The sequence below is a fragment of the Macrobrachium nipponense genome, chromosome 22 (genome assembly GCF_015104395.2).
Source record: "Macrobrachium nipponense isolate FS-2020 chromosome 22, ASM1510439v2, whole genome shotgun sequence".
Lineage (NCBI taxonomy): Eukaryota > Metazoa > Arthropoda > Malacostraca > Decapoda > Palaemonidae > Macrobrachium > Macrobrachium nipponense.
In genome coordinates this window covers 74,344,536-74,416,624 of record NC_087213.1, presented here as the reverse complement: position 1 = coordinate 74,416,624, position 72,089 = coordinate 74,344,536, and the positions used below count along the sequence as shown (strand labels likewise).

Sequence of the window (72,089 nt, the reverse complement as noted above, 5' to 3'; positions counted from 1 at the left end):
TAACCCTTTGTTCCTCTGGAAGCCAAGTAGGACCAACATTGTTGACCCTGTGTTCTGTTCATGTCCTTTGTTGCGGTAGATCCATTGTCTGTCTGTGTCTATTTATAGGGTGGAAAAATTTTATCCTAGTTTCCCCTGTCCTGAATGTGCTGCGTGGGGGTATCATAGGAAGAGGACCAAAACGATAAAGAAAATGCCTCCATAAAGCTGAGACCCCACCCCAGAAGTGACAAAGTCTGTGCAGAACTTTCCGTCCCCAGTAATCATTCACATTCTTTCCTCCCCAAGAACTCCCTGTAAGGGGTTCATGCCATCAGTGCACCCTGTAAACATCACTGAAGGTTCTTTGCGGTGTCAGATCCTCGTTGGACAAGTGGTTAACATGCTCGCCTACCTATTCGATAGTCGTGAATTCGATTCCCCGCTCTGCCAACATGGCATCGGGAATGTATTTCTGGTGATAGGAAATTCATTTCTCGATATAATGTGGTCCGGATCCCACAATAAGCTGTAGGTTCCGTTGCTAGGTAACCAATTGGTTCCTAGCCACGTGAAAATATCTAATCCTTTGGGCCAGCCCTAGGAGAGCTGTTAATCAGCTCAGTGGTCTGGTTAAACTAAGATATACTTGACTAATCTTTGCCGTGTCCCTTCCGCCCCTAGCTGCAACCCTTTTCATTCCTTTTACTGGACCGCTATTCATATCTTTCTTCCATCTTGCTATCCACCCTCTCCTTACAATTATTTCTTAGTGCAACTGTGAGGTTTTCCTCCAGTTAAACCTTCTCCCAATTTTGTTTCCAGCACTGAATGACCTCACTGATGCAATTGAGAAACGTACAACCTTACCTAAATAATAGTTTCTCCTTTACTCATAGCAATTTTAGACTTGGCAGGGCAGGAGGGTAACAACAGCCTCGGCCCCCTAACCTACTACATCCACCTCCCACAAGGTCCCCCCCATGGCTTGTATGTGGAAGTAATCATCTCCTCCCTTATGGCCCCAACCCCCTCGTTGCCTCCCAGCTCATCTTGGGAAGCATAGTGTGTCACCTGCCTCCCTTTCCATTACCATTCCCATCATCTGACTCCTCAGTTTCCCCTACTGGAGATCCCAGAAGAGGAAGAAGGCAAAACTTACTGAAGAGAGGGAAGATGTTCATCACACCATTGTTCTTACCAGAGCCAGAACGGAATCGTTCATCATGCCATTGTTCTTACTAGAGCCAGAGCAGAATGAGTTGATCTGCTCCAGCAACTGACTTCCAGGTAGAGATTTACCTAGTCTCGTTGCCACTTGAACAGCTGTTCTCAGTCATCTCCTTGGACACTAGGGCTCTGGCAGAGACTCGAGGCATTCCCACTCCAATCACAGACACTTCCCAAGGGAGTCACTCCCCCTGGAGTACAGGAACAGATTTGATTGTTGCTCGCCTTCCCACCGAGGTTGACTGTTTCCAGTCCATTGACAAAGGAATCTCAGAATTATCCTGCTTTCAACAGGGTCACTGTCTCAGATTGAGGCAGGCCAATTCTCGTTTCAGATGAAACCATCGTCCTACCGGCCCTTTCCAGCCACATCCTGTATGGAGTGGGGTTCTATGGTGCCACTTTACCCCACGAAGAGGTGTCTGTAGTGACACATTACAGCTCTCCACTCCTAGCTGACAGTCACACTTGGGCCAGGTAGTTTCCCTTGACTTTGAGCATTTCTTCCCTTTTAAGAAGTGTCTGTACTATATGAAAGTTAAGTGTTTGTATCCCTGTGGGAACAATTGCCAAATTTTTAAGTAATTTTTCTTTTGGGTATACAAACTAGAGCCTTTCCTATTGAAGTAATACCTCTTCCACATTGCTTCATTTCTTTGGTTTTTCACATTGATTTTGTGTCTGGAAGTACAATGGAACTCATGTGCTAAAGGAAACTCCATATATAAAATGCTCCAGTTTGTATACCTATGAAAAGTATTAGTTACTTGAAGTAGTTTGACACTATTTGTGGACTTTGGTATTTTGACTCTTGACTAGTAGAAGGTTGTGCACAGAAACTTGACTAATTTACACAGGGAATTTGTGTTAAGGTGTGAGCCATGCCCAAGCTGGGATCATTTAAAAATACTAAACTTTAGAATGGCTGAACTAGACGACAAAACTTAAAAACAGTAGGGGTCCCAATTTTACATCATGGGGTTAAAACATCTTAACCTTGAAATAATAATTGTTAGGTCCAGATTGGTGACTTGTCTAGCAGTTTGGCCTACTGGCTTCATCTAACAGTAAAAAAATAAAGTTGATTATTTTCTCCATGGTAAAATGATCAAAAGTCCTGTGTGCTGTGATAAGGAACAAAGAAAAAAAAAAACCTTGATTTTTATGCCATGTGTCGAGTGGTTTAATGTCCAGTGGTTGAGCAGAGGTAATAGTATTCAATTGACATAGGGGTGTGAATTGGTGCAGCTTAGGTTCCAAGTTTGCCTTGTCTATCCTTTGAAGAAAGTATTGCAGTCTGTCCTTTGGAATAATTGCAATTGCTGTATTGTATTCACCTTACACCGTGGAATTCACTGTAGCATTTGTAGATTTGTCTTTTGTTTATGCTGATGGTACTACCATTATCCAGTTACCTGATGCACCTTCTCCACTGTCTTCTATCAAAGTCATCATCTTCCACGAAACCCCTTTCTCCATATCTTCCTTCACTTTATCTTGCCATCTAATTCGGTCTCCCTCTCAATATTCTTCCACCAAGAAATTCCTCTGAAGCCCTTTTTATTCCTTCTTCATCATCCATCCTCCACACATGCCCATATCATCTCAATTATGCCTCTCTTATCACCTCTGCAATCCTTACTAAGCCTGCCCTTCTCATTTTATCATTTTCCAATCTCTCAGGCAACAATATACATAATCCACCTCAGCATTCTCATCTGTTCTCTCAAGTTTTACTTCTTCTTGTCTTCTTAGGGCCCATGTTTCCTATCCATACATTAATACTGGTATTATCAATGTGCTATAGATCATGACTTTTTCCTATCACATACTACTCCAGCTACCACTCTCCATTTCCTCCACGTTGCTTTTATCCTACTGTCAATTTCAGTCTCGCATCCTCCTCCTTGCTTAAAGTAGATCTAAATATTTACATTTTTCTGCCCGTTTTATAATAGCCTCCTCCTTCTTGTATTACTATTCTTGCTCTTATCTTCCCTACTGCTCACCAAAACCTCTCTTTATTCACATTTGCCTTTAAGCCACCCTCTCTAAAGACTCCTGCCACTCCCCAACCATTCTCTGTAGGCCTAACCCATTTTTGGCAGTAATGGCCAGATCATCAGCGTACAATTCCCACACCTTTTCATTCCTGACCTCTTCACTTAACATCCATAAATAGCACAAATAAAAATGGGCTTAATATTGACCCCTGGTGTAATCCAACACTAACTTTCCAAGTTTTCTGTTTTCCCTAACTGCTGTTATTAGCGCTCATTCTTTGATATATCGTCTCCACTTGCCTAACCAACTTCTCTTGGGATTCTGTCATGTGCTTTCTCCATGCTCTCTCAAAAAAGGGTGCTTGTGCTGTCTTTTTGTGCGCATAATATGATATATCAGGACAACTAAATTGAATCCTTACCCCACTGATTCTCTCTCTCTCTCTCTCTCTCTCTCTCTCTCTCTCTCTCTCTCTCTCTCTCTCTCTCTCTCTCTCTCTCTCTCTCTCTCATATTTACAAACAATGGATACAGCAGGTACATATTCATACATTAATTCAAAACAGGAAGGTTTGGATTACTTAGAGTTGCTAAAGGTGATCTTGTTTCAGTTGTTTACTAATTACCACTCAATTTTGGTATTGAAACTATTAAAGAAACGCACTATGCAATATTTCAAGGATCTGTTTTCTGTATATGGGCAAGTTTCATACAGAAACCAATACCTAGCATCAGTGCATTAAGTTGATTGCTAACCCTTTTTCTGTAAGGTTTTAACCATATATAAATAGCTGTATATTTTTGTAAGTAGACCTAAGAATTATGTGAGCAATTATTTGCATCTCAACCTGATAGATTTTTTTAACCCTTAATGGATGGATAGCTTCTCAGGAAGGGTAATATCAGGTTTGGGGTAGTGGACGGATTGATCCTGTAGAGAAGCAGTATTAAGCGCCATCGATTTGGAAAGATTCTGGCAAGAAAGAGGTGAATCTTCGTTCACGGTAAATTTACGCAAATATTTTTCCACAAATATGCTAAGAATTTGTTACTGATTTTATTTCTCATCTGCTTTGATATTGTGTGGGCTGTAATGTCAGTTGCACCTTCCCCACCAAAATTAACGGAAGGGTTAGCACCCAAACAGCCCCAAATCACAACTAACCTGTCTGGGCTGGGTCCATGTGTCAGCTTCCGAGACGAACCCACTAAAACACTAGGAACATCACTTACCTCAACAGATGACTCCACATGTCCATAAATGGTCACGGGCGTGGCGGTTGTACGTACGTGAGATGGGGGGGAAACTCAAACACTCAAGATCGAAGGAGAATTCCGTAGAGTCGAACGAACTCTTGGAAGTACCAGTGAGAGGGGGAGGCAAACACTCCAGCTGCACCGACTCCGCGCTCACTACCTTCGACCTCTTGATAGGCGCCTTAGAGATCCTTACGGCAACGAATAGGCCTTGGAGAAGAAGGAGTACTAACATCACATGCACGGGCAGGGGAGGTTACAACACGCTCGCGATGTGCATGGATTGGCGGGGGATAACACACCCGAGATTCGAGGCAGAGGATGAAGCATCTCCTGCAGATCGCACACCACTATCACTGCCCGAAACAACAGCACTCGGGAACACGTCCGCGTTGTTCCTCCCTCGAAGGCGATGGAAGGGCAAAGTCCTTAGCCTTCCAACGCTTGATACGCTGATGGGGCGTAGAGGGGGAAGAGGGAGAGGAAGACAGCACTAGTTTCCTATGCGCACTCTTCTCAGGAGGCGGGGACGAAGCAACACGTTTCCTACCAGTCCTCCCAACTGATAAGGCAGCCAACTTCACATCCAATACAGTCCAACATCTGAAGCACTGCCTGGCATATGACCTCGTACTGATGTGCCAGAGTAGGCTCCGATGACAAGGAAGGGAGATGTAGCGGACTGGGCGGCAGTGATGACGTCACGGCTGAGAAAGGCAGATCAGAGGAGACAACTGGGAGAGAAGTCATCAATAGGAGTGACATCACAAGTGGCGGTGACGTCACGGCTTCCCCTCGGTGTGAGGGGGAATGAGACGCCACTGGCGGAGGAATACACAAAGACATACCCTGTGACGTCATCAACGGGGCCGACGCCACAGCGTCACTCCAACTCGAAGCGGCAGCAGACTGGCGGAGCAATACAAGATGGCCGACTGCTGCTACCCACGAAGACGAGGCTGGAAGAAGGGGGGACGGCCTGGCCAGACCGGGGAGGGGGGTGCGAGCCTCCACAAAATGCACTAGCAACCCCTCCAAGGACGGGGTACCCCCCTAGCCCGAGCGTCTTCCAAATCGCTGCCATTTTGGACGCCTCTGTCTCTGGAAGAGAAGAGATTGATGAAAAAGCCTCACCCTTCTCGGGAACCAAATAAATTCCCGAGGAAGAAGGGGCTACATTACAAACATTAGCCTGGTGACCTCCCAATACTTCCATCGACGAATCAGTGGAAGAAAAGGAAGGAGACGCAGGGACAATGCTACTATGAGGGTTGACTACTGCAGGAGACAAAACATCGGTAAGAGGCGCAAAACCTTCCCAAGTAGGAAGAGTCGAAACCCTCCGATGTTCTCTCTTGCCATAAAATGACCTCCACTGCTCCTTAGGCCATGTCCGTCATTCCGTGCAAGGATTCGTAAACTGCATGTGATGTGAGGGTCAGTCGCTGCCGAAGCCAAAAAACGAGAACACGGAAAACCTGGAGCTCCGGGGCATATACGCTGATGCCGAAAAGGAGCAGAAAAAGCCATAATACCAGCCAAACACACACACACACACACACACTAAACAGAAGCGAAACGGGCAATGAACCGGGAAAAGGCCAAGAGAGGTTGACACGACTCTCGGCCAGGCGGTCAAAAGAAAGACTGCTGTGCGATCATAGGTGGTGAATGGTCTTCAACCATCCTTCACCCGATCTACGCATGCCTTGCCAGATATCACAAGATTCCTTGCTTTCATCTGTTTTTTTAACCGGATCCAGCTAGGCGCTAGAAATTATCATATTGTTAAGACCTCAGGTTTGTAGCTACGAAAAATACAAATTGCCTTAGAAAATTTGTCTTATTAAGATTATGTATTAGAAAAACATGTAGTTTGCAATTGTCTTGTAAAAGAGGCCCCACAGGGGTTTGTAAATACTCATTTTCAACTTTTCCTGAAAGGAAAGGAAAATTGTTTAGAATTTTTTTTTCTTTCACCATGTTCATTTGCACATTTACTCTTCCCATAAATGTGTTTTTTCCATAAATTGGCCAACCTCAAAGTTGACCCAGCCTGAGGAGCTGCGTATTGATTTTTTTACCCATCCACTAAAGGCTAAATACCATTTCTGCTTGATGAGTATTTGCCTAAAGTGTTTTATGTGATAACTGGGCTTCTTTTATGTATTTTGTTTTACGTGGAATGTCAGGCAGCCTTATAGTTAAATACAATTTAACCATGGTCTGGTTAGACTAGTCTTGTTTTTCTTAATACGTATAGTATTTCTATAGTTTGGTTATGAAGAGAAAGTGGCTGGTTAAAACAAATGTGTATTTGTATTTTGTAGAATTATTCTATTCTAGTTAGCATGTATTAATAATTCAGAATAATGTTCACTTTGTCAGAAAAATTTCAGGTTTTGGTATCCAAACTTGCTTTGCTTGCCACTTGCATTACAAGCATTGAAAAATTATATTTGTTTCAATGCGAATACTACCCTGTTTTCATGAAAGGAGTACAGTATTCCTAGCACATCGCTCTGCTCGGCTGTTTTAGACTTGTCTTTACATAAACTAAATGTTAATGCTACCTAGAGCCCCCAAGGTTGACCCAAGCTGCCCTCTAGTCGTCCATTGTATTTCCAGCCGCCCTCACAAATGGACATACTCTTGGACTCTAATTGGTCATGTAGTTATTTTCTTATTTAGTGCAGTTTGGTTTTTTTTTTTTTTTTTTTTTTTTTTTTTTTTTTTTTTTTTTTTTTTTGTGTACTGGAGAGTTTTCCTTTTATTTTTTTTATTTTTTATTTTTTAAAGACCCATTTGTTCAAGTCCCAATGCTACAATCCCATGAGTTTCCTGAGTTTCTGTCCATCCTGTGACCACAGAAGAGAACAGGAAGACCAAGATGTGGTGTATGGGCAGACAGGCCTTGTGGAAAATCACGTTGGCAGTGGCCGTTGATCCTCATTCCATGTGTTTTTCATGCTGGGCTTGGGTATGTTCCCAGGAGTCCACCTGCGAAGAGCACAGATTATGGCAGTCTACTTAGTGGGAAAATCAGGATAAAAAAACTGGAGGAAGAAGCCTACTCTGGTTTCCAGAGAACCATCCCTATGCGTTATTTCTCCTACCATGTCGCTGCCAACACAAACGCCATCTCCACTACCTGTCACACCAGGTAGGAGAATGTATTTTGCTTCTCCCTCCCTCTGACCCAAAGAAGAAAACACAACTGACTTTGTTATTCCTGTGGCAGCTCCCTAAGAGAAAATTTGAGGATGGCGACATCACGGGACCCAGATAACAGTGTGTGAGCGGAGGAGAGATTGGACCAGACTCCCCCTATATTCTGTCCAAGCCCATGGGAGAGCATTCAAAAGAAGAACAGAAAAACTGTTTGAATGGCTGGAGGAGACAACCAGTACCTTCTGGGGAGATGATCAGAAAGGGGATGAATGTTACCCATCCCATCATTGTTCTCATCACTGGACATTGAGAAGGCGGACCGACAAAGAGTTGGAAGTATGCCCTCTTACAGCTACAGGAAACATCATGGGAATAGTCCTACCCAAAGTATAAACACAGCAGACCAGATTCCTGTTCTCCCCCTTACCGGGACTTAAAACTGGACAGACCCATTTAGCTTCTCCATGGCATTGGGTACCAGTCGGCCACCCAATGAAGCAGAAGGGGGTCTGGGAGAGACCTATTCCATCAAGTCAGCTAGACAGACATAGAAGAAGAGGTTGACCTCTCCTTGCAGGGTCTACCAGAGGAAGATTGTAGTTTTGCCAACTTCATCCTCAAGATACAGAGAAAACTGGGCCTTCCAGAGCCAGAAAATGAAACATCCGATGACTTGTCTTAACTTCTTCATGGAACAAATAGCGGAGAGTACTCCACAGACCAAACTAACCATTCAACTGCCATGGTCTCCTTTGATTGGTACCATAGTCAAGGAGTTGGACAACCTTATTGCAGGAGAGGAAGGCTCCATAGCCTCCTCCAAGTCCCAAAATTTACTACCCCCTTCACTTCCTAGGCAAGCTAAATACTGTCCCAGAAAAGCCTGCCTATTTTTCCAGGAATGTTTTGTGTCCAAGTTCCTGAAAATATCCAACGGGTCTTGTCCAACCCTCACCAACCAAAGAGGAAATGGCAAACCCTGGTGTCCTTGGAAAAGTTAGTACCAAGGGGCAGGACCTGTATCCATTACTTATAGTGGAACCTGAAGGAGAAGGAGAAAGGACAAACACAGATCAGCAATGATCTTATAAGTGTGACAGAGAGAAACATACAAGACTAGCAGTGGTTGATAGACCCCAAAAAAAACTCCGGTGAGTGCAGTAAAGTTAGTCGGCCCCAGAGGGGCTGCGGTGCCCACCTGAAAGCCATGTACATTTCGGGCAAGTGGGACGAATGGAGATGTGAACAGCCTGGCTAGCACTCCAACACTCAGAACCTCTTCCAAGTTGTCACGAGTGACAACACCTCGCTGGTCGCATATGTAAACAAGCAGGGAGGAACAATCTCCCATGATTTGAATCTCCTAGCTGTGATAATGCACAAATGGTCAGAGACCAAGAGACTAATATTGACAGCCAGGTACATCCCAGGGAAAAAGATTATTGTGGCAGACACACTAAGCAGAACAGACCAAATAGTAGAGAGGGAATGGTCATCACAGCAGGGTGTAGCGAACAGGTTATTCAAGCTTTGGGAGGTACCCATGTTGGATCTGTTCACAACAACAAAAAATAATCATAAGTTGCCCCTGTATTGTTCCCCAGTTCCCAACAAAAGCCGTCTTGAAAGATGCCTGCCAGTACCCATGGGACAACCTGAACATATATGTCTTCTTCCCATTCAGCCAAATGTGGAGAGTCATCAACAGGTTGTTCATCTCCCAGGGACTGAGATGACACTGGTGGCACCAAAGTTGCCACAGAGTGGTATGCAGATCTCCACCTTCTAGTAGATATTCCAAGATATTTGCCCGCAATTCCCACAACTTGCTGAAACGAGCACAGCAGCCGGGCACAGGGAGCAGCAGCCTCCCCTCCCTCTAGCTTCACAGATGGAGGCTATCTGGCAACAGCTCGCTATCCAGCAACTGCTTGGAAAGAGAGGTTTTTCAAGAGAATTTGCAGCAGTTATTGCCAGTCCTCTTGAGCCATCCTCCCTCAACCCGTAACAGGGAAAGTGGAAGGACTTTCGACGTTGGTGTAGCAAGAGGGGTGTACATTCCCTGAAAGCAGCTGTGAAGGATGTGGCAGAATTCTTTTTGTTCCTGAAACATGGCCAACGTTTTTCCATGTCAGCAATTAAAGGCTATAGGTCTGCCCTCTCCAGGGTATTCAAATCAAGAGGCATTGATCTAGTTGTGTTATGGGAATTGTCAGACTTCAGACATGGTAAAAAATTTGAGAATTGTTGCCTACACTGAGACTTAAAACCACGATAATGGAACATCACCAAGTTCTGGCTTCACTTAGAAATGCCCTCTATGAACTGATCAAATTTGCATCAAACCAGGACTTAACCCTAAAATCTGTGTTCCTGTTGGCACTGGCATCAGCATCAGCAAAGAGGGTGGGAGAACTCCTCCATAAATGACCCAAGGTTTGATGGTTTTTCCATTACCTCCCTCAATGACTTCCAGTCCCCCACAGGCCAGCCTGCTGAAGGTTGTTTGTAATTATAGAACAACAAAAGAAGGAGATACTGAAGAACACCATCTCCTCCTAGTTGAGAGAGGTAATGGGGGTCAAGGCACATTATATTAGAAGAATAGGCTCGTCGGTAGTGTTAAAGAAAAACCATTCAGTAGGACAGGTCCTTTGTGCCGGGGTTTGGAAACGCCAGATGTCCTTCACCTTTTCTACCTAAAGGCCATAGCACAGAAGTCCTTAGATACACCTTTGGTCCAATAGTAATGGCACAAAAAGTCGTTTGAAGAAGTAGAACTCATAATCTAGAAGAGATTCTGTGCCATCTGGTTTTCATATCTAAAGTGAGTACTTTTCACAAACTGACCCCTTACAGGTCTAGGAATTCTGAGGAACATGGCACTTCACGTTTACAGGAGAGATCGCCTCCCACCTGTAGGTGAGGCTCCATATATGAACTGTAGACCAGTATTTGTGTCAGAGCAAATGCCATATTAAAAAGAAATTGTATTTTTCCTGACATACAAACCTAAACTTACCATCTTCTTACCACCCCTCAACAGAGTCGTCGTCAGTCATTGCTGAGGTGCAGTCATCACTGAATAGCAGTGGTACAGAGCTGCGACATCGCTGACTTCACTTCCTGGCCTTCTACTTGCCAAGAATCCTATTACATTCCTCTCGTACTGATTGGTACCTTAGGGTTTAAAAGGGTTTAACCTTACCTGTCAACATTTTCATTTCCTTGACCATATATTCACTTTCACATTAATGACGTATTACTGGCTGCTCTAAAAGCAAGAGCTCATGCCACCAATAATGGCTGTCTTAATCTATAACAAAAACAACACCCCTCATAGTCCGATCTCCCACTTCTGGAAGGCTGGTGCAGGGCTGGGCATGGACTGGTTCATACAATGGATGCTTGGAGGGCAGTTTGGGTCATCCTAGGTGGCTCCAGGTAGCATTAGGATTCTGTTTGTAAAAAGATGAGTCTAAAACAGACAAGCATAGCAATGTGCAAGGATTACTCCATATATGAAAGCGCAGGTTCGTATGTTAGGAAAATACAAATTTCTTATAAATTTGGTACGTATGCTGTAATACAAATCATGTAGTACAGCAAATTGTTTTACTGGGAAATTGTAAGGACAATAATGTAAGAAGAAACCAAGTACTTTATACATTATACATAAGCAATATTCAGATATGGCAAAATTTCATTGCAAGATATCCTGTATATGTTTTTGAGGTTAAAGTTAGATTTTTTTTTTTTTTTTTACAGAGTTTGTGTCTAGAGCTATACAATTTCTGTTTTCTGCAACATTCCTTAATTAAACAGGCTTTGGAATTGTCCAAAACAGCAAACAAAAATCCATATGCAAAGAAGAAATCGGTGAAAATAGTTTCTTTTCCAAACTTATGTTGGGAAGAAGGTAAGCTTGGATTGATTTACTTCAATATTTTCTGTTAAGAATTAGCAAATCAATAGATTTTCATGATTTATCTTATATCACATAATATGGTTCCGAATAGCAACTGCCTTATGTCCCACACACTTAACAGTCATAATGGTATTGAAATAAGGCTGGGGTTTTAGACAGACAGCAATATTGATTTGGTCTCTCGCTCGCGCCCCCCCCCCCCCCCCCCCCTGGAGACCTGGGTTTTCAGGAATAAATGTTCACTTCGTAACTTCTACTTTTTTGAGCAGCTAATCCTTTATGAATACTGCATTAATTTAAGCTTTTCTGTTTTATGGTAACTGCAGTCACATTTATGAATGTGGAATGTGATGAGTGTTACTGTGACAAGGACCAGGTCAGGGTGCAACTACCTGGCCACAACCCTTACTAATTCCACAGTCCATTTTGTGCTTAAAAGAAGATAAGCAATTTTTTGCCTAGGCTTCCTTCAGCAAAACGAGATTGCATACAGTGCTTGCCATTAAAGTATTTGAAATTGCCCTGATTATCTGCTTGAGTTGTGACATGTTGAGTGCTCTTAAAAACTTTCCTTTCATCCATCTGAATTTATATACTATATAGGCTTATTGATGTGGTAGTGTTTAACACTCGCCCCAGTTTTATACAGACACCTTTTATATAGGTGAGCGAGTCAGAGGCTTCTGACATGTCCAATTTTGCAGTTCTCTGGTATTATAGCAATATTTTACTAGAAATAGTGCTAAAGAAGACACATTTCACTGGGCGACACGGCTTCCTCGCCCAGAAATAGATTTTTCCTAAGTCAAAGTCCCTTTCATTACCTGTTAGTAAGAAACTGTAAAGTGGAAAATGAAATTATATAACTTCAGCACACAATGAAAAGTGGGAAGGAGGAATTACTTAGAAAAGTAGCAGGGCACTAACCAGTGGAAGATCCAAAACACTGTTCAAGAAAGAAAAAGACTTAAACCAGGTGGAAATTCTGGATTACTTTCTGGCCAAAAATTGAATTTTCATGCAGCCTTTTCCTTCCTTTCCTTGTCTGACTAGCTCAACCCCCCTCCTGCTCCATCATAATCGGGACTTTTTCCTCAGCAGGTATTAATGTAATTCCATCTTCCACCTCATTGACTAGACAGATTTGAAGATGTTTGAGTGTCTTTTCCTTTACCCTGCATCTCTTTCCTTTACTCTGCACCTGCTAATACGTATTTGTGTTTTCCGGATTCGCAGACTCACACTTGCGGATTTCTCTCAGGAACATTTCCCCGCATTATTTGCGGAAAATTCATGTATTTGCGGTATTTTTCTATGAGTAATATCTACAAATTCCTGGTTTTTTTTATCAATTTCATCATAAAATGCACTTTTTTTTGTGATAAAACTATTAAAAAACCAGATATGTACATATCAAGATTTTTAGAGGGTTTTTTTATAGGGGTTCCAACTATTCGCGGGGTTGAGGGGTCTGGTACACATCCCCCCGAATACGGGGGACCACTGTACTTTAAACCAAGCATTGGAGTTAGATTCTTGTCTAGACCTTGCCCTGCCATTTCAACACCATCTATAGTCAAACAGTCACTCCAAAGAAATGGCAAATTAATCTTTAGTGTTCCAAATGCATGAATAATGGGCTGTGGTTATGTCAAGTCTTATTTAAGGGGGCCGGCCGGCCGGCTAATGCCATTCTTTAAGGACAGGACTTTGATATTCATACCACTTAATAAGGTGACTTGGGACATCTCGAAACCACATGATTTTCGCCTCTGACCTTCGGTTTTGTGAAGCCAGGGCGATTTATCCCGAAAAAGGGATTTTGACGTAGGAAAAATCTATTTCTGGGCGAGGAAGCCGTGTCGCCCAGTGAAATACGTTCCTTTAGCGCTATTTCTAAGGTAAATTATTGCTAAAATACCAGAGAACTGCTAAATTGGACATGCCAGAATATTCTGACTCGCTCACCCTTTCTAAAAGGGTGTCGGTATGAATCTGGGGCGAGTGCAAAACACTACCACAGCAGCCTCTCCAATTAGCCTTTTCCACATCAAAACCCCTTAGAAAAGGGGAGCCGTGCTACGGCTCACTCCCTGCTACCGCGAAGGTAGCGTCAGGGTCAGCATACCTCCCTTAATATTTAATATTAAGACCTGGGATTACTACCATATATAGACCTGAGGTAGACCTCCAACCAAATGAGGAGTTTTTTTTCTAAAAGTTATTTTTGTGCTAGATATGAATTTTTCATTATGGTAAAAAAAATAAACCCCATAAATTAGGAAAACAAAATTTATAAAAAAAAAAAATTGGAAAAAAGGGCTTCATTTGAGTGTTCTATAATGTCTTTCTGAGTTATATACCAAATTCCAATGTTATATCTTTAAAACTAAGTGAGAAGATAGATTTTAAAGGTCAATAACTATAGTTTTGAGATACGGGCGTTCAAAGTTTTTCTTCGTATTTTTATAACGACAATGTTAATAAATAATGATTATTATGAATGTATATTTCTTTTTTGTGTATTAATAAACGAAAACTATTTTATGTATCCTAATTTAATCATAAATGATGATCCCTTTGCTCATATATCGTAGCCTGGGCCACTGCAATTCTCTCTCTCTCTCTCCTTCACTAACTCGGCTTATTATGGCAAATTTTCTTCTTCTGAATGTTAGCTAGATGTTTTCCGAAACAAACATAAACAAACATAAATGCAAGAGAATGTCAAGAGGTGAAATTCGAAGTTGTGCTCTCTTTTTACAAAGACAATGTTAATAAATCATGATTATTATGAATTTCATATTCCTTTTTGGGTATATTAATAAACCAAAACTATGTTATTTATCATAAATCAAGATCCCTTTGCTCAAAGATCGTAGCCTGGGGGACAGTGTGACGTGTGCTTCAGGCAAGACGGGGGCGTTTACTTACTACGCAACCCTCCCTCTCTCTCTTTACTAACTACGTTAATATCGCATATATTATGATATTCTGTAATCATATTAGAGCGAATTTTCTTCATCTTTATGGTAGCGAGATGTTTTCCTTGTCTTTTCCTCATTGGCATGATGAAATTCTTGCCGAAACATAGATGAACATATGTAAAAGCAAGCTAATGTCAGAGGTGAAATTCGAACATGTAGACTACTTGAAGTCTGTGGTCGCACTGAATCATGGTTCAACTTGATACTCCCCTCTGCGCCCCACGGAATCTCTACAGATGCCATTTCTCACAATTTCTTTGACAATAATTATCAAAATTTACGATAACAGAAGAAATATTGCATTTTCTTGTACGAATGAATGTTTTAGGTTTATTGAGTTATGTTTACTAATTACCCTGTAACTACGAAAGTAAGAGGAATTTTGACGAAATATGTCTTATACGTATTCTCAATTGCCATATGAAGCTCCATGAATTTTTTCATGACTTTGCATTTTTTGCCCTATACCCCCATATATAAGGGTTCTGGCCGGACCCATTAACCATTTAACAGTCACCTGGTTCATGGATAGTCAGTCTAACAATGTAGTTTCCAAGGAGTTCATTAATCTCCAGTTTATTAACCCCAACACTTACAGTAGTATATGTAAATTATTTATTAAAATGCTAATTTAATTATATTGTGCTCCTGTAGTAATGACTGCATGAAATTAAGAAACATTTAATTATGAAAAATACAATGTAGTACGTATTTATCATAAATCAAGCCATGCATACAAACTCATTAATCATAATTAGCCTTGAGTTTGTGAGATATGGATTTACAGCCCAATTCCCCACACACCTCCCATCTGGAAGAGTGAGGGGAAGGGATAGTATTGAAGGTTTCATTAATGGCCTTGTATAAATATTTTTTTAATGGAGTAAAAAATATTGCAATTTGGAAGAATGAGGGGAAGGGAGCAGAATATATACTGAAGATTATAATTACAGGAAGTCCCAGGTTAACGGTGGGGGTTTTGTTCATAGCTGAGTGCGAATAACTGAAAATCGTTGATAATTATGGGAAATATGGTGTTTACGATGTCACATGCGTCAATAAACCGCTTATCAAAGCTGATAAACCAGTTAATGGATGATAAACCGCTTACCCATGCCGGAAATCACTTACCGTCACCAAAAATCTGGTTAACAACAGCGTTAGCCAAGAACTGTATAAAATGGAACACCATTAAGTGACACCGCCAATGAGCAAGGACTGCATTAATGGCTTTGTATTTGTAAATATCTTTTTTAAAAAATGCCTCTGAAAAGAATAGAAGACTGACAGACAAGAAGCCCAATATCTATAGACTGCAGACAAGGAGCCATCTACAACCTCAGGAATCCAGGTAACTTGCATTAGTAAATGATGTAACAAACAACATGATCCAAATGGTACACGTGCCAATTACCCTGAAGCCTTAATGCTGGTACAGTACTAAAAAAAAGTGCAAAAGTAAAGAGGGATGAAATCATGAAAAGGATGAGGAATGAAAAGAATCCTGTAATATATGACCGACTGCAACAATTTGATAAACATTACAGATACTGCATCACAATTTTAGATAAGCATACTTCATAAAGAACTTCCTAGTAATCTTCAACAGTAGAGAGCAAGAGGTTATTCAAACCTTAAGAACATTGATATTGAGTAGTGCAAAAGCCTCCTAAAAATTAACAGTGCTCAATCTGGGACCAGCTGGAACAGACATTAAGAGATCTTAAAGTCTGATAATGAGAACTGGTAACGGTAAGGAAAAGAGAAGGCCAGGAAGATCCAAACTGCTGGAAGCGTAACTTAAGAATCCCTCCTGGTAGAGAAGCCTTAGGTGAGGTTTGAGGTCTTTAAGACAAACCCATCAACCGTCTTGAACAGTTTCCCCTTTAACATAGAGAACCCAAAAGACATGTAGAAACTATCACTTGAGCAAATCCAGAAGACAAGACCTGTCATAAGTCTTGAGGTAAAACTGAACTAGTCCCATTCCTAGGCTGTATCCACACGATTGAACTTTGTTCAATGTGACATTAGAAGCGGAGAAACAGTAGGCAAAGTTCTGTATAGGTTTTTTTGTATGATTATCAAAGTAACAAGGCTTTGCTCATTGCTAGTTAAAATTAGGGTTGGAGTTTGAGAAGTCATTGTCTGACATACAAAGTTACATTGCTCATCAATGTGAGTGGACTGTCATTTCTGTAATTCCCTACATTTAAACATGTCCAAGGTCCTTCCTGCTCTTTTGCAAGCACCCACAGCAATACATAATAGTACATAGGGCAATTTTATTTTTGCGTGTATAACGGTCCATACTCTCTTACTGACACACTTCTCTAAAGAGGCTGTGTGACTCCAAAGAGTCAGTCACTTCTTGGTTGGAGCCTAATGTAATGGATTAAATTCTATCAGCAGTGATGGAAAATTGTTTACCCATCTCTGTTGGAAAGTCTAAAAGAAAGAGTATTTTAGTGCCTTTAGTGTTATATCATGGAGTCATATGCTAGGTATCAAAGTTCTCCTGTAATTGGATGACTGGTGAGCTCTTATCAGCTTGTTTCAGGTGATCCTCAGTGTGGGCATTCTCATCAATGTCAACAAATTTATGCCTCTAAAGAACTATTGCAATTGTTTATCTTGGGATGAAGATGGACTCTCTTGTAGGGCTTTTCTGAGATAGATGGGTAGACAGTTTTTATTATCTAGGTCACATGGTCTTTTTTTAAAGAAATTAGTGAACATGACCCTTGTAAGAATGAGACTCATTCAATTTTACCTCAAGAACACTTGGGACAAGTCTCATCTTCCGATTTGACTTGTGTGGTACCTTTCATCTTTCATTCATTTGGGTTCTCTTGGTTGGTAGGGAGATGAGTCCAGACCGTTGATGGGTCTGCCTTTAGACCTCAATGTTATCAGATAAGTCGGGATCAGGTATGGAACTGGGAAACATCTAAATATCAGATGAATTAAAATATGAATACTACATATAGTGGACAGCGAGAGGCATGTAAACAACCAGAGCTTTTGGCAGTTTTGAAGGGTCTCATACAAGCGAAACATCTAGCAGTGACAAGCCTACTTCCTCTGTTTTACATAAGGTTCAAGGAGGCACAAAATTGAGAGGTTTGCTTCTCATTTCAACAGGGTCCAGAAACATCATTCTTCTGCCACAATTCATCCTAGGAAGGAACAAATATTATTGCAGACTAACTCATCAGGAAAGAGCAAGTTCTTCCATCAGAATGGTCTCTTCATCTGCAAGGCTGTCAGAAGTTGTGGAACCTTTGGGGACCCCTGAAGATCCATCCATTTTAGACTGCCATAATGCAAAACTCTCAGTTGATTGCTTCCCATGCCAGAATCCTCAGGGATGGGCAGTTGTTGCTTTTATACAATAGTGATCATATCTAGGCCTCCATGCTTTTTCTCAATTTGTAGTTTTGAGGAAATTACTGAACAATTTGCGAGTGGTGGCGACCACAAAGATGACATTGATAGCTCCTTGGAGGCCCCAAAGGGAAATTTTTACCAAGCTACCTTCTGCTTTTCAGGAAAGATCTTGGACAGTTTCATTTGAGAAGACTAAATCATCCAACTGCGTGGAGAGACTACTGTTTCTTATGAGCTAGAGGCTTTTTGAAACCATCAAGGGAATCGGTCCTTAACCCTCTTGTGCACTGGCCGAAAATGTAAGGGTGTAAGGAACACCACTCTTCCCCCAGGCTGAAAAGAATATGCGCATGGAAAAGTTTTTTGGTAAAATTCAGTACTTCCGAACTATAAATGATATACGTACTCTTCTGGTTAGTGTTATTTCCTAAAGCAATCAGAACATCTTTACGAGGCTTAGAAATAATAAAACTGATGTGAAGAACATGACATTTTTCAGAAAAAATCGTTGATATTTTTTGGAAATAATCATGAGAAATATACTAATTAGGTTTGGGGAGTTTATTTTATACCTAAATTGTATAGAAATGTTTGATCATTCACATGGAAGCAATAATTTTGCTATAAATGTGTTTGCTAATGAGCTTTGATTAAAAAATGCTAATTTTTTATTGAGTGCAATTTTCAGATTTTCCAACCTACTTATGTTGACGTTTTGTATCGTAGCTAAGTAAGCTAGCGGGGTTTGCATTTTCTTCTAAATTCATCATCTGTCAACACAATGGCGTCGACTGTGTTTTCTGTGATTGACGCTTTTTTTTTTCATGATTCTTTCCCGAAAATAAATTGCGTATGACACTCCCGCCGCGTCATCTGTGCATTTACGTAAAAAAATTATTGACATACTACACGTCATCATATCACGAGAGGGTTAAATCAAGGAGGCCCTCCACTGTTAGTATCTGCAATAGTCATCAGGTTATTGATCTTGGTGCTTGTCCAGAGGGATATCCAGTACCCATGCCACTTATCTTAAGGTTTGTGCAAAGAACGTTTTCATTCCAGCAATAAAGTGTATCCCTCTGTTGTTTTCAGTTCTGCAACACACTATCTTGGTTACTGTTCAACTTAAATTGGAAAGAAGCCTTACAATATCAAGCAGAAAGCCCCAAAATCTTCCCATCATTGTTTAGGATGGAATTTAAAGTCTAAAGTTTTTGACATGACCTCAGTTTGAGTCTTTAAATATAGTTTCCCTTTAGAACTCAACTTTAAAAGCACCTTTTCTTTTAGATCTTGCTACAGCAAAACATAGTGAGCTTCAAGCTTTTCTTGTAATGTGAACTTTGTTTGAGGGAACACCCCCCATTATTTTCTTGTAATGTTAGTTTTATTTTCTTCCTTGGGTTGGGGCAGAAAACTGTCAAAAGCAAGAGCACTTCCCAGATTTGTGACTGTGCCTGATTTAACTGCTTTAGTAGGCAACGAAGAGGAAGCTTTCTTGCGTTCAGTTAAGAGCTCTAAGGATTTACCTGGTCCGTAGTAAATCTTTAAGAGGAGGAGTCGAGAATTTATTCTGTGGTGTAAGGAGGCCAAAGACCTTGTGTTCGACCATACCCTGGAATGCCTCCCTGGTCGTTAAAGAGCGAGGGGAGGGATCCAAGCCTTCTCGTCCGATTGGATCGGGGTGTGCACCGCAGGATCAATGGTCAGACCTCTGGGCCGAGTACTAAGAGAGAGGCAAGCGTATCTCTTCGTACCAGCATTGTAAGAACTTTTTCCTTTACATGAGCAAATGTAAAGTAATGGGTTTGTCTCATGTTGGCATCCACTTCTCCCCCTTGTTGGAGAAAGTGGTGGATATTTACTCCTATCTCTAGTTAAAGAGATAGGATGGAGCTCTGTTGAATAGCTTACCTGCATCTGACTCCTTCCCAGCAAGGTAACGACCGTATCCCTCTGCCCACAGGTAGAGGTAGAAAAAGATGGTGAAGAGAAGCCAGTCACTCTCTCATTCACGCATTCATTCTCCCAGTCATACCAGGAATCGATGCTGTTCTGCCTGCTCGGGTGCTGGGTAAGCTTACACATCGTGTTGAGCAGACCACACGGTCCCAAGGCAAAAGTATCCAAGGACTTGTGGGCAATATCCCGAAGGTAGAAGGACGTGAAGGTGGTCTGGTTGGCCCAGACACCTGCCTTCAGGACCTGCGCCACGGAGAAGTTCTTACGGAACGCTAAGGAGGGTCCGATACCTCTGACTTCGTGGGCTCTCGGACGGAGCGTACGGATGTCGTCGCTACCATCAGCTTCGTACGCTCTCCTGATCACCCTCACGCAGCCAGAAAGAAAGCGTGTTCTTGGAGACTTCTTTCTTGGTGACCCCAGTGCTAACGAAGAGCGTCGACACTCAGGCCTGAGATGTCGAGTTCTCTTCAGATAGCGCCGTAGCGCCCTCACAGGACAAAGCAGCATCTCATCCGCATCGTTATCGGTGAAGTCCAGGAGGGAGGGGATCGTGAAAGACTCGAACCTGTCGTCAGGGATCGACGGATTCTTTGGGTCTTAGCTACGAAGTTCGGGACGAATCGAGCGTCACAGATCCCCAGCCTCTGGTATGTTTAACATCATGAAGAAAGGCCATGTAGTTCCCCTACTCTCTTCGCCGATGCCAGGGCCAGCAAGAAGAGGGTCTTGAGGGTCAGATCCCTGTCTGACGACTCTCGGAGTGGCTCGAAGGGTCTTCGAGTCAAACTCCTAAGTACGAGAGTCACATCCCACGCAGGGGGCCTGAGTTTCCCTGGGTGGGCAAGACCTTTCGAAGCTCCTCATTAGCAAGATATCTCGAACGAATTCGAGATGTCCAGTCCCCTCAGTTTTAGGACGAGAGCCAGGGCGGCTCTATATCCCTTAACTGTGGGTACTGAGAGGAGCTTCTCTCGGCGAAGAAACACGAGGAAATCCGCTACCTGCTGAAGAGTGGCTCTGAGAGGAGACAGACCCTGTCTACGACACCAACCACAGAAGACGGCCCACTTCCCCATGGTACACAGCTGCAGAGGACTGTCTGACGTGTCAGCCATCTCTGTTGCTGCGCTACGAGAAAAGCCTCTCGTTCGCAAGAGATGGTGGATAACAGCCAGCCGTGAAGTTGAAGGGACTGGGACTGCGTGGTGGTACCGTTCTACGTGTGGCTGGGCTAGGAGGTTGTGCCAGGTGGGTAGTTCTCTCGGTGCGTCCGCAAGAAGAGCCAGCAGGTCCAGGATACCAAACGGCTTGAGGTCGTTTGGGAGCCACCAGGATCATCTGAGATTGGGAGTGACCAGCGCTCGACTGATCACTTCCGAATCAGACAGAAGGGAGGAAAGGCGTAAGCGAAGAGGTTGTCCCAGGGGTGTTGCGGAGAGCGTCCTCTGCAGCAGCTGCCCATGGGCCGTCCGGCACAGCTGAAAAGAAAACCTGAAGTTTTCTGTTGTGCCGGGTGGCGAAACAGGTCTACGACGGTCGCCCCCCACAGGTTGAAGAGCCTTTCCGCCACATCTTGGTGTAGAGACCATTCGGTCCTTATCACCTGATCCCGACGGCTGAGCTGTCTGCTCTACATTCCTCTTGCCTGGAATGTAGCGTGCTGACAGCTCTATCGAGTGAGCCGTGGCCCACTCGTGCACCTGCACTGTCAACTGATGGAGCGGAAGAGGACACTAGAGCCCCCCCCTGCTTGTTGACATATGCCACTACGTGGTGTTGTCGCACATCAACACCACTGAGTGTCCCACCAAGCGGTCCCCGAAACTCTTGGAGAGCGTTGACGCCGCCTTGAGTTCCAGGACAATTGATGTGAAGGTGCTTTTCGTGATTGGGTCCCACACACCTGCAGTCAGCAAACTCCTCCAGGTGTGCGCCCCATCCCTCGGTCGATGCGTCTGAGAACAGAAGCATCTCCGTGGGGGGGGAGTGCGTATAGGCACTTCCTCTTAAGAGGTTCTTGTCGTCGAGCCACCAGGCTAGGTCCTGCCTCACCTTGTCCGTGATAGCACGGGAAAGTAAGGAGGGATCCCTGGCCTGGGACCACTCTCCCTTAGCCTCCACTGGAGACCGACCGGATGAAGACGCCCGTGAGGGACTAACTTCTCGAGTGACGGACAGATGGCCGATCACGACTTGCCATTGCTGTGCTGCCTGTTCCTGCCGCGACAGGAACCGGCCGGCTGCCTCCCTGAATTTGCTGATACGCAAGTCTGCGGGAAAGACTTTGCCCTGCTACCGTATCTATCAGCATACCCAGGTACTTCATCTTCTGCTTGGGTTCGAGATCAGGACTTCTCGTAGTAGTTTATCACGATCCCCAGATCGCGACAAAACTTGAGGAGTCGATCTGTCCTGTAGCAACTGCGAGCGGCGAGCTCGCCAGGACCAGCCAATCGTCGAGATACCTCAGAAGACGATCCCGTTCGAATGGGCCCAAGCCGACACCAGAGTGAACACTCGCGTGAACACCTGTGGGGCGGTTGAGAGACCGAAACAAGTGCCCTGAATTGGTACACCGTCCCGTCGAAGATGAAGCGGAGGAGGTACTTCTGGAGGACTGATGGATGGGTATTTGAAAATACGCGTCCTTCCTTAGGTCCACTGAAAGCATGAAATCGTTCCCCCTGATCGAGTCGAGCACTGAGCGTGCCGACTCCATCGTGAACCGCGTCGTCGTGCGAACGAAGCGGTTCAGGGGAGAGAGGTCTATCACCGGGCGCCAGCCCCCCGATGCCTTCACTAGGAAGAGGCGGCTGTAAAAGCCCGGTGACTGGTCCTCCAACGATTTCTACAGCTCGTTTCGCCAGCATGGTCCTTGATCTCCTGTCGAAGGAGCGTTGTCCTTTGCTGATCCCCGGACATAGGTCTGTAGATGGACCGGTTTGGAGATGAGGGGGGCCGAGACTCGAAGGGTAGTTAGATATCCCTCCCGAAGGACGTCTACTATCCAGTTCTCGGCGCCGTAGCGCTGCCAAGTCGCCCAACCCAATGGCTCGCCAGGCACCCCCCCCACTTCCGGCAGCAGGTGAGGGGAACGCCGTCCCTAGCGTTTCCCTCCTCGTTTCGACTTCTTTCCAGCACCTCCTCGGGGAAAGGAGGGCTGGGAGGGAGGGCTGGTTGCGGCTCCTCTCGCAGAAGTCGAAACAACTGGAGTCTTCACACGGGGTTTGGACTGGCTGCAAACCGTCTTCGCGCCGGTTGGACTAAGCGCTAGCCAAGCTCTTTGGTTTGGCCGCAGTTACTCGAGATTGCCCAGAAACCTTCGAGACTGCCTGGTGGACTAAGCGGTCACTCTCGTCAGTGCGCCGCCGTTCCACCGCAGCGTCCACCATCTCTCCAGGAAAGAGAGCTGGGGAACTCCTAAGAGGTCCATTTCGTAGCCCGAGTGCCGCCTCACGCCCAGCCCCCTTGGTCACTCGGGTAAGGACTGCGTCCCTACGTCGAAGAACCAAGTTGCCCACAGGTTAGCAGTCTGATGGGCGAGGTAAGAGATTGCTCTTCCTCCAGACTGGCACAGTCTCCTAAAAGAAGCGTCGTCTTCGAGAGCAGAACTCACCCGGAGCCGGCCGCTACTTTGGATATTGTGAGGGACCACAAATCCAACCAGGAAACTGCCTGGAATGCTGCCATAGCGGTAGATTCCAGGCAAAGTGCCTCCTGCTGCGAGAACCATAGGTTCTCCGACAGGAGCTGCTGCAGGACACACCTGGAGTCAGCCTCGCTAACTAGGGTTAACCTGTTTCGGCAGTATCGGGTCTTCCGATGGCACGTTAGAATCGCCTCTGCCGCTGTAGAGGAGGAGGAAGCAGCTTAGAGGACCGTCCGGATTTTAGCGAGTCCTCCCGTCCTGAGACGAGATTCTCCACCCTGATCCAGGACTGAGTCCGCAAGCTCTGATCGTGGCAACCCCATCGTCAGTTTGGGCTCCCTCTTGGGACCCCAAAATGACTCGAGCCGGGACGTGGGGCTCTGCTGGTGGTAGCGGCGATCCTTCCGCGAGGTCATTATGCAGACGCATCAGCTTAATGACCTCTGCGAAGTTCCTCTGTATCTCGGGCGTCACAGCGGTCTTGTGGAGTAGGACCGTCCAGTCCCTCCAGCAAGAGCATATCCCTCGATACTCCTCTTCAGAAGGAGGAACAGCGACAGACCCCTGACGGTCGCCTCCAACTACTTGCGCGTACGTCCTGGTCGGTCCTAAGACCGTGCCTGAGCCCGTACGGCGTCATAGCCGGGTCACGAGCGGCGCACCTCTCGTGATCGCTCCTTGGTACCTGCTCCTCCTCCCGGTATAGCCCGAGGAGGTTGAAGGTACGGGAGAGGCAGACCTGACGCTCCCCCCTCGCTCGCTGGCAGACCAGCGTGCGTGGAGGGCTGCTGCTGATCGTCAACCCGCGGTGACGGTCGAGCAGTAGGCCTAGCGTCGCGCTCGCCTGGGGCGATTGGCTCGGCTGAGAACGTCGAGACCGATCTCTAGCGTCAGGCGAGCTGCCGCTGGTCACCGTCTCCGCCCGGTCCCATCGGGAGCGGCGGGACGGGTGACCTGCTAGGCTTCCTTTCGCGTCGAGGACCGGCCAGCGTCCTCTCGGCGCGTCAAAACCGCTGGTACCAGCCGTGGCTGGTACCGGCGGCCGTGGGGACTCCTTCCTCGCCTCACCCGTGGCCGGTCAGCGACCGTCACGTCAGCCGAGCAGCCAGTTGGTCGCTGCGAGAGCGTCCACTGGCCTGGCGAGAGTCGTGTGCACGACTCTCGCCAGTCTTCTGCTCCGCGCCGCTGTCTTGACGGCGAGCGAGCTCGGACGTCAAAACTTTGGCTGGACGGTCCTCTTTGGAAGAGCGTCCACTCGGTGCTTCTCGCGAACGAGAAGCGGCCGAGACGGAACCTGGTGTTTAGCGGCAGAACCGCTTAGCACCAGGTGAGGACGCACCAGCGAGGCTGATGCACCTCTGGTCCCGTCGACTTCTTCTTTGCAGAAGAAGCGACGGGCCCTGTACCCGAAGGAACAGGAGGACCAGCAGAAGAGCTCCCCAACGCGCCTGAGCGAGCCGGGCCCTTAGAAGATCCCGAAGGAGTCTTCTTAGGGGGGGAGGAGGCAGCCTTCTTCTTCTTCGGCTGTTTAGCCTTAGAAGTCGAAGGGGAAGGAGAGGCAGCAGACGACGAAGAAGACGATGAAGACGACGACGACACCTTCTTCTCTTCCTCTTCTTCTTCGCCAGGCTCCGCAGGACAGACGTCAGGTCTTCCATCCAGGAGGGAGCCGGGGCAGTTGCCGAAGCAACAGGGCCCGACTGCACCTGTCCGGAAAGACCTGAGACTGTTACAGCAACACCAGCAGCAGGAACAACAGGAACAGGTCCGGGAACAGCAGGAACGGCAGGAACATCTGAAATGGAATGTGCAGGCCTATCTGAAAAGGAAAGAGTAGCTGGAACGGCAACAGGTACGGCAGGCACGGCCGGTACCACGGGAGAGCCAGGCGTCCTGTCGACAGTCACCGTCAATCCGTGGCACTGGCGGCAGGTCCAGGGGGGTACTTCTTAGGCAGCGGAAGTTCCGGGGTCGGCAAAGGAAAAAATCCAGGTGGTGGTGGCATCGTCCTCTTTTGGAACGGCGGCAATGGGTTTTTGTAGCTGCCACCGTGGGTGTCACCGACATTATATGGGGCGTATATACCAGATGTGGTGGCATCTCATACGCTGGTGTCGTTAATGTGTAGTAGTGGTGGTCACCGCACCATGAGTGGGGGGGGGGGGGGGGGGGGGGCCACCGAAGACCCCGCCAAAACCAACCCCCCCCCCCGCCAACCCCCCCCGCTGAAGCAACCCCTGGATGCTGGGCACTCCCTGCAGTCCCAGCGACTCCCACACCTGTCCCAAGTCGTCCTTCGCTGATGGCACACCTGCGGAAGCAACAGTCGGGTTAATTGGAGGGGCTTCCCCGCGCCTGGGGGGCGAAACAAACACCCCCCCCAGAGCGGACGGAAGATCCCGAGTACAGCTGTATACGTCCGGGTGGAGCGGGCGCCCTCCTCCACACTCGACGGATCGAGAGAGGAAAAGGACTCCGCTACCCCCCCCCGCAGGGGGAAGGCGCGAAACGTGGGGGCTGGCCGGGAGGCAGGAAAAGAGGACGAAGTGTCCGTCACCAAAGGAGTCACTGGACTTTCCGATGACTTCTTGGCCGGCCTAAGTCCTCTTCCTTGCCCTCGTACAGCACCCACTGCGCCTCGGACCAATTCATACAAACCACACATGGTTCGTTGCGGGAGCACTCTCGCCCCCGACAACGAGTACAAACCTCGTGGGGGTCCACCTCAACGAATGACCTGAACCCTCCACATTTACGCCCCTCCAGCCCGGGACACACTCTACGGGCGACTGGAGGGCGCGGTGATATTTCCATTTCTTCCAATTCACTCATTGCAAGAATAATAGAATTGAGAAAAGTACTTACAATCACTCCTGATATACAGAAGAGAAACAAATACTCAAAGTTGAAGCAAACGACAAAGCGGGGCAGAGCGATGGCGAACACGTCCTTCCCACACACGGCCGAAAGCAAAAGTGATTTGTTTACCTCCCAGTCGCGCGGCGCGCGACGATCGGACAAGCAGTTAACTACCGTTCTACCCTTGTTCGAAGCTTACGACCGTTCCAGCTGCCGCTAGCTAACTTCCTATTGTTAAAGGACCGAGGGTTTGTATTACGTATCGGAACAAGTTAGTTTTATTTTCTTCCTTGGGTTGGGGCAGAAAACTGTCAAAAGCAAGAGCACTTCCCAGATTTGTGACTGTGCCTGATTTAACTGCTTTAGTAGGCAACGAAGAGGAAGCTTTCTTGCGTTCAGTTAAGAGCTCTAAGGATTTACCTGGTCCGTAGTAAATCTTTAAGAGGAGGAGTCGAGAATTTATTCTGTGGTGTAAGGAGGCCAAAGACCTTGTGTTCAAAAATGTATCAGTTAACACAAGTTGAATCCTGCCTTAAGCATAACTTGACCTGCTCTAATGAAATTTTTTTTTTATCTTAGTGATGGTGTATCCCAACATCTTGCAAATAAGGAAGATGTTTCAATTTTATGAGAATTCTAAAACTTATGAAGGCTTTCGACTCCTTCCCTGTAACAATCCTCCAAAGTCCCGCTACAAGAACCCTTGCACTCTGTTATGGATCCATCTGGTGACAGTTCATACCTAGAAGGATCATGCTACAGCTGTGTTTATAGTGCCTTTTCCCCCCACCCGCCCCCCCCCCCCCCCCCCCCCTAAAACCCCCCCCCCCCCCCCCCCCCCCCCCCCCCACCCCCCCCCCCCCCCCCCCCCCCCCCCCCCCCCTACATCCAACCTTTTAAAATGCTCTTAGTTTGCTTGAGTTAGTGGATGTTTCCCTGGATGCACTAACCCATGCAGTCTACCCTTATCTTAGTGGGTGGTTAGGAAAAAATCTGGCAAATATTCCAACACCTCCAAGTGGGAAACAAGCGATTATGAAATCCTTCCAGATATGCCAAGCATTTTTATTTTGTATTTTTGTAGTATAGTTTTTTATGTTGCACGGAGCTAGTCGTTATTCAGCAACGGGGCCAACGGCTTTACGCGACTTCCGAACCACGTCGAGAGTGAGCTTCTATCACCAGAAATACACATCTCTCACACCTCAATGGAATGCCCGAGAATCGAACTCGCGGCCACCAAGTGGCAGGCCAAGACCAAGCCAACCCTGCCACTAAGGCCTTTATTTCTTTTACTTAAATACTGATCACACCTTCAACACTGTTTAAGATGTAAAGTAACTTCAACAGTAGGTACGTATACTTTTTATAGTTCCTCAAGGTCCTAGTTTGCTCTCCCTACCGGATGCTGGTTCACAATGACAAATGACCAAGGGTGTATCTTTGTTTAAGGGTTAGTCACCACCAACCAGGATTCTTGGGCCACTTTATCTTCAGGAATTTCATAACAATTGGTGCAGCAAGAATTGGCAACTAGACATATTTGGAATGATGACTCACTGAGCTTATTGAGGCTTTTAATAATTTGTGCATAGGTGTAGATAACTGAATTGTGCCATTTTGATTGAAAGTGCTAAAAATAATTTTTTATTCTCATACATTGAAATATTGCTGATTATTACGTGTGCCTTCTGCCTTCCCTAAGAGTTGCATTTCATTGAGCATAACAGTCCACAAAACTATAGTTCCTGAAACTTGAACCCTGAATGCAGTACACAAACATGTAACCTTCCCAGAACTCATTCAAGTTTCTGGTTTAGCTTAATTTTGGAGTTTTTTTTTCCATTCCTTTTCATAGTTAAGATAATCTTAAACTCCCACAATTTACCCTTCCAGCATTTTCCGCTCAGGAACATTGAAACAAAGTAATTTTTTTATCAAGCTTTAGTGTAAATGAATTACCATACAAAATAATGACACTTATAATTACTTTTACTTTAGCTGAATTTATTACAAGAGATTCAGAACATGTTCCACAAAATCCATTTTTCATACAACAGGTAAATAATATTTCAGTTACCGTTACAACTGAAAACATAACCACAGTTTAGAATTACAAAATATAAAGAGCTAATATTATACAGAACTTACCATTAATTTTTTGTGCTAAATTAATTCACAATAGAAAAATCCCACCACCTGGATGTAACATTACATTATCATAATGCACAGGATCTGCTCACACAACTACTCTCTGGGTCCGCAAAGGCTGAGGTAGTCTCATACGATTCACTAGGTCTGGGAATGTATCCAAGGAGAACTGTGATCCTTTCATAGCCTTTCCAACTTCTTGGACCAATTCAGCTACATCAGGACACACATCATGTCCAACCACTTTTACCTCTTCAATGAGACCATGGTAAGCCTGAAAAAGAAGTCATGACAATTAATGAAAAATTTTCATAGAAGACAGAATAGTTAAAATACACTAAAATTAAGCATAACAAGAAACAATGCAAATTAGTCCATACATATAACCATTGAGACAAGTACTAGAAAACCCTTTCAAGTATATTCTGAATTACAGTGAAGCAAACAGATCTCTACAGTTGTAAATATTCTGTATATCTCTTATTCAGTTTCACAATTTGTACACCACAAAAATTAACCAAACTGTTCTTGAAATAATGAAGGTTTGACATTTTCCCAGGTTAGTGGTTGGGAGTGGAAATGAAAATGGTCAAAATAAATTGCTGTGGGATAAAAGTAATTCTGTTTAGTGGTGATTCTAATCAGCTGGCATGCTCCATATAGTCTAGGCAGAATGGGAAGACTTGGATGCCCAGTATGAAGTATAGGAACATTTTGAAGCAGCATGGAGAGAACTAAGGCAAAGAACCTCCTTGTGAGTGGGACTGGAGGGGGGAGAGACTGCTTTGAAAGACTCTGATCACAGGATGAAAGTTAAGCATACCTTCACTTTCCACTCCACCATTTGCTTTAACCCTTAGAGCGGCTGTCACCCCTGAGCGACCATAGACAATTTTAGAAGAGCGAACGTTGACACTGGTTTACCACCATAGAAAAATGTTTACCCTTAAAATTCACAGTCCATTTTCTTTGATTTACAATCATAGAAAACCTGATGGCAATATCTAGCGCCGTCTATTGGTGGCGTCCCGAAACATGACAATAACAAAAGACCTTGATGCTTACGCCCAGCTTGGCAAGAGATGTTTTGTTTTGTTCATTTATTTGCTATAAATTGGTATGTTTTTACGTATTAATGCATTTTTTGTGTTATACGTAGTTTTAAAAGAATGAAGCATACAAATTCCCTGCCCTATTGATCATTAATCATTTAAGAGTTTGAGTGTTTATAGCTGACATTTTTTCTTCTGTTACTCACTGTCAACAAAGGACATTTTTTTTTCTTATTCATTTTTCAATGTATGTATAGAGTTAGTATAAATACTACTAGGGTACCTATATTTTGAAACAACTACTTTACTGCACAATGTTCAAAAAATAAAAACAAAAATTGTTCAATTTACATGGTTTACCAAAAATTTTCTACAAATGACATCAAACCTCAGAAGTTTAGTAAAAAAAAAAATTATCTTTTTTTATACGTACAAGACAATTATCATTGTGTACTCATCACCTTGAAAAGAAAGTCATGGTAAATTCCAAAGTATACCAGTGTTATATTCCTGCAGTACTAGAGGACCTGTCTTGGCAATTCATTCATTATATCAAATTTTGTTACAATATTTCAAGGGAGATGCAATGTTCCGTTCTTTGAGGAGTAATTGTAATTTATCCCAAGATGAATTATTTTTAATCACTATCACCTCCATCACAGGTACAGCTTTTTACCCATGTCTTTAAATTAATAAGATTTCAAAACATAACTATGAGGACCCAGGGCGAGTATCAGAAACAAACTGATGAGATACAAATACTATAGTGCTTCTAGATTGGATTATTGCAATAAAAAGTAATTAATTTTCCCTTCATATCAGCACAATATGGAAGTGTTGGCCCCCAATTATCAAACTATCATATCAACCTTACCAAACTGAAATGTAGTCTTAATAAATGTCCCCTTTAAATTTTATCTTTGTTACCCCTTTAGTAAATCAGTGTATGTATATAAACTTCAATAATTATGTATTTCAGTATTAAATTACTTATCTTTTATGTATTTAGAAAAGTCTTTGTGCAATACCATATACTGTATATCCTCTGGCCTAAGCTTACAATATAAAGTTCTCTAACTCATATTTCCTGTATAATTATGCTTGGCAAGAAATTCTACTATTCAGTGGGCTGTAAGTCTTAGTACTCAATCACCTACAATACCACTATCTTCATTCACACTATTTTATATTTAATTTAAAGTGTACTGTGAGTTAGCATTTAATTTACAGTTCATAAAGTCTATCTGTCATCTAACCAGACAGCAAAGAACTCAAGCACTAACAGAAAATTTCTAAAACTTTTTGTCAGCAAAAGAAAAAAAATGTAATTGGATTCACATACCTGTATTGAAACATTTACAGTTGTATCATGTGCAATGCATTCAGGGAGTGTGACTGGGCGTGTTATGGTAAACCTTGGTGTCTTTTCATGTAACCAGGATTTTGATGACAGTTCTTCTTGCAATGCCTGGAGACCTGAAAGTGAATAAATGAAATTAGATAGTGTGTGCTGTCCTTGAATATTCCACTCACTTTTAAAAAATTTTTTTACTGGAACAAAAATGTTTATTTTTTTTCCACTTTTATTTGTGTACAGTTCAACAGCGACACAACCTGCACAAATACACATTGGTATTGTAAATCAAATGAACTTTTAAAAATATGCACAGTAGTATGCAGAACATATCAACAATGACAATTTAACACTTTCAAAAAGGGCATGAAAACCATACATAAAACCAAGGAGGAGAGAGCAGAATACCATACCTACAGCCTAAATTAGGGAAGACTTAATTAGCAAATGTTTGAAGATGTGAACTTTATGTTCATAACCCCTATGTAGTGGGTCTCAACTCCAGTTTTACAAAGGGTCCTAAAAAACCTATACTGCACAAGTCATCCCTTCCAGAGATTGAGAAGTAAAAGTAACATGACCTGTCTTTTGTTAATACAGAAGTAGAAGTAAAATTACCAGTCTTTTGCTAATATAGAAGTAGAAGTAACATGACCTGTCTTTCGTTAATACAAAGATAATGTACACATTTAGAATTTAGGCCAATGGCCAAGTGCTGGCACAGATGAAATCATTCAGCACTGAAATGGAAATTGACAAAAGGTTTGAAAGGTGTAACAGGAGGAAAAGACTTGCACTATGAAACAATTTTTAGGAATAACATGAAAGTACGATGAAATGGAAAGTTAAGATGGAAGAAAGAGAATACAAACAGAGGTACAATAAAAGGAATAAAAGGGGTTGCAGCTAGGGGCCAAAGGGACAATTCAAAGAACCTCAAATACTAATGCCTGCAGTGCACCAGATGAGGTGCACTGACAGCACTACTTCCCTATGGGGGTTGGCTGTTTGGTCATAGGGATTGTCTGGAATTCTTTTTTAATATTTTGTTAAAAATTTGAAAAAAAAATATCTGCAAGGCCTACATCCACTTGTCTTAATAGTCTCCCTGCTTCACCAGTCTCTAAAGCCTCTTCACTATCACCAGTAAACACCAAATAGTCTAGATATCACCTATTCTTCATAGAATTTATGGCAACTTTTCTTAGCCAATAACATTCTACCCACTGAAGCTTGGGTCTACCGTGTCCATGGTCCTAAAATGACCATTCACCGTTTACTCATTAATTATTATTAGATAGTTAAACTTGTGGTTATCACAAATGCACCTCCAGATACCTTCAGGATAGATCCTGTGGTAGAAGCTTGTCTGGAAGTGTATAAATGGGTAATTATTTTTTCTTCACACATTTCCCCAACATTGTGGATTTTCCACTATCTTGCTTCAACTCTCTTAAGATCAACCAACATCAGGAGGGCAACTCTCAAAGAAAGGTACCATAGATGGACACAGTAGACCAACCATACTTCCTTGTTCTCAGTTTTTTTTTCAGGTATTAAGATCCTGGTCCTCCACATTTAAATCATTCCATACTTTAAACAAACAGAGCTCTCATAATACATACTGTATCCAACTCACAACTTTCTATGGTGATATTTAATGAAAGTCCTATACTGTATCTCTCCGACTAAGCCAATAGCAAAAAAAAAAAAAATTGCGAACAAATTTTCTAACCAATTGTTATATAATTAAAAATTATCAAATTTCTATGACAAACTTTAACTTTGTTAATGCAATAAGTAATTTGTAGTAATGAAATATATGAAAAACTTTTCCATAAACCAATAATAACCTATCCCTGTCAAATAACCTGCACTCAAAATCTTAACTATGTTAACCAAACTTTGTCATTCAAGTACTACTGCACTGTTCACTACAACTGAATAAGTATGGGTTAAATGGCTTACACCCCATCATGTGTATATCTCTAGTCATTAAACCAACTTAACTACCAAAAGGCATAATTGGTTACTATATGCCAACATTTATAGCTTACCTGGGAACCAATCCTCACTTGGATTGATTAGTGTATAACCACTGGACCTTTGGTACAGCTGCTCAGGGGTTAATGATGCACTATCATTTGCAGAGTGAAGATAAGAACGGCCAATGCTTGTAAGAAGTTGGTCCACTGTAAGGTCAGTTTTCAGTTCACTGAGATTAATTACTGAAGCAGGAACACTAGCAGTTGCTTTGCTGTCTATAGTCTGAAAAGAGGTGAAAATTTAAAATTCAATAGAATCTGTATTGCATTCCACATGTTTATTTCGGAAAACAGTTTCCAGTTTTCAAAAATTTACTTAGGCACCTTCATGTAATATACCTGCTTTTATAAGCCTGGTATCTGAAACCACATAAGATTTACACCCAAGCCACCAAATTTGTCTTGACTGGATGAGTATTGTTACTACATGCAGAATCAGAGGAATTTATTTCTGGTGATAGAAACTCATTTCTGCTGTAGGTCCCGTTGCTGGGTAACAAATTGGTTTCTAGCCACGTAAAAATATCTAATCCTTGGGCCAGCCCTAGGAGAGCTGTCAATCAGCTCAGTGGTCTGGTTAAACTAAGATATACTCAACTTTACATACACAAAAGTCTTGCCTCATTCTTAATCAATTATCATTTCTGTGTAGAATGTTTTCAGGCACTGCTTCAAAAATGTTTACTGCCTGTCAATCCTTGCACACAAACACTGATGTACTGATTTAAACACCTGAGCCCCTAACACTTTTATATAAATTCAGGTTACGACTTGAGAATATATGGCCCGGATTTTCTCCCTAACTCAGGCAAAATAACTAATTCCTTATTTTTCTTCAGAGTTGCCCTAATGGGAAATTCTGAGTGATTAAGAACACAAAAAAATCAAAAGTGGGTCATAATTCATGTTTCTTCAATCATGTAACATTCAATGCTAAGAATTCAAGTTCATGTAAACAGTATCATACACTGCTTCTGTAAGAATTAATAGATGATGCAAGACTACCTTGTTGTGTTGTGATAGGACTACAGCATATTCTAGCATATTACAGCAACAGGATTTTCAGTGTGTTAGGTCAGTCACGCAACACTGCCAGAAAAATACATGATTACGTATATAAATGAATACTGAAATACCTGAAATACAGTATGTCTTTCTTCTGAGGGCTTTTTGCCCTCTTATATTATGTATAGCACACAGTTTTCTTTACTTATGGCATTTCACATAAATTTTATTGTACACTACAGTACTTAAAAATTAACTAAAACTAAAGGACAATACAAATTATGTCAATGTTGGGATTTACTAACTAGTATATGTATACATATATACATATATATCTTGTGCCAAAAAATAATTTACCTTATCTCCTTGCAGAGCTAATTTCAACTGCATTTTATCTGCCTTCACCAGAAGACTGCAGTGATGGTAAGCAGTTGTTCGACCCAACTTGGCTGCAGATCCAGAAACCTGAAAAATGAAAGTGATATATTGTTAAAGACTTAATCTGACATTCAGTACCCTCAAAAAACCTTAAAATACAATATATACGATGTACCTTCCATCTGAAAGCAACCCAGCAACTTTTAATATTTCATAGCTTGCTTAAAATATTCTATTCCATTAATAAAAATGATTTTGTACTATTCAATAGCAATAGATTCCTACAACACTGGTGAAACAGCTCTCTACTTTTGTATGAGGAACAATAACTATATGAAAAATTATAAAAACAAATTACTCCTTTGGGTTCCAAATGACGGGAAATCACTATCAGTATGAACCTGAAAGTCAAACAGTGTGTGTGTGTGTGTGTGTGTGTGTGTGTGTCTGTCTCTCTCTCTCTCTCTCTCTCTCTCTCTCTCCTCTCTCTCTCTCTCTCTCTCCTGATTAAGATCTTCACCTAAAAGTGGAAATGAAAAGTCAGTGAAACCTTATTCAACAAATTTTTACAAAAATAAGACTCAACGATAAACCCCTAGAAACATGTATTGAACCGAGGATTAATAAAAAGGAAAAAAAATCCACTCGTAAAAGAGGTTCTGTTCAACGCAATTGTAAACTAGTAAAGTTCATTATGGGAATAACAACTAAAGGACAATATTGTTTTAAATCAAAATTAGAGGAAATTCGAGTTATAATGTAGCGTGATTTATGTGAGGAAATCAAATTAAAGATACTACACACAAAAATGCTTTGCGCGAGAAATAAACAAAATCTTCAGCTTGTTCTCATTTACCTCAAAAAAAACATTAAATTTCAAGTGCCTAACTCAATCTAATTAATTACCTTACATGGCCTTAATGAAATGTGTAATACGGTAATACAAGCCAGAACAATTTGAAGCCCAACAAGAATTTAACATAGGTAGGTATGTACTTCAATTCTATTCCCAAACAGGAAATGTATTTTTTCGTAGAATTCAATATATCAAGGGAAACCAAGACGTTGAAAAAAATCCAAAGACGACTATTTTATGTAGTAACCTATATTAGCCACGCTCAGCAAAACCACAGAGAGAGGTCTGTTGAATGTGACGTCCTGAGGTGATGACATCGACCCTGGTGGTCCAACTCGAGCTCCCTTCCTGTACATACAACACTTGAACACAAGGTTTTTACGTGGTTCAATTGTTTTATTTTTGAACTGGACCATAAAACTTTATATGTCATGACGTAGCAAACCATGGATACATCTTGTGTCCTTTTATTTGACAAACTTACTATGGTAAGCAAATCTTAGCTTGGCAATAAGTTCACTGCAACAATTATACGACTTTTGTCTCCGAATGAATTTCGACTACAATATAGCCTAAAGTCTGCATTTTACATAGGAGTTGTGAGCAACAAGGTCAAGTGCAAAATAAAGAAAGACTGATTTAGCCTACACTGAATTTTAGTAGGTACTCATGTAAACTAGACATAGGGCCCCCATACACTGAACAATTGTATCGTTCACAAAAACATTGTGTATGGGCTTGTCTGAATGCAAAACTGGGTGGAGTTTTGTGGTCTGAACGATCTCAGCAGGAATCTGTCACGACCAGGATGCTAGCCTGCGACTCAAGTCTTGTCATAAACAGGTTGTTCAATGTATGCGTTTGTCTGCCGATAAAACGCTATTGTGCACATCTCTTCTAGAGATGGTGCTATGTCTTCCCAAGACAAAATCTTTGTTCAGACTGAAATTGGTGCAGAGATCGTTCATTCTGTCTGAATTGTGTGTGTGTGTGTGTGTGCCCATAACGACAATTGTTCAGTGTATGGAGCCCTTTACAGTCTAATATAGGCCAGCCTATGGCAAACCAACGCCCAGTGTAGCCTATGTCCAACAACTTATAGTGTAGCCTATGTCAAACTACTTCCAGTTCAGCCTTTAGTATAAGAGCTTTGGAAATAGCAACTTACCAGTCATATGTCATAGTAGGCAAGACTAATAATGGTAGCAGTAGCCAGTTAAGTCAAGCAGCATATAAAAAGTTACCAACGTGCAAAGAAAGAGCAAACACATCAAACAAGTCAACCTAACAAGGGTAAACTTACGTACTGCAAGTGCAGAGAAGCCTAGATGTGGTAAAGACCATTATTGCAATAATAGGGACAAGGGGCCTGTGTCAAGTAAGAACGTTGCAAGCATGATACCTTACTTTGTGACAGAACCTTCAGACAAGGTACCTACTCAAGAGTTACATTAACACAGACATAGAAGTTAAAGGTTCTTCACAACTTAAGTACATTATAGTGATGGGGAAATAAGCAAGTTACCAATGACTGTAGTCAAAGGTAAAGGACAAACTTTTCACTTTTCAGGCCTAGATTGGTTAAGGTGAATAAAATTAGACTGGCATGGTATTCTAAGGGTTACAGGAGAAATTCAATAACTAACCTAACCGAATCCTCATGACATTACTAAGTTTCACTCATATATACACATACAAATATTAAAAGACCATCTTTCTTCTTCTACAGGTAAAACTTGAGTACAGAGTAATGAAACACCATACAGTGCACAGTATATGCATTTTTCATGTTGCTGAAGTAGCCCCTTAAGAGATTTCAAGATTCCTACTGTGGTTCATGATGGAATATCATTAAGCAGATATTCAATAACTCCAGAGAGCTGATACTGCTGATGTATGTAACACTGCAATAGCATTGCTGTTATAAAACTAATTATTTCAGTTTTGGCAATAATTTTAGATGGTCAGTCATTCAAACACTTGCCTGTGCTGAAATTCGTAAACAGCTGTAGTTATTGACTGAATAAATGTGATTATTCATCAGAGCTGGTAATATTGTGTTTTTGTTATATAGTTGTTCCCCTCAAGTTACTGTACCATCAGGAGAGAGTTTTTCCATACAGGTTTGCCCAGCATCAGAACAAAATTACTCAAATTTTCTGACATACATTTTGAGTAAATGTAAATCATTACTACCCAAGGACAAAATAGTGATTCTGATGGTGGATGAAACTCGCTTAAAACCATATTTTCATTATAACGGCAGAAATATTGTCGGTTCAGCCTTTGACAGTAGTGAAGATGCAACATGTGCATTTTATGTTGAACACTAAGGTCTAAATTCAAATAAGTTATACATATTCCCACTAAAAGCATAAAAGCTGATGTTCTGCGCTGCGCACTGAAGAAAGTCATTTAAGCTTAGAAAAAATAGGTTTATCATTGGGAAAGCAATGCCCTATTTTGCCAGCACTCCACAACTGTCAATAGTGTATCCCCACCCTTTTTTTCGTGTATGTTCCAGTAAATTTGTTGAAATGTATCAGGAATAATTGACATGACCAGAAAGTTATGAATAAAATAATGAAGTTCCCTCCATTCTCCTTAGATGTAAATATTTTGGAAAACGAAATTCATTATGCACCATTCAGCCCTATGAAAAACTAAATGAGATGGATGTTAACTCTCTAAAAATTCATATAAACTATCATTAAAAGCGTTACCTCCCTCCACCTTTGAGAGACAAAATGTTCATTTAGTTTTACAAATATTCTATGAGGATTTTATTCAAGCTTTATTAACTCTTGGAAAAAAATCACTGTGCCTTTTTATTCAAGATTTGCAGAATGTCTAAAATTTTACATTTGGTGGACAAACATGAATGTAACGTTTTAAGTTCAAATGTTAAATAATAAGTATGCTACTTCAATAAGTAATGAAGGTTATAGTACAGAAAAACGCAGCAAAATTAATGATACCGGCTTCTACGAACGTTTTATTGAATAATTGTTGTTCCCAAGAAAATAGCTATATTGTAGCCAACAATAATTTTACTAAAAAAAGAAAGTAGAAAATTTAACAACCAAATAATGGCTAAGATATTATTCATGATTTTTTGTGGTGTATGTAAACCAATCACTGCAGTCTTGCCAATTTGACTATTTATGTATGAATGTTTTTTTTTTTTTTCTAATAACGATAAACATTTTGTTCTTTGGTATACACACTGCATTGCAAGTTGTAACTTAATAAACTGTTTTGGTTCAGTGTTTTAAAGTAATCTCATAATTTGTGTTTCGAGTAAGTATTATATGATGTAGTACACAAATTAGTGTAGACGCGAAAAATAAGAAAATTAATAACTGGCAAACCAAAATTGGTCGATTTTGGAGACGTTTTGTGTACCTTCAAACATCAAACAGGTCTTGTCTCTCGGTGCAAGTCGGTGGTCTCGCGGCCCCTCAGTCGCCTCTGCTACGATACTAGATATACAACGTGAATGGGTTCACTGGGGACGCGACTGGGTTCACTGAACTCGTCGTTTAGTATTCCTTTCAAATTTCAATCTACTGCATAAGTAAGGAACCGTATTGCCTCGAAACCAAGGCCCAATGACACAAGGCAATGACAGCATCTCATATACTTCACCTATCCCTCGTACCTATCGCTACCCGCTTATCATAACTACGCGTTAGCCTTGGATTTTGTTTAGCATCTGAAGGGAGAGCGGACGGGACAGGGGGGCCGGGGGTCGATGGAGGCGGAGCGTGGGGAGCAAATGCCCGGACAAAGAAGCAAGAACTACTGGTGGTCCCATGGCAACAAAGCTGGAACATTCTAACAGCAACCGACCAGTTCCCTGTGACGGTAAACTGAACCGATGCACGAATTTATGGCCTAACGTAACGATTCGACTTCAAAGGGTCGAGAAACGAACACCAGAAAACTATGCATATCATTGGCCGTAAACCAAACGGCTTTAAAGAACGCCAGAGAAAACTGCTAAAATGAGCGTTCCAACATCAGGGTCAAAGAGTACTATGTCCAGATGCTTACGTAATATAACACTATTATGCGTAGTACGTGAGGACGACAGAAAGTTAACAAGTGTACGGTATTTGGATCTGATAGTGCACTACGAATATGAACACTTAAAAAAAAATAACTTGGCTCGTCATCCATAAATATTGTAGCAGCAGTGAACTTAAGAGTATTTATTGATAATAAATTGTCGATGAAAACCATATATTGCATATTGTAAAAACCTGTAACTATCATATTAGAAACATTGCATTTATTGGAAAATATTTAAACGAGGATACTCTGAAAACAATTTTGTAACCAAATACTTCCGAGGCTGCTTGACTTCTGCAACGTTATTATATACTGCGGTCTCCCTAACTACCTAAAAAATATTGCAAGGGGTACAAAATCGAGCAGCCAGATTAATAAAAGGACTACGTTACCGTGACAGAGTAACCCCAGCACTAATTGAGCTACATTGGCTCTCTGTAAAAGCAAGGTCAGTATACAAAACACTTCTTACATTCTTTAAAGCACTAAAATATGGTGAACCAACATATCTGAGAAACTGCTTAAGTTTCTTTAGACTTGAAATGAATATTATGATCAGACATGCAAGTGAAGCATAAAGGCTATTTCTACTTGAACCTATAACAAATTGTAAGCCAGGTGAGAGAGCATTTGAGCATTGCGCACCAAGACTACACCAAAATACCGCCTGAAATGAAGATCATACAAGAAAAAATCAAATTTTAAAAAGAACTAAAGACTCTCCTATTCTACAGGAGCTAAGATACTGACGACAAAACACAACTTGAATCGAAAACGTACAAGGGCCCGCCAGAGAGGGAATCGTCCCTGTGTAGGGCTGTAGACGTAAGTGAACAATTGAAACTAAAAACTACTTCTAGTTACCAAAAAGAAATTCTAAGTCACTTCGTGTGTCACGGCAGTATATAATATATATATATATATATATATATATATATATATATATATATATATATACATATATTATATATATATATATATATATATATATATATATAATATATATAAGCTATCGTCAACAGGACTGTATTTTGGGTGAAATTCATCCAGGTTCCTATGAGTTCATTGTACCCATATGCAATTTATATCTAGTTAGACCTACCTTTCCAATTAGTATATTATTCCTGAAGCCAAAGAAGGTGAAATCTGTGATGACTAAACCTACCATATTGCCTAACACAATCTTCAACGTCGGATGGATAATGGTTAAAAAGCAGTACTTTTTCTTTAAGTTATTTAAAATATTTCATCCATCATTATTTATTGATGAGCATTCTTAATATTTCTAAGAAATATTAAGAAAATTAGTTTAAATTTGTTGCCAATTGTAAAAGTCAAAGCAACTGAAAAATGAGGCCTCAAGAGGACATTTTAAAATCCTGTTCTGCTGATCCACAACGGCAATTTTGTTCTAACAGGGAAGAGGAGGTTCTTTAGCTTTGGAGACTTACTAGCCTACCATACATTCAGTTAGGTACGACAGTTCACACAAACTTATTAGTCAATGCACTTTTGCATATAAAAGCGATGATATGTATATTAAAAGTTAACACTATCATTTACTTATTGCGTAGGGGGTAGTGCCGTCAGTGGACCTCATGCAGTGCACTGTAGGCATTACTTAAGGTTCTATGCAGCGTGCCTTCGGCCCCTAGCTGCAACGACTTTCGTTTCTTTTACTGTACCCTCTTTCATATTCGCTTTCTTGAACTTACTTTCCACCCTCTCCTAACACTTGATTCACAATGCAACTGCGAGGTTTTCCTCCTGTTACACTTTTCAAACCTTCTACTGTCAATTTCCATTTCAGCGCGCTGTATGACCTCATAATTCCCAGTGCTTCGTCTATGGCCTAAATTCTATATTCAGATCAGTTCATTTACTTAGAAATATGAAATCGCTGATCACAATGACAACTGCTTTGTCACAATTCCTGAGATGGATCCCTAAACTAGAGTGAAAAAGTTATACACAAATGTACACCCAATACTTCGTATGTTTATAGCAATACTGCCCAAGCAGCAAATATAAAATAATACCAGTCAGGTGCAAACCCAACAGGCATTAGCTTGAGGACAAGTTTAAAATTATACATACACATTTATGCAAAATTTTGGCTTAGTCAACATGCTGAAGTGGTAAGACCGCGCAGGCTTGTTAAGACTATTACAGCAAGAGAGAGAGAGAGAGAGAGAGAGAGAGAGAGAGAGTAACAGCAAGATCATTAGGGATTAACGGGGAAAAGCGTAAACAGACATATACAAGTAAATTCTGACGAGGAAAGAGCCCACAATACTGTAATTGTTCGTGAAATTGCTTACACTTACAACTGCTATTATTCAAAGTTTAATGTAAAGTCAAAATTCAAATGAACAGAGGTTTAAATAATTGGAAAATGGCATTAGCAATGGTACTGTTCTATATATAAAGGAGAACGACAGTTCTCCTTTATATATTTAGAGTACTACGTACTCTAAATACGTTACCTCACTGGAATGTGCTGGCAACCACTCAGCATGATCTGGCAGAGTTGTACAGTGAACGATGCCCATAGACTACATAGGTCCCCTGAGCCTCTCAAAATAACATGAACGATTTACTCTCCGTGCAAAGTAACCGTCTCGGATACTGACGTTAATTTTAGAGTTAGCCATATGAACTGAAATAGCACGAACTCAATGGTCTGATCAATCCGGTAACACTGGAAAGCTTCATAAAGGCTAACTGTCTTCTGGTATTTACACAACAGTTAAATCAAGGTCCGATAAAATGAGAAATAAATAAGTTCAAATAAGTTACCTCAAATAATTTATTTGTGATGAAAACAAAAACTGGTCGTTGTTTGTGTACAATCGCGGTGTACTAGTTTTCACCACGAGGTTACTTTCGTCGGACTAAATAAGGCATCGGTAATGTGAATGAAAAAAATAAGAATAAAAAGATGCCCAAACTTAACAGGGAAAAGAAAATTCTAAAAGCATACATTTCCTAGGTTATTAAAAAAAATGGGCAAATTTACAGCTTATCAAACAATACTCTCATATGATTGTATTCACTCAAGGTAGAAAGTACAAAATGAGGTTTGTTGTTGTTGTTTTTGATTAAGCTGACCTTGTGTCAGCACGGGCTCTTGCTCACAGAGCAGCCGGTAATATGAGATTTGCATAATGAAATCGGGTTTAGAAGGAAATTTTCAAATTGCACTGAAGCTAAAACCCGGAGCTGAAAGTACTTGATTAAAAAATTATCTTAAAAATTAATCAGTTGAGTATTATAAACATTTGCACAATATGTTAAGTTCCACGTTGGCCGAGTGGATTTCGCGCTCGGCTACCAATCCGGTGGTCCACAGTTCGATTCTCGGCTCGGCCAACCCGGAACCAGAGGCATTTATTTCTGGTGATAGAAATTAATTTCTCGATTCAATGTGGGTCGGATCCCACAATAAGCTGTAGGTCCTGCTGCTAGGTAACCAATTGGTTCCTAGTCACGTAAAAATATCTAATCCTTCGGGCCAGCCCTAGGAAAGCTGTTAATCAGCTCAGTGGCCTGGTAAAACTAAGATATACTTAACTTTTGCACAATATGCAATGTCAAGTTATATTTGTGTACAAAACAAATTCATGTGGTATCGTAATATTTTAATTCAAGATAAAAATAAATCTTGACTTTATATATATTCGTCTAACGACAGCAATAATAACCTCTCCCAGAATAAAGTCTACCCACAGCATAAAGTAAAAAATGGGACAGAATAATAAAATTCGTATAAGTTATTGTCAATATTTAAATAACTCTCTAAATCCTGTTGATTTCTAACTTAAACTCGTAATATCAAGAACTATCGATGCGGAAAAAATACAAATTATCAACTTACAAATACTGAACCTCCTAACTCCTAACCATAAAGAAAGAAAAAAAAAAATCTTACCACCTGCATTACACACTTTCATCTACAACCTTGGGAATACACTGGATGCCTTTCTCGAGGCCATAAGAAGCAACGTTGTAATAAACACTTACTTCCACGAAAAATCCTTTTTGACCAAGACCGTTTGAGATTTTAACATAACGTTCGTGGAACGACTTCACGAGGACGACGTAATTTATTTTAATAATATTACCTATGTATATTCATCGTAAAATACAGTCAATGATATCAGTATATTCATCGTAAATTATAGCCAATGATATCAAAAGCAAAATCATAAAAAATGCCGTCAGTTCTTCCCGAACAACAAGTACCTTTAATTATACACTTCAGTCAACGGAAACAAACGGTTGAAATTATCTACTAATTAAATGAGAAAATTTAACCCGAATTACTATGACTACCAATGTTAAGGATATAATCAATATGAATAAAATGAAGATCTAAAACTGTACATCTTATCGATGGCTCGTTTACCTATACATGAAAGTATATAGTAGAGTCAAGTCTGTGTGAAAATAATGTGTATGAAAGATGTCTGCACCTAAGCCACGAACATAAAAATGCCCTTACCTTGAACTGGTCTTCCACAACGATGTCATCTCTATCGTTGACAGCTGCCTGTATTCCAAAATCTTCTTCTAAGGCGCGGCAGATTACACTCAGATTATCTTTGCGATTATATCTGAAATAAAGAAAAACAGTTTCTATTACTTTAACAGTCAGTCAAATGAATACGTATTAGAAATTAATTACCGCCTCGTTTAATAATGATGTAACATTTGGCAAGTACCTAATGTTGTTAAAGTTACTTAACAAGAATCCGTCACGGTCAACTCTAGAACAGGCAGCGTCAGTTGTCAGTTAAAAATCTACGGTAAACTTCCAAATGGAATTGTTCCTAACTTGCATGCCATTATTTGCTATCTGTTCTTCACGCATTCCTTTACTGTTAACATTTGCCTGTCTTTCATTCCCTTGTCGGTGCCCTCGTTTTCTTCATAGTATTTCAGCCCTGCCAGTAATCTCGTAGCAATCCTTTACCGATTGCATGTGAGCATTCTTTTTGCAACATTTGTACCCTGGGTTTATTTCTTCATCGGTAAATTTCTATCCCCCATGTAATCTACACCCGTAACAATAACACAACCTCCTTATCAGCTACCTTTGTACATAATAAACTAAGGTCCGATCACATTAGTAGGTTGTGGCACAACTTGGTGAAGGTGAAAGCTGCACGCGAGAGAGAGAGAGAGAGAGAGAGAGAGAGAGAGAGAGAGAGAGAGAGAGAGAGAGCGGGGTGGGGTGTGGAGAGGAAGTCTGTCGGAGGTTACAGAGGGAGAGAGTGTATTTCATGCGCACGATCTGAGGAAGTCAAGACCTCCTTGACAACAAGCCAGAGCGATGGCGCACGTGACCTAAATAAATCACGTGCATTTAGAGAAACAAGGGAACACCTTATAGGTACCACCTTCCAGATTTTCGTGAAACAGAAAACTTCTAGGGGATTAAATTTCCTTAAAGACAACAAGACAGAAGGCAAACATGCTCCTAAAATGATTGATCATTTGTATCGCGGACGGAGAGAATAAGTCCAAGTGTAGTTCCTTCACAATGAGAAAATGAAATATGATAACCTGGCGGTTATGTTTTGTAAACTTGAGATAACTCGTCAAAGCTACCAAAACATAAATACAGAGATAGTTTATCTCCAGACCTTTGTACCCAATTCATAACTTATCATATTCAAAAATAGCCATTAACACTCGCAGCAGAATTCAACCCAATAACACACTACGAATATTTGCCCTTTCTGTTGAGTCCAAGGACGCACTACATGATTTCATAACTTTAGAAAAAAAAGACCCTCTCCTCACTTAATGACAATAAATGAGAGTATTAATTCTTAATTTCAAACATTAGCTATACTGTACGTATAAAGGTAAAGAGTGAAGCAAATATGCTCAGCCATCATTAAACAATCAAATTAAGTTTTGGATTTCTTCCTGCCTGTCCAATAAATCCAAACTGAAATTTCCTAAATCGGCGCTACCACTTTATGATAAAGAGAAACACTGACTTTATCTCCAAGGCTAACCATCTCAATATTATTTAACTCATTATTGATGTGCTAATACCAATTATGCAATATTTGTGCGAGAAATCTGCTTTATTCACTGATCTCCAAAAAGCATTTTGCAGAAAGTTGTTCCCAATGATTGGCAAAGAAGTGTGTTACTCGACAGTCTTAGTCACAGTGAGGAGCTTCATTTACATTCACCTTGCACTGTGAGAATGTTCTTTATTCATCCCTTCTCAGATCGCGAAGAAATAATTTGTAGACTTTATGACTAAGAATAAAATTGATAAAATGCATATTTGCCTCGTCTATAATACATAACTTCATTCATTGGATCACGACTATCATAAACAACTAAATTGCTACACGAGATCCATAATATGTCCTTACATGGCCGAATTCAAAAATTGAGACAACAGGAGTAGTGCATACTAAATTTCTACAACGGGCAATTTCCTAACAGGTACGATTCCGGTGTCCGCATCTTCGCATTTCTATACTGAGGTCGATGTAAGTTTTACGGCATTTCAATAGTTGTAATGATTACACACGACTCAAGACATGACTTAGTGTAACTTAAATATTTTCAAAAAAGCTTTTACCAGCAAATAAAATATACCAACTACCGACAAACTACATTCACTGAAATGAATTACAAAACGCAAAATTACAAAAGCGGGTTGACAGATAACCCATTTCAGCTATTACGGAAATCGATGAGTGCAGCATATTATGAATAAAGACTGATTTCTCACTGCCTTATTTAAGTCAACATAATAACTAATATATACATAACCTTGGCCTATTGCATTTATACCTTACTTTCTTTACCCAGTATTCTTCGCAAACCACAAATACTCAAAACAGAGGTAAAGTCTTATTCAATGGTCTCGTAAAACGCATCATTGATCAAAAATTCCGAACACTAAATAATCACAATTCCTCGAGCCAAGTTCAACAGGTCTCCTCCTTGTTTAACTTCAATAAATCCTGCTATAACTTTTCTTTTTATCACAGTACAAAAAAAATCTTTGCTTTAAAATAGTCTGCGACATATTGCCACCCTATATGTTCTCAGCAAATTGTTAACCTAAACACCATGTCAAACCTAACTTAAGAGAGCTTTTAAAACTTACTAGTACAATACAGCATTAAAGGAAGTATACATAAATGAGAGCGAAAAACTAGACTGATAGCGTAACCTACTTTAGACAATTACAAGTGTTCATAAGACCGTGCAGGTGTGCACGAGCGCTTCACAGAGTCCTTATAAAAAAAAAAAAAATAAGTTTCATTTGCAACGTGATGCCCGGTGACCACCATCCTTGTCTGTCTCACCTTGTCGGGGGGAGCACAAAGGCTTGGTTCCTCGTGCGATCCAGTACCGGGTTCCCATAAACGAGGTTTCCACTCTCACGTGTACGGGCCCCTACAACACACGTGGACTGCCAGTCCTGGTGCTTAGGGGAGGGTCCTGAATGTAGCGTTCTTACCCCCTATCTCGACAGCGTCCCATAAGCCTAACTGAAAAGCCGACTTCACACCACAACCGGAGCTGAGCGCCTAAGTGAAGCTGAATTTTTCGGCAGTGAAACCGATACTGTACTACAATTTACAACTACAGCTGCTATTTCACAACTTTTGTACCTTGCGTTTGAACACTTCTCATTCCTATTTTAACCAACATCGTAATGAATAAAAATACATTTTGTCGTTGCGTGATCGGGATTTCAATACAGACTGAATATCCCATTTTGTAAAACAGACGTTACGTAATAAATGAAAATATTTTAAATACATTCTTTTTTTACAGTTAACCTTAAATAGGACTTTAAATTGGCGACAAACCCAACGAAAAATTTAAGTCTAGTTACGCTGAACAGTTCCGCAAACTATATCTAATTATAGAATATGGTATATGTATTATGTGGTGTACGTGATCCAAAATACTGTTCATTATCATCATTAGCAAAGTCAATATTAGCAGTCAATTTACAATAGACAAACTGATAAGCAATTGAAGAAAGGTCAAGTTATCTTGGAATCACGTAGATTTATGGGAAATAACGTTGTTTATACATAGTTACAAGAGTTTACACTAAAAAAATAGAACAGACGCAAATAAATTAAAAAATGCTTTTAAGTCTAACTGGCATGTTTTCTGAAATATACTGGCAAAACGACAAAACTGATAATCTTGCAAGACATTACAACTCCTACGACTCATTTTGGTCGAAACATCAAAATCAGCTGGCAAACAAAGAACGTCCTTTAATCGACCTTTTCAGCCGTTTCAAACTTTGAACATGTCTTTGCATCCTCCCGCCTACTTGACAAAAATTAGCCGATGGCGTCGAATAACCTGAACTCTATCAAATCAGTATCTAGCGGCTAGAGGTCACCTTTATCTGTCCTCAGTGTCCTGAGAAAAACATCTTGCCCAATACTTTCTCAGTCAGCACAAAGGCAGCGTTATTGTACAGTATTTTGGAATTTAATTTTGACATTGTACGTGCAACAAAACTGCGTTTTTCAATTATTAACACCAAGTGGAAAAAATGTAGAGCGTTTTTGTGATTTATTTTCTTAATCTAAAGAAACCATAGATTAATCATTATTAGTGCGTTTGAACCAGTACCAATCAAAAGGCGGAAACCGCTAAATTTATATTCCGTAACGAGTAATACAAGGGGGGGGGGGGGGGGGGTGACGAATCTCGTATACAGTCAAAAAGTCAATCTAGGTCAACATAACTGCGTTTCATATGTAACTTGGAAAATGCTGTCGAGTCAACCAAATGACGGAATTGTTAAATTCTCTCTCTCTCTCTCTCTCTCTCTCTCTCTCTCTCTCTCTCTCTCCTCTCTATATATATATATATATATAATATATATATATATATATATATTTACATAATATATATGGAATAAATCCTGCTTAATATATTAACCAGATGAAAAAATTTTTAATAAAAAATAAAATAAAAGTTATCAAAAAAACATTGTTTTTAACTGTTTCCAGGACAGGAGCAACTATTTTGACATGAAAAATTTATTATTCACCTAATCTCGTTGCTCACGAAAAATCTAGAGTTCCTTGTAAAGCAAACTTGCACATAAAAGTGCATCCATACTAGGCTATGTGTAAAATTACATATAGCTATGAGAATACTACCCAAGTATACAAACAACCTTGTGTGTTCATACACATATACAGATTTAAACAGCAATGAAGGCTATTAAAAAAAAAATGCAGTAGGCTAGTTCCTGGCCTAAACAGCCACCCACCCGACAACCCCCAGACAGCTACCTCCTTATATGGGCAACATTAAGTTTAGATCTAACTGGAAAATCCTTGACGAGGAAAAGTTCCCTACCTGTCTCTTGATGTGAAGAAGGTACAGTTGAGATTTCCTTCGTCGTGGTACACGGTACCGCCACCGCTGCTTCGCCTGGCAACAGGTACCCCGGCAGAAGCTAGGTAGGGCATGTTGGCCTCGACCATAGGATTTTGATGACGGCCGATGACAACGCAGGGGGAGTTCCGCCACAGGAAGAGCACTTGCTTCTTGTCAAAACACCAGTTCTTGTACATCCAGGCTTCAAAGGCCAAATTCGCAAAGACATTCGTCGATTGGGAAATGAAAACCACCCGTTTTGGGGTCTTAGCTGGTTTTGTTGTTGCTCCAGCATCCTGCGTACTGAGATGTCTCCTATTGGTTGCAACGGCTGCAGAAGCAGCAACAGCAGTTGCTGCAGATTGGGATGTCACAGCTCCCCCATACAACTGGGGGAGGGCGAGGCCCAACTTTCTCATTGACATCATGGTTGACGTTTCGGATCCCTGGTGGGCTAATTAACTTAAAACTCTAAACTACTCAGATCTGGACTCTGCCGGTGATCGTGCGAACTTAGGTAGGCTATAAGACTATTAGGAGGTTTTAACTAAAACGTTAATACCGAACCCTAAACCAAAACAAAACACAGCAACCAGTAAAAGTAAGTTTCAGTGCTGTAGGTTACTTGACAAATTTTAGATTATATATCTAAATACTTTGTAACAGTTAACAATATCAACAAAAAGTTCCTATTGGTTATAAGACGATGTCTTACAGTCAGTTCCTACTAATTCAATAAGATGATCGTGGAGATCTTGTGTCATATGAAGCCACTTGTATGTTTGGTGAAGTGCCCTCAAACCGTTGGAACGGAGACGAGTCTCGTAAGTCTGCTCTCTTATAGGCATTGGATGTGCTCTTCGATGTCACTGGAGTTAAATAGCCCCCGAACCACACAAAATGAAATCGAGAGAGTTTTTGGGAAGGAAGGGGAGCGAGGGTTGGAACAGGGTTTACGGATATCAAGTGTTACACTAAGCACTAACGTCAGGTGCGCTCCGACTGGCCCAAATCAGCTGGTTCTGTCGTCATATGGAAGCTTGGCGCCGGGATCTTAAAACGAATGTCGTACGAAACTATTTACATAGAGAAAGAATTTCATTTGTTTTATAATGACACCAAAACATTAAATACCAGTAAAAGTTTTCTTTCTATGGGTTATTTTGTCTTTTTATACTGAAGCATCTTAGTATGTAATATGAATCGTACGTCGTGGCAGATCTGCCAATCACGACGTTTGCACGTGCAACAGCAGACAGCGCCGGGGAGTACCGACTCCCGTCCCCCCCAATATCCGCTGTGACTGTTATTGATCTTATTCATGGTCATTAGCAATGAAAGTAACTACTTTCTCAGCGTTTATTTATCAAGATTGAATAACTTAATTCAATAAGTGAAATTATAGGAAGGAGGATAGTGTGTCAAGTTAAGAATGGTAGAATATTAGAAAATAAATAAACAACTTGGAAAATACGTTATCCTATGCCAAGCACCATTCAGATCATAAGTACAGCAATAACAGACGTTCAGACTGGGATGCGTTGCATGAAACACACAAAGATGCGTGAATTAATTCAATACAAACGAATAGTACATTCTGCTTGCGATTGGTAATACATTTGCAAGCAAGGTCAAGGGTGTATCTCTCTCGTCTTCAAAGTGAAGTTGAATAAGTCTACCTTAGAAGTGCTTCACACTTCTCTCCATTTAAAAGCCTTTATGATTAAACAAAAGAATACGGAGAGAGAGAGAGAGAGAGAGAGAGAGAGAGAGAGAGAGAGAGAGAGATAAGGTTCTACAAGGATTATATTATAGGATGTCTCAGAGAGAGTGAGAGAGAGAGACCCCGCATTGTAAAATCCCGGGCTCTTTTCCTATTTCCCAAGAGCGTGGTACAAAATGTGTCACCCTGCCTTCCTGGAAAATAAATAAAAAATGTTTAATGTAGTACATTTGGTAAAGCTTGTAGTAAAACGTACACAATTTCTAATAATGATGGTGATTGGGCGCTCATTTTGTTAAAGACTTTGATCATTTTTTCTCGAATAACAACCCCCCATAAAAATTGGCATTTGGATCAAGTTAAAAAAAAAAAGTATCTTACAAGATGTAAGACCCCCCCCCCCCCTCTCTCTCTCTCTCTCTCTCTCTCTCTCTCTCTCTCTCTCTCGTGGAGGTAGCACCGTAGCAATCACGTGCCGAGAGCCTTGTCTATGCTGATTCTCTTCCTTTTATAGCCCTACCAGGTTGTTGCCAGGGTCCTTCCGGCTTAAGGAGAAAATGCATTCAACCTACAAATGCCCGAACTCTGCCAACGAGACACGTTCACCAGTTACTTAACCGGACGACTTAGAATCTGCTTGCTCATAATTGTTTTGCATTAGCAAGGCTAGAAAAATACTCTTTTAATTTGCCACTTAACATGGGGAGTTCAGTGAGTTAAAGACTACTGTGTTGCAAGTTGATGAGATGCACGAACAGTTCTGGTTGTTGCTATCTAATGCAATCTATTAATAGGGTACTTACAACGGATCAGATGCACAGGGAGTTCTTACATTTAATTCGTCTGTAAGTAGAATAACACTATCAACATGTACCAAATCATTCAAGTGTGAATTTCAGAGACAAGACACTATTTCTCGTACACCACTTACGAAACAGGTCTTGTTCAGCTACGTAGCATCTCCAAAATCTTGAAGGAATCAGATGCTGAAAAATACCTTCGACGCAACTGTGGAAGAAAAAGGCTACTGTACTGTAAGTAGGTCTGTCCCTCTTCTCTCAATCAGGTGGCTCCCTTACCAGGTAAGTCTGATGGCCCCATCTCACTAGGCAGGATAGCCGATTCTGTTTCACCCACCAAAAATCTGTTATTCTGATTGACTTCATATTTTCCTGTCCCTTCCCTCCTTCCTACATAGACTGGCATACCCTCCAACTCAAGTTACTCAACCAGTCAGTAGGTTCTATTCTTTCCCGCTCAAAAGTAGTAAACTTATTTCAGAATTTAGCTACAGCCTTTAAAACTATCTTTTCTTCTTGAGTTACATTTTTTGTCAGCTCTTTCCTTGCTCCAAGCTGAGAGGGATAAGGCTAAAATTAAGTGAGGATAAAACTATTTATATATTAAAAAATAGTTTTAAAAAGGCTAGTTTTAATGATAAAAAGTAGAGAATTCAAAGGTCTAATATAGTTAGCAGGTTGAGGAAACTAATATTCATACACGATGAACACCTTCAGGTGACAGATCACGTACTAAAAATTCTATTTGCATAAAGGAATATTTCAATACGGATGCTTTAAAATGCTTTATAAAGATAAAGCCCCAGATGACGGATCACGCCCATCTGAACCGAGTTTTATCTTCCTTTTAAAGCTAACATTTAATTCTTCTTCTTCTTTCTTTACAAGCTTGTCCCTATTTTGGGTCGCTGTAATGGTTCTTCAACACATTCTTCCATCTCCCTCGGTCCAGTGCACCCTCCTCCCTCAATCTCAACTCCCTCATATCTTTCCTCACACAGTCAATCCATCGCAATTTTGGTCTATCCAACCTTCTCCCACCTGGTAGTCTCATCTCCATCATCTTCTTATCGAGTGGTCTTCCTCTCGTCTCTTTATATGTCCATAAAGCTAATATTTAATATAGGATGTATTTTGACACGCATTACCATCAATTTGAACAGAAATATCCATAAGTCCTCCTACAGCATTATACTACTGAGCGCATAACTGTACGCAAAAACATGGATGAATATAGAATGACGAGTCCATTATTCTATATTGGAAAACGGACCTCTTATTAAGGAAACTGCGGCAAGAACTAAACAAAGAAGAGACTTTAAGATGTATTCAAGGAGAAATTAAACAGGGCTATTCAAAAATAGCTAAAAAATACAAGAATCGGTTACTGAAAAGCTATAAGCTGTAACTAACATTTAGAAGAGGTCCACCTGATGGACCGATTAAGAACCAAAGGGAATGAACCTGGATAACGACGACAGGTGACAAGGGTGTTACTGATGACTCACGTGTACAACGTACATATACCAGCCACGGACCTAGACCGTGATACCATGGAACGACTAAGAAAATATTAAGATGAGGTTTATTCTGAAAACTGAAAATATAATACTTTTTCTATATACTAACTGAAATGCCTTTCTCTCCAAGAGGTGAAGACGGCAGCAGAAACAAAGATGGTGGCAAAGAACTTCAGAATTGAAAGGTGGAAGGCATAGATGAGTAGTAATCAATCTTCTTAGAAATTTCGTATTGTGTTCTTACACAATGGCATTTACATCAGTTATGTGGAGGGCGAAGGGATTTCAAAGGAAATATCAGAGAGAGAGAGAGAGAGAGAGAGAGAATTAGCGCCGGCAAAGCTTCAGCACGTGATTCCTACCTGCACGAGACAGAGACAGAGAGAGGTCACTCTTTTGGCAACAGGTTTAGTGACGGATAACTGTGAAATGAAAGAGAAGGGAAATTCTTCAGTTTACTATATAGGGCCGGTGGGATGCAACAGTCGGAACCGACTATATTCTCCCGGTAAATGTCATCCCCAATCCAACACCTTAGCCACCAACTCCCTCCCCTTCCCATCCCTCCCCCTACATCGATGACGCACGTCACGTAGGCGATTCAGACACATGGTCTACCGAGTTCACTCAGTTCAATGGAGTATTCTGTGGACATCGGGACTAATGCCCAAAATAATATCTGTAAGAGAATGTGGCCACTTAGCTGCCAAAATCAATTTTCTAAAAGAGAACACGATAGCATTTTAATTTGATGAATAACCTCTGATTTATTCAACCATGTCATGAGGAAAAGTAACCTGAAAATCTACTAGAATTAAAGGCAAGAACTCATTTCATTGAAGGAGAAAAGGAAATAATTAAACAGGATGTAAACGCTAAGGTTATCATCTACTTACACACAATATTATCCTTGCTCATAGTTAAATATTTCAAGAAATTCTTGAACGTAATATTTTCCAAGACAGCTACACACACAGTGTAGATCCAAAGACACTGATCTTTGCTGAGGTCCGCCATTCGTCTGGTTATTATTCAGAAGAGGTAAATGGCCCTATTTTTTTTTTTTTTATACCATGGCATGACAACATCCTTTGTGGACCTTTGTCTGATCACTTTTGTTCGAATTTTTCACCATCTAATGATTTTCACCAGATCTAAAGGTCGCAATGACTACGCGTTTCCTGTGAAATATATTATGGCCCTTGGTATCTCATAAGAACTTAATATAGTCCGGTTTTGATATAATTAAATTTTCTTTATACTGTATTTAAAAAAAAAAAACAGTTTCTAGTCTGTCTGACCGATAAACGTCTACTGCTTGGGTAGATGCTCCTTAAATAGAAAATATTCATTCTCTCTCTCTCTCTCCACTTATGCTTTGTGTCTTTTAATGTTGTACCATCAACTAAAATACCACGTATGGAATTTTCTTCCCATCTGGAGGATACGTTAATCTCTCTTCTCTTTCTTTGCCTAACGACAAGATCAGTGATTCTGTGGCACTCGGAACCTGTATAGATCGTCGAGTAAACGGCAAACCCGTTCCTCCAACCAGCACTCACACTCTCTCTCTCTCTCTCTCTCTCTCTCTCTCATCTCTCCTCTCACTCTCTCTCTCTCTCTCTCTCTCACTCTCTCTCTCACTCTCTCTCTATGACATACCATAAAAATTCGTGCAAATTCAAAGAAATCCATTCAACATATGATGATCATTTCATTTCATTCAACCAATACAGAGGAGAAGACTAAATCAATTAAGATCAGGTTTCCGTAATCTGTAGGTCCTCCAGCTTTGGAATTTAACTCTAAACTAACATTACACACACACACACAATATAATATATATATATATATATATATATATATATATATATATATATATATTATATATATATATAAACGTGTAAGGACAACGTCCTTTCACTAATTTCATTTAACTACAACAACATGCCGAATTCTAATGTATTCCATATTGTGTAGAATTCTCTAGCCTTTCCGCCGATATAATTACCATGTATGAACACAGACTGCGTCTGTAGTTATTTATGAATGTAATATCTGTAAGAAAACACAAATCTACCGTCTCACAGTCGGTACTGGTCATCCGTCCGCACCTGTCTATGTCAACCCAGTTCGTCTGTAATAAATCATCAGTACCCAGTTACCTGTCTTCCACTCTCTGGTCCCCACAAACACAACTCAACAGGTAAAGGAATGGCACACATGCTTCCAAGATCCCAAATAAGAGCTACAGTATTTGTGAAGCTCAGTTCTCTATGGCCTTGGCTGACGGGAAGATTTCTCCGTGTGGGGATGCAAAGTACATCCGGTCTGTCCGCCTGTGACATCATTCCAAGATCGACTTTTTCTTAATTTTAATGGCCGATAAACTATAATTTATGACGACTAATTATTTTTGGAGAGTTTTGGAAGCATCAGAAAAATCATCAGGAAGTGATACTGTGTAAAATAATTGAGTAATCCCACCAACTCTGTTGAAGCAAATCACTGAACAAACCTTATGTATTATTTTGTTATCTCCTTCAGAGATGATTAATGAGGTTACATTGTTCTGAAGGATGAAATCTACTTTCACTCCTTCTAAGGACAAGATTGATGCGTGGGGCTTCAGCAGGACTGTTTACTCTCCTGTTGACTAGTTTCCTGTTTTTACCAGTTTGATAATTTAGAAGACATTAATAAAATACGCCTTTTACATGTACTGCATAACATACTCCTTAAAATTGTCGTGATTGATCTACATAGATAAGATTAGCAACCAAAGAACAAACAAAAATTAAAACAAACAATTATGTTCTAAGTTTAACGTGCCCTTCCCAGCAGCTTTCAGGATCATAAAGGTCCTACTTTAAACCGATCTTAAGGTCTACCTAGATCCATTAAGTAGTGTTTTCTCATTTTTTTACTCCTGTAAAATTAGATAACAGCAAGTACCTTCTTAAGATAAGTCCTGAACTTTGTTCTGTAAACAGAGTTATGATTGCAACGTGTTCTCGAAAAACAAGATAAATAATTACAAGGAAGGATAAGAAAAGTATTGATAATGAGTTATCGTCTCAGGATTTAACTGGCACATAGTACATACTTATTCTGATTATGGTAGAAGTATATAATACCTAACTACCAAGTACATGTTTCCTCAGTTAACTCTTGTATAAATGATTTTGAGAAATATGAGCAAAGCCCTAATGCGTTCTATTGAATCACTACATATCTCTTTGACTGGGCAGAGGTAGAGGATATTAAACATGCACGGTTATAATCAGTTTGGTGGTTATTTTCGATGGAGTCAGCCTATGGCAGCGTGGGCCCTAAGCTTACCCTAAGCGTGGTAAGTTGTGTGTGTGTGTGTGAGAGAGAGAGAGAGAGAGAGAGAGAGAGAGAGAGAGAGAGAGAGGCTTGGTGTGGACCTCTGGACTCCGGCAAACTTAATAAAGACGTGCCGTCACCCAAGGCCCAGAATACCCTGTTCTGGACATCCTGCAATTAGTTGTTTACTTCATACCGAACGAGCAAAGAACACTTAATAGTGAAGGAAAACGAAGAATACTTTCAAAATATGAATAAGCTTTGATATAACCGTAAGCAAAAATTGCTGTTGATATTGGACGGGAACTTTGAAAAGCACCCTAAGAATCTCGTAAAAGCAGTTAATGGGTTTGGTCAATCCTCTGATCTTCTGCAACTTTCGAGAATCTCCTCAAGTTTGGTGCCATTAAGCTCTTCGTTTTCCTCTTTCAGACTCAGATAATCAGACGTGTCCAAACTATAATACCTCACTAATGCATGTTTCATTGTGAGCTTTATTAAATTTTCTCTTTCCTCTTCGGCTTCTGGAGAGCTTTATAATATATAATATATATATATATATATATATATGATATATATATATAATATATTATATATATATATATATATATATATATATATAAAGAGAGAGAGAGAGAGAGAGAGAGATTTAATAATTGTTACTGGGAAAAGTGTTGTCTTCGCTAGCTCAGAATCTTAGCAACAATTGCCTTAAATGATTCATAGAATAACCCCAAAGAGATCTCTGTTCTTCCTGTTCTTCATGTGTTGAAGGAAGAACATTATTTCCTTTCACTACAGAAACGCATGATGTAAATATAATAATGATGATAATTCTAGTGTAATGAGTCATCAGATAAAAAAAAGCACGTTTTCTGTAACTAGGTTAGGTAATGGAAACGTTCTCTGGTATGTGAACTGTCAAGCCTACACCCTACACTATCCACACTGCACGTGTTGTCTCTCTTTGTAGGAGCACAACCCGTTTTCCACAACGGGGTTGTCACGTTGGCGAAATAAAGCCGACAGCGTGCCAGGTCGTAGACCTAACCAACGACACAAAATCACAGGGGAAAAGAGAGAGAGAGAAAGTAAAAAATGCGCCGAAGTTTCTTCGGCGCGGTCGAGTTTTCTGCATAGCTTATAATCAAGGCCATCGAAATAGATCCATCTTTCGCTCCGTATGAGCAGCACCCCATGAAACTTTTAGCCACGGTCCGGTAGTGGCCTGTCCTATCGCGTTGCCAGATGCACGATCATGGCTAACGTTACCTTAAATAAAAACAAAAACTACTGAGGCTAGAGGGAGGCAATTTGGTATGTTTGATGATTGGGTGAATGATAATCAACATACCGATTTGCAGCCCTATAGCCTCACAGTTTTTCAGATTTTAAGGCGGACAGAAAAAGAGCGAACGGACAGACAAAGTCATCTTACAGAAAAGTAAAAGGAAGCGGGACACAAAGGAGAACAGACAGCAACAAAAAACAGACATCTTAGTGCTCAACTTGCTTTGAACATACACAAACGTCTTCATTTGGACAAGCCTGGCATTCTCCCCTGTGACTAAGCCTAGAATGAAACAATTAAAATAACAATCTGCAACAGGAAGTCGTTAAAATGATGGACCGTGGTAAGTCTTTAGGGAAGTAGTTAAAATACAGAATGGCTTCAGTTACAAAGTTGAGGTTATATGCAAGATAAATTTCGAAATTTCGTTTACTTGGAGTAGTACAAAATCAGCCGCCTCTTTTTATAAGAGGTGGGTATTTAGAAATTCTGAAAAAGTAAAAGCGAGAGAAAATACAGCTTTCTCCTAACGCGCTCATTTTTATGAGCTATGTATTTAACGAGTAAGAGAAAGTTAGATTAAGAAAATACACCACTCTTTTACCAAGACTTACAAAAAGAATACGAAGTCCCTATCAGATAAATATGCCGATACAAAGCAGTATGGAGATAGCGGCAGCCCGCAGGGCAGACCGTCCAAAACAAGGATTATCACATTGCTGATTATCACCCTTAATTTGATAAGGCTTACTTCGAGTACCCCAGCCACCTTTCCTTGTCCATGATCCACCAAAAACAGAACGAATTGAGCTTCATTTCGGCTTTTCTTTCGCTTATCATTTACCTAGTCATTATTTAAGGACTGAAGATGAACACAAGGTTTCTGTTTACTGTAAAACGGATATTATTGGCATGTTGAATGCGTGAGCAAACTTTTTTTTTTTATCAAAACTCAAGTAAGCATCCAAAGATAATGCGCACCGACTAGAAAATGGTAGAAGCCAGTTGGAGCTAGTAGCGCATAGAAGAAAACATCTACACAAACAACAGGTAAGGAACAAAGACAACATCAAAATCAGACAAAAATCAGTGCCGTAAGTAGCTATACCTACAGTTGTAGTGCAGATCGTAAGGCAATGACTACTGATTAACATGACACCGGAGCACATGAATAGAATATGAATGCTAACATATAAGGCAAACAACACGCCAACCCCAGAGGTATAGACCGACTGGAAGATTTTTCTCATTTATAGTAAAACTAAGATACTTGTCTCTGACATTTACCTATTAATGTCGCAATCAAATAAATATAAAGCATTAACCAGAGCCATTTTTCTTTCTCTCAAGCGTGGTCATTTGATAACAGTGTTAACTAATCCTCAAGGCTCAAAAAGAACCAAGGAAAGCAGTGGGCGTGACTATAGCAGCCTGTCAGTCAAGTGTCATTTATATTCATACAGACATTCAGGTCGATGTTTAATGTTAAAACCAATACGATATTACTGGAACATAATCTTGACACAGTATTCCAGTATGGATGAAAAGACAGGGGAAAGAGTACTACGTCGATTCTATAGTTGTGAGATATCAAATGGTGCCATCATATCAGAAATACAGCGAATAGAGAAGTAGGTCTCATTAGTACAGACGACTTCGTTATAGTAGGTCATATTCCCAGCTGCATATCAGAGGAAGGTGGAGAAGGCTGATAGGAAACAGCGACCCCTTATAGAAATAGGCAAAGCTTTATTAGACAAAGAAGATACCCAGTTGCATATCATATGGGCAGAATTCGTGGGATACTGATTAACGACAGCACGGATCAAATGCAGTATTCGGACCCTGCTTGTGTCAAAAAACCAGTTTGAATATTAATAACGGGTAAGTGACAAGGTTCATCGAGGTCGAATCCGGGTACATCCGGGTCTGATGGAATACAAACAAGTAACTTACGTGAGAGAGAGAGAGAGAGAGAGAGAGAGAGAGAGAGAGAGAGAACAATCTTACTCCAAAGGTAAGAACGTGTGATTGTTTTGTAAGAGAAAATTAACAACACAGCAGATTATTATTTCTTAAGATCAATGAGGGGCTTGATCTTGTAAACTAAACATGAAAACGGCGTAAGAATGTAACCAATTGGGAGGTCTGAATGGAGGATTCCGGTCATGCATGTAGAGAAGTCGTGGCCACAGCGAACGAATATTGTCAGACACACCGTATAATAAAGTACTGTCCTTCATCATACTAAGGTCTGAAATGTACAGTCTTCCACCAGCAGCAAAAGTTCTCGCCACCCCGCAACCGTCGCTGATGAATCAGTCAGTATCTGAGTTCCGCTTAACATATATAAGGTTTTTTTCCTCTCTCTCTTTATTCTTTCTGTCATGAGGCCGAGAACGCCATATTACTCATAGCTGGCCAAGGGAGTGTGTGACAAGGTTTTACAGCTTGTCCAGCTTTACCGAACCAAGTTATGGAGCTCATTTCTAATTATTATTATTATTATTATTATTATTATTAATTATTATTATTATTATTATTATTATTATTATTATTATTGTTAAATTCCACATATTATGGCCGTATTTGCAGAAGAAAACGGTCGTGAGTCATTAGTTATAGAAAAATACCAACGAGACGGGGACTCTTCTATCTTATGATCGTTGGCTGCATTTGAAAATTGAAATTGAGCCAGCTTAACGATAATTCATACGAAACACCCTTATGAAGTAGCAAATTAAAAAGGGCACTTTTGTAACCTTAATGCCACACGGTATAATTCGGTCTTGTGTACAATGAGTCTTTAAAACTGAAATTATCTTGTTCCTCATAGTCTGTATTCACTTGGATCAGACAGTGGTTGAGCGTAAAGTAATTTTCCACAGGCACTCCTTTACATAAACATGCATTCATGCATACATACATTGTTCTCCTCAGACACAGCCTTTAATCATAAGTTTACAAACATATCTATAGGGTCAAGTCACAAGGTCATTAATCAGGCGAGTTCAAAATATAGCAATACATGCTGAAGCAATTAGCGAAAAGACAAGAAAGCAACACTGATATTTGAAAAAAAAATACTGCTTATCTAAAGTTAATCTTGAACCATTTGGTTGAAGGAATGCAAATTTTTGCTGGCGTAATTACTTAACAAATACAAGCATTTTCAATAAAAAAAATTATATCATACAGTTAATTGCGTCTAATCCATTAGCAGTGAAAAAATTATCGATTTTAAACTCAAATGTTAATGGGAACACTTATATACTCAAGATACTGACATTAACAACAACTGTAACGTTCATTAATCGGAGTTATGAAACTTGATAAGAATTATTATCAAAACGGACTGTCCTAACGTAAACAAAAATGAAGCCTAAAGCTATTTGAGGACTCTGATCAACACTTCATCAGGAATAATTTATCACTTCACCCTTAGGTAACGACATTTTTGTGCAGTTAATCACACGGCTACTCAGTGCGTTTAGAATGTCAAGCAAGGGGACAAACAGGAAAAAAAACAATGGTAACTTAAATCCCAGATACAGCCCTGCCGTGGTTTTTTTTTTTTCTTGATACTAAACAGTTTGTAATTAATCTAATAAACATCTTTAGTTTATCATAACACATAATCCTAAATATCTTTGATCTTTGACATAAACTATACCGTAACATCTAGATGCAGCAAAATTTTGACAGAGTTTCGAGAAGCGCCGATTAACAAATAGCTGACGACCTTCAGTCGGGCAGTTGCTGAACTACGTAAAGTTACATAAAGTACCATCTAACTAATCCAAGGGTAGTTGTTGCTTAACTTCCCAGATGATGAAACCTGCCACATGTAAAACAACTGATGAACTGTTATATGAATTTCATTTATGGTAGAAAAAATTCCTGGGCAAGGACTACTGGAAATATCTGGTACGAATTCCATCTCTCAAAAAGTCATCTTCCCCTGCAATATTGTTAAGAGGAGGTTCACCATAAAACCGAATGCGTTCTTTTGGCAGATCGTAATTAAGATCATTAAGCACAGTAGTTGAAAAATGTTCCAGTTCAAAGGTGATCGTACATTTATGCAAGTTCTGAAATAATAATATGTAAGTGCACCATTTAGTATGATTTTTAAATTATAAAACTTCGGAAGTTATTTGATAATAATCTATCATTTCCTAGCAAGGTTTTGAAGATAAAAGAGATATTCATTGGTTATTTCAAGTAAGGTCTTATACTGTGACTATAAACTTGAGCACCAGAGTGATATGAAATATGCGAAGAATTGGTCATACGGAATGAAAAGTCACAAGGAAACGAATGGCAAAACAAATCTGGGCATCGATAAAGTGCAGTTACTTAATTAAAGCGACAATGTGACGACAACGAGCCATTCACTAAGAAGACACACATTTTCAGATGATTCTGGGATACAGATAAATATTAGTGAAGTCGTCTTGAGTCGTCATCAACAGTAATTTTTTGTTATCACACCAATGATGGCTGATTAGCAAGGTGACACACAAACATCTTCCACTAAATAAATTATGTCCCTAAAAATGAGTATACATATGCAAGAGTAATCAAGGAATCTGTTACAAAGATATGATTATTCTTATGTTGCAAGCAGAGCTCAAGCAGATATTGCTAATGTACACGATATGCCTGAAGTTTTTAGGTTACCCATTCATATCGTTTTCCTTTTCTGATCTAACCAAGTTATCGAAAATTACCTGTAAATGGAATAAAATCTTTCTGACAAAATATTCAGTGCCTGCTGAAGTTCTTCACGAAATAAAAAGCAAAAAACTTCCAGGCTGACACCTGACGGGTCATACAGAAAGATCACTGCTGCATCAAAATTGACTCCCGTTGCATTTCTATCTTAGTACATTGAAGTGAATATTTTCCCCTCCCAAAATTAGTCTGAATTACTGTAATTATGTAATACCTGAAGTATAATCAAAAGATAATTCGAAAACCTAAGCCAGTATCTGAACTAACAGTTTAAAACTTACTGAACTTTTAAAATACCAACTGGTGGTTTTTTCTCTATATTCCTATTTCAATAAAAATTCCACAAAAAATAGAATAAATTTTGTGTTATATATCTTTTATACTTGCAGTGTGAATTAATCAGGTCACATTCAAAGCCTGAACAAGATATCTTCGCCGATAACAGCGAGGCTTATAAGGTCATCGCTGATAAACACAGTATTTGCTTATCGGCTTAGTAATGTGGGGCATGAAATGACGCGTCTAATCCATCACACTAATTGACATGCGAATTTATCCACATTCTTATATCATGACCAAGTCGACATGGTTCATTTTTCTTCCAAATAACCAAGGTAGATTTTATTTCACAAATTCCAAATTTTCTCGTACTGCACAATGTAGCCGATTGTGATCAAATTAATTTATCGTAAAAGTGAAAATACTGGACAAGACCTTCCATTTATTATTAAATCATCCTCCTTTACGTATATAAAGCAACCATATGCTTTTTTGTGTGTAACACAAGAAATCTACGGGTAATACACTCCACATTTAGACAACGTCGGCTAGTCCGGTGCCAGCCTTGCTCACCACTGACCCTAATAAACGTACTAAGTAGGCATACTGAAAGTGCCAGGGTCCAGAAAGGTATTCTTTGGACCTTGAGAAGCAAGAAATTCGAGACAAGATAGCGTCCCCTAAGTCAGGGGTTAACGTCTACAACTTTTCTTATATTATTTGCGCCATTGTTTACGGTTTGGTTATATATAATAACAGTCTCTGTCAAAAATAAAATAATCTTAACACACCCTTAGCTCTAAAAGACAACCTTCTAACATGCATTTTAAGAAAAAAGTTGTTTCTCTTCTGCGCCTAATGTAGCGGTTTTTTTTTTTTTTTTTTTTTTTTTTTTTTTTTTTTCAAGCCCAGTCAAAACTATTATCAACTGTTTCAAAGCAAGCCATGGACGAGTTTCGTTCACTAACAAGGCTACGTGAAACCCAAGGTAAAAGCGGTGGTTCCGCCATCAGGGTAATTAACCACTCAAGGCATGACTGAAGGTCACGCTGGTGATCTTCGCCTCATCCATCCACATTTAATCTTGGAACCCGTCCAATCTCCAATCTTTTCCCATTTCTTTACCTTTAAGTATCGTTTCTTATATGAAACTTTGGCTACAAAAGAGAGACTCAAGATGTTGAATATCAAACCAGACGAATTATGTGATAAATGGGGATATATAGAGAGCCATTTGCAAGTCATGTATTTTTGTCTTTGCATCAAGCCAGTGTGGAGTTGGTTTAAGGATCTTTTGGAAAAAATTGCAGTTGTTAAATGTGACCAACCAATTAAAACAATGTTAGACTTTCATCTCAGAACTAAGTGTGAAATAAATAAATAAATAAATAAATAAATAAATAAATAAATAAATAAATAAATAAATAAATAAATAAATTTCAAAAACCTTAAAACAAAGAAAATGTTTTTATCACAGTTATACTTTCAAGTGTCTTACAGCAAGACTGTTGACCAATTCACGATACTCACCACAAGTTACAGATGGGGAAACTTTTACTTTAAATCGAGTGATAATCATTCATTTCATTCCCCCTTAAATGACAGAACAAAGAGAATACATCCAGGTCCAGTTTGTAATGGAGAACAGCAAAATTAACCTTCTGTTTATTCCTCAAAGGATCAGAGAAGCTTGGAATATGATCAGCTAATCTATAACAACTGCAGCCATGGTAACAGGTTCACATCAGTACTCATCGCTATTTCCAGGGATGGTATATTGTGGGGATGTTGGGTGGAGGTTAAAAGTCATTAGAGCAATAATTGAGATCCTTGTCTCAGACACCCTCACTCTTACATGGTCTTGCGGCATTTCTGCAAACGAAAGCCCAAAGAATATTCAGCAATATCTTCTGTCGTGATGAAAGTATTTGTTATATATACATTTACCTTTTTTTGCTTCAAACAAACCAATCAATTAGTCCTACTGCTCCATTCGGTTGGTAATTCTTCCGATCATCAAAGCATTTATTTTTTAACCTACATAATCAGTTTTCTTCTAATTATATTTATTCCTATTCCTGTTACTTATTTATTTTGCTTTATTTTATTTGTATAATTTTGTATTCTTATTATCGGAACATCAAACTGCTTTTATTACTTAATGAAACACTAAGCCACCAAAGGATACTTCATAGCTATGAACCACGTACAAAATCACTAGTCTCTTTTTAAGAAAATGCAAATTTAGGCAATGAAAATTTGTCCCTTAACTTAAACAGTATAGATGTAAACAGTTAAACAGAAAAGGAGGGATAACAGGTTTCTTGAAGAGAGAGAGAGAAAACACACACACACAAACTGACAGATTTCAAAGAAAAAAAAAAATGACTGATACAAGTGAATCAAGGAAAAGCCTGTACAAATATGCATCCTATCTATAACTCTAATTTACGTAATCTGAAAGAATTCATCAATCAACTTATCTGTAATACTTCAGCATAAAATGCTGGATTATGTATGATATACAGAAACTACAAAACAAAGAGACAAAGACAAAAAGAACGTGCAGACATTAGATAGTTATAAATAAATTTTTTTGTTTGTGGTAAACTGTTTTTAGTCATTACCCTAGGTATTCTCTCCTCATATTGCGGTACGAAATGTATTCTCCTAATTTCCATTAGACTTCCACATTAGTATTAGTCAGTCTAATAGAAATACTTCTTGAAACACCAATTATATATATATTATATATATATATATATATATATATATACATACAAAAAGAAACATATACTGATGGGGGGAGGGGAATTACAGGTAGCATACCTGAAAAACCAGACGTTACAACTAGAACACACCTGTCCACGTGATCACCTTTCAACCCACACGTGGTCAGGGCAGGTAAGGATGATATTAGATCAGCAGTCAGCGCTAACTTACGTTACAAGTTATTAATAGATACTATGATTCCAAATGTTGACTCGTTAAGTCACCCGTCATGCATTCAGGAATCACGTGTTTAAAGCCAAAACACAAATTGACGAATATTGTGATGATTATGCTTTCGATAAGATAAGATACCTCTGAACCGATAATGGTGGCAATGTCTCGTTCTTAGTAAGAAAACAATGACATTATTCAAAACTGGGTTGGAAATGTATATACCCCATAACAAAAATACAGCAGATTTAATAATTTTGTTTTAGAAATTACTTTGTCACTTTGAAAAGAAATCGAGAAGAGATCGTGGCGTTTATAATTACCTACGTATCTGGTAAGAAGGTGGCGAGAAAGTTCTTTATATATATATATATATATATATATATATATATATATATATATATATATATATATATATATATATATATATTATATTTTATATATATATATATATATATATATATATATATATTGTATATATATATATATATATATATATATATATATATATATATATATATATATATATATATATATATATATATACTAATATATATATATAATAGCGCTGACCAACCCGGAGATTCCCAGGTAATCTCTGATTGACATCTGATAAACTCGCTCTCTCTCTCTCATTCCTATTACAGTTGCTTAAGTTACATTCCCCAGCATTTTTCACATTTTACATTTTACCATTTCTCGGCCCTTTTCCTATCAGATTAAGGAACGCACTGCATTATTCATTGGAGACATTCTCCACAGCGGCTGTCTTCCGAATACCGCAAAACCACCAAAGCCTTGCTTCATTACAAGAGTGAGTCTGAGGGATTAACTTCCTTAAAAATACACTCGCAGACGACTAATCACAGCTGCTGGAATATTCCCCTGGGGATATTCTAGCATTTCATTTGGACGGATTAATAAATTAGTTTACTTATTTTTAGAAATGAAAATACCTGAAGAATTTCTCTACAAATAAACTATTTAAAAGGTTCCATGACTATATTACAAAATAAACAGGAAAACTATCAATTTCAGTTTTATTTCATTATTTCAATATTTTAAACGTTTATAAGGAAGCTCTGTAATTATTAAAAATAATAATAGTTGTAGCCTTCGAGCGCCCGTAGATAGCCAAAACAAAAGCCCGTTACAAGAGGAGGTTGTTTGTAGGATAAACATTCCATTTCACATCATCCCAGCGACCTCGAAAACTATGGATTAGACACTAATATCTGTAGTAGATTTCAGTTATTTTAAAATGTCACACATTCCCACCCCTTCTCACGCCCCCCTTCCTATCAGGGCTGAACTTGGACTTTAAGGTCATTAAGAGTGTCACTATTCATCTAAGCAACCTCAAAAACTATGGATTAGACACTAATATCTGTATAGTTTTGGTTACTTTTACATGTCACCACCTTCCCACACCTTTTCACCAACACCCATTCCTACTGGGGCTGAACTTGAATCAAAGGACTTTGAGAGTGTCACTATTCATCTCAGCAACCGCAAAAACTATGGATTAGACACTAATATCTGTCGTTTTTGGTTATAATTACATGTCACCCACCCTTCCCACCACTTTCTCACCCCACTCCTATCAGGGGTCTGAACTTGGTCTTAAAGGCCATCAGGAGTGTCACTACTCATCTCAGCAATGTCTGAAACTATGGATTAGACACTATTATCGGTTGTTTTTGGTTATTTTTATATGTCACTCCCTTTCTACCCCTTACCACCTTCCTTTCTTATCTAGGCTGAACTTGGACTTAAGGGTATTGGGAGTGTCACCATTAATTTCAGAGTGCCCTCGAAAACTATGGTTTAGTTACTAATATCTGTCGTTTTCTGTAATTTCTATGGATTAAACACTAATATCTGTCGTTTTCTGTAATTTCTACGTCACCTCTTTCCCACCCTCCTTCCTATTGGAGCTGAACTTGGACTTAAGGGCATTGGGAGTGTCACCATTCTTCCCTGCAACCTCGAAAACTATGAATTAGACACTAATATCTGTAGCTTTCAGTAACTGTTACTGTTCACCCCCTTCCCACACATTCACCTTTACCCAACCAATGATCCGATTTTAATTCTGTTTTCACCAAGACCTTTCCAGGTTTGATATTGACTTATGTTTAAAATCCCATCAAAGTTGGTCTACAAATGTGGATTTGTATAATGTTCATACAAACAAAAGACATTTAATTCTTTATTTTATAATAATATATATATATTATTATATATATATATATATAATATATAAATTCTATATATCTATATATCTTATTAATATTATTATATATATATATATATATATATATATATATATTAAGTGGAAGTGCTTTATCAGCTAAACGGGAGTTTAACAAAAAATAACACCAACAGTAGCTAGATTGGCCAACTTGAAGGGAAAATGGAAGCTCTAAAATTTTAATATGTATGTACAAATCGTCCGATTTTCCGGATTATAGACTATTTAGGTTAGTTATTTTGTTAGGCTAAGCGGAAGCCGAGGACAAACCTCGCATCCAAACAACGCTCACGTGTATGTTAGATGATTTACCTTGGCCCCATCATCTGTGGGCGACTTACAACTCGATAAGCATCATCTTGTTGAAGTATCATTAGCTAAAGGAAGCAAGTGAAACTGATCACCTTTACTAGAATATATTTACATGTAAAAGACATCTGCACGAAAGAATAACCCCACAACCAACAAATCTTGTTTTCCAAGGCGCCAGGGGCAATGTAAGTAAGGGGCTTTGGGTCACGTGTCCATGGCTTTTTTTTTCTTCTTCTTCTTCCTCTTTTTTTTATCCTCGGGGACCAACTAGGGAATTTTAAGCATTAATAAAACGAACTTTCGAGATATGTCTGCATCTCTGAAAATGAGATGTAAGGTCGATGAACTCTTGATAAATCTCGTACTTACCATTCAGATACTCTTTGAAGAGGCTGCCTCTAAAAATGTTACACGCTGCATATTTATCTACCGCCAATTTTCTCAAAATTTACTGTAGACACAAAAAGAGTTGCTGGAAGCAAATCTTAATTTAGTCTCAAGGCACAGCGATTGTTAGTAAGCAACCATCTATTGTGTATTTTTTAGTTGTTAATAACATATCAAACACAAAGACAAATCAAACCAAGGCCACGTTCATCGGCGATTCTTCATTAGAAAACGTTATGAGATTCTTTTAACATAGAAATATGTCGAGTTATTTTTGTTTCTTAACGTTCCATAAATCTTAATAATCCTAAGAATAAATTAGACAAAAAAGATAGAAATACCGAGGCCAGGTTTATACCATATTGGCTACTTGGAGTCGAGGTAAGATGATTAGGTAAGGTGATAACTCTGCCCGGGATCTTAGTATCATGACATCTTGGCAGATTAATTACCGATTTTGTTTTGGACGGCGGAGGGGTTGGTTAGACGCTTGAGAAACGCATTATTGTCACACATCTGTGTGACGTGTATTCAAGAAACGATATATGGAATATAGCATGAAGGAACAAGACCCAGTAGTAACACAAGCCTAGTCTGAATTAAAATGAAAATAACAGATGACAATGTTTGAAGATACGATTTGTCCCTTTTACAACAAAGAAAATATCATCCATCATTCAAAAACTCCTTGGTTTGTTAAAGGTGAAAAGGGCATGATTCGTAAGTCAGAAGGAAGGAGGAGAGGAAGATTCAGAAAGTGGAAGAGTTACTCGTACGGAAAGGAAGCGAGAGTGTGCAAAAAGGGGGTGAGTGAGCACATGGAAGGCCACGTGCATTTTGATAAGCCTTTTCGTGTTGGCGTGTCACTAGTTATAGGAAGCAAGTAAAATTGATAACCTTTACCAGATTACATCTATATGTAAAAGAAATCTGTACGAAAGGATAACCTTAGAAGCAATCAAATATCAAATTGTGCCAAGTTCTAAGATTGATTAGCTAACAACATTCTTTTATGAATGTCTTAGGTTAGGGCTTGTGTCAGACAGAACCGGTTAGCCAGACTTTGAGCCAGACAGTCCCAAATAAAGCGGGTTACGGACACTGCAACACGTCTCATTTTTCAAGGCGCTAGGCGGCCGAAGGCTATGTATGGGTCTTTCGGTCACGTGTCTATGGCTCGTGTGTGTATTTTTTTTTTATTGTAGGGTACCAGGTAGGGAATTTTTATTATTGTAGGGTACCAGGTAGGGAATTTTAAGCGTTGATGAAACGGAACTTTTATGTTTGCCTCTATGACTGCAATGCCGCATGAAAAAAAAAAAAAGACTGAGGATCTTTTATCACGAATGAAGGTTTCGTTTTTAATGAAACGGCCCAAATGCCATGGCCAAAACTACACCGCTCACTAGCATGGAACTGTCTGCAGTAATGTCGGTAAACAAAGAGAATAATTAAAAAACTGAATACCGTACGTGACTGTTAATAAATATCCCACAACAGGAAATGTTGGTTAGAAATAGAAATCCAGTTTTGAGTGCACTGCCAAAATTCAGTTATAGAAGACCAAGAACGAAGACAAAAACTAATGGGTTCAAATGCTATACTGGATACAGTTGCTATTCATTTAACTCACAGAAAACAGTTTGGACAGACAGACTGGCTCCTTCTACAGCTATTTATGGCCACTGCTTTTGTCGTCATTTGAGTTTGTTTTATGGCATCTAAAGGCCTTTGTTTTTATGACAAATTTCGGCATTTTTCTCAAAATACTCACTTCTCTAGTATTTTAAATGTTTCATCACTAACGAAACATTGTATACTGAGAAAAAAAAATCGGTAAATGAATACTTGAATGACAACCATCAGGCCTGCAAGGTCAAACCTTTCCTGTCAAAAGGAGCCGATTCCTAAACATTTAAAATGCCGTAAATACGTTGCTCTAATACCCAAATTCAGTTCTAACCGCACCATAGAAACAATACATTATATCTCTAGATATGTAACGAATGTATCTATACAGTATGGACCATCTCAAAATTTAACTCCTCTCAGTAGTCAAGGGTCAGCTGACCCATCAGATTTTTGTCTAAGGAAATGGCGATGACAAATGCCCAACTTCCTCCTGCTATGAGAGAGGAGCAACCATTCTATAAAAAAAATAAAAAATAAAATAAAAGACTTCCAATGTTAATAAAACCACTGCACTGCTCTCATGATAAATGTGTGGATTGGGTTGATAATATACGCTTCCGAGTTTATGATAAATGTTATGGGTAGATTTCTTTCAAAGAGAGAGAAAAAAAATTATTTCATTAGAAAAAATAGAGAAAATTAATCATTGATCTTGCAAGAATTAAATGTACTTTCAAAATCACCATCTTTCAATTTGGATAATGGATCAGGTTCACCAGATAATCGACATTAAAATGTCATTAGTGCGTATGATACAAATTAATACTATTTAAATTCATACAACTATCCGAAGAATTTAAAAGCAGCCATGTGTGAAGATTTATTGCGGGTCAAATGTTGTCTAATATTCACATTGCTTTTGTTACTTTACAAAATTAAATATGGTTATATTGTTACACAGCTATAAGCTTTAGTTATACTGAATGCTGACGATAAATGAAGCAGAGTTTAATTTAAAAAGCGAATTTAAACTTAAGTGACAAGTAATAATAGAAAATAAAATAAGTCAACAAATTATTAAAACAGGTGGTGCCAAAACCTATGGGAACGTATTAAAAGCGAATTGGCATCCATTAAACGGCGTTTTACAGTCAAAATTGGTGAAACTGCTGCGCCTTAACTTGGCAAACAAAGGATGTACATTGTACAGCACTAAAATTACTATAGCTAGTCTTCGTCTTTAACTCCTCAACTAACGTACCAGAAAGTATCAACAGGGATAAGGATTTCCTATGCAGTGCAAACAGTTTGCGTATTTCACATCATAGCAAGGCATTTGCTAGTTAACCTATTTTAAATCTTCCTGATGAGCATCTTGGATTCTTAGTTACCAAGCAGAATGATATTAATTAGTAGTTACAAGGACCACACCGTACTTCATTCTATAATAGTTATTTATAAAAAAAGGAGACGTTCTTTAATATTCTTTCAACAAAAATTTTTCAAAGAAAACGTAGATTATTTTCTTGGTACACTATAACATTGGCATTTCTCCGGCAAATTCACCTGTCTCACCGTAGTTACTATTATCATCCACATTTTTCAATTACCTCTGTGTTTATGTCAGGTTGCTAGGGTATTATTTTACTTTAAACAATTAGTACTTTTGGGTGACGCTAAATATCATAAATACAAGCAGAAGACAAATTTAAACAACATAAACAAAATGCGGTAAATATTCCGGTCGGAGACTGACGGAACCCAATCCACAAAAGTAGTCTTCAGTTTAACCAATTTTGTACTTGAAAATGTACCTAATATCTCTATGTTTTAATGTATTGTTTGAACGTTTCTGAGATTCGTTTCATTAGAGATAGTGGACCCAACCTTGTATCCCACACTTCGGGAGACCAGACTGGGAAAACTTTTTTGGCGGGGTGGGAGAAAATACACAAATGCAAGGTCCTTAATCCTATTGACAGTTCTCATTCAGATTAAATTTTTCAAACTTTATCACACTAAGGCAAGGACACAGTACCCTAGGTTAAGTTAGGTTGGGTTGGGTTATGTTATGTAAATTGTGGCTGGTTAGGTCATTTGCCCATGAAATGAATGTCAGAAACTTTCAAAGCAAACA

The 72,089-nt window shown here is 39.8% G+C and overlaps 1 protein-coding gene across 1 annotated transcript; it reads right to left on the bottom strand.

The window, feature by feature from the left end:
* Positions 1–28,387: 28,387 nt before the first annotated feature.
* On the bottom strand, positions 28,388–49,766 carry LOC135198812 (lipoyl amidotransferase LIPT1, mitochondrial-like). The gene is made up of 6 exons (XM_064226776.1): positions 48,724–49,766; positions 43,841–43,952; positions 34,386–34,493; positions 33,036–33,246; positions 30,967–31,100; positions 28,388–28,846 (listed from the first exon to the last, which is right to left on the bottom strand). The coding sequence occupies exons 1-6, from the start codon at positions 49,170–49,172 to the stop codon at positions 28,661–28,663; spliced, it is 1,200 nt and encodes a 399-aa protein (XP_064082846.1). The 5' UTR covers positions 49,173–49,766; the 3' UTR covers positions 28,388–28,660.
* Positions 49,767–72,089: the final 22,323 nt, after the last annotated feature.

What these genes read in the sequence shown, in the direction of transcription:
- LOC135198812 (XM_064226776.1), bottom strand. Translation starts at nt 49,172, where the DNA reads ATGATGTCAATGAGAAAGTTGGGCCTCGCCCTCCCCCAGTTGTATGGG. An exon ending in TTCTTCACATCAAGAGACAG is followed by an intron (nt 43,953 to 48,723) that starts GTAGGGAACTTT and finishes TCTTTATTTCAG; the next exon opens with ATATAATCGCAAAGATAATC. An exon ending in AAGTGAGGATTGGTTCCCAG is followed by an intron (nt 31,101 to 33,035) that starts GTAAGCTATAAA and finishes ATTCACTTTCAG; the next exon opens with GTCTCCAGGCATTGCAAGAA.